The following is a 56,167-nucleotide window of genomic DNA, read 5'->3' as shown; positions in this document are numbered from 1 at the left end:
TTTTGTTTTTTAATAAAATCTTTGAAAACCTACCTCTCTGTGCCATTGTCCTCATTGTAAAGTACCACTGACAGCACACACAGTTCTGAACATTTCCTCTCACTGAAGTATCAAGAATAACCCTGCTGCTTCCCTGTTCTGCTCTGACCCAGCCTGGGAGGCTGACTCTGAGAACTGGATCCTGCTGAGGAACTAGTGTGTCTCCACTAAGTCCTGGGGACCGTAAGCCAAGCTCTGACCTGTGCTGGGGCCTGCCCAGGGCTCACGGGAATACAGGTGCTGCAACCATGGAAAGGGTCTTGCTGGCACCCCACGGAGGAGCTGTCCCTGCCTGCGGAGCCACTCAGGGATAGGAAGAGCAGGTGGCATGTCAGAGACAAGAGGGACATCTTGATGAATCGAAGCTACTTCCCGTCAAGTGCAGACAATCAGCACACTTGATGAAAATGGGATACAGTTGTGATGCATTGGTGTTACTATAACCTCAAAGGCGAAGGAAAGATGGCAAAATGCAGATGGGGGTGTCACGAGAGAAATGAGGAAGCAGAAGGGACAGCCAAACGTCACGATTTTGGAATTCGATTCGCCAAGTATTTATGCAGCTCCTACAGCTACTGGGACTTGGTTGGGAGACAAGGACACGGCCCCATCCTGGCCATCTAGGAACTCCCAGACAAGGCAAAGTAGGAGGGAAAGAACCAGATCCCAACATGCTTCGTGCTCTGTAGCCAACATGAATCCCGAGCTGTGGGAGCACTGGGGAGATAGCAATTCGCCCGGCGGGGGCGGCATCCCAGAGCGTTTCAAAGGGGATGATATTTGAGCTGGGCCTCGTAGGGTGAGTTGTATTTCTCCAGGCTACTGAGGGGGGAAGGGCATTCGGCAGAAGAGAGTGGAAAAAGCCTTGAACGTGTCCTAGGCTGGGAATAGCCAAGCTTTTATTAAACAGCATCGGGGCGCCTGGTCGGCTAGGAATACCAGTCACTTCAAATGCCCACTATCCTAATTATACACTATTGGCTTAAGGACAGTTTTACTTATGCCAAAATGAAGGGGGGTTTTAAAAAATAGAAGAGGGAGGAGGCGCTGAATGGGGCAGGTGGGGTGTGGGGAGGCCAAGGAAGGCAAATGAGAACTCTGAATTCCCAGCCTGCAAGGGACCACCCGCCAAGATTTGTGGTCTCAAAGGCTTGCTGGGTCCGGTATCCCAATCCTTTCTAAGGGACCCACCCCCCAAAATCATCACCCAAATTCCTGTGAAGGGCTCAGCCCTAAGAGGCAACCACCTGGTAAAGTGGTGAATACTACTGCTCCATTTTCCTTTCAAGGGGAATGGGCCTGAACCAGAAGGAGCCCTTTCTCACCAGCTCTGGCCCTCATGGCTGAGCCCCAGAGTGAGCTGTTGAACCGAGGCCAACCCTGTTCCTGAGAGACGGCATCACCTCAGTGGCCTTCAGGATTCCTTTTCATTTGATTCTTGTTGAAAACATTAGGCTAAAGAAAAAAATCCCATAGATGGAAGTAGGAATCATTTTCCATTTTTTACAATTAAAATTGAAATACCAAACAAAGGTGGTATTCCCAAAACAAGCAAGAGAGATCAAGAGTTGCTCCGGTCGGTCTAAACTCATCAAATTGTACACAGTAAATATGTGCAGCTTTTGGTCTATCAATTACACCCTCAGTAAAGCTGTAAAAAAAAAAGAAAAGAAAAGAAATACACCAAGATATTAACTGAGGTGGGCTTCTGTGGAGGAAGAAGGTATAAAGATGGTTTAATTTTGGTTCTTTCTACTTTTCAATATTTTCCCAATTTTCTCTAGTAAGCAGGCTCTAGTTTTGTAATTGGAAAAATAAATACATAAACTTTTTATTAAAAGAATTGATCTGCAGATAAAGTTACAGATCAAAGTAAATTCAAGACACCCACTGAGGAAGAGTTTGTGCTCAGGCCCTGGGACTGTTCTAACCACCCAGGAGGTTCTGAGCTGGCAAGGAAGACTGATCCGGCTAGAGGGTTCCTGATTTACAATTCACTCAGCTGGAGAGGGTCTTTTTAGATAAGGTGGCTTTGAGGGCGGGGCAACTTTGTACCCAGTGTGAGCCTGCCTTCCCTTCAGGAAACAGACGCCTTTGTGCCCGCAAGGACCAGCCATCATAACCATAATAATAATGCAAAGCAAGCATTGGAATATGCCCCATTTTAAAAATCGCTTTTATTTAGAGTATGTCACTATCCACCCTGCTGGGTGGGTATTATCTTCTCTACTTTATAGATTAGCAAACTGAGGCCACAAACTGTGAAGTAACTTGCCCAGTTGTCAGTGGCAGAGCCAGGAAGCCAACCCACCTGGAACTACAAGTTCCCTTTTCCCCCTGCCCACACCGCATGCCGCTGAAATATTTTTAAACTGTGACTTTGGAGTAAACAACTTTCTTTTTGCTTCCAAAGTCCAAGCTGGACCAAGCCTCATGCTGCTCTCCTGCCCTCCCCACACAACGACAACAGTATGTAGTTGTGTGCTTCTCAGCAAGTTACTCGACCTTTCTGGGTCTGTTACCTTATCCCTGTAAAGTGGGGCACATACATAAAAAGAAACGAAATTGAGTTATTTGTAGTGAGGTGGATGGACCTAGAGTCTGTCATACAGAGTGAAGTAAGTCAGAAAGAGGAAAACAAATACCGTATGCTAACACATATATATGGAATCTAAAAAAGAAAAAAAAATGGTTCTGACGAACCTAGGAGCAGGACAGGAATAAAGATGCAGACGTAGAGAATGGACTTGAGGACACGTGGAGGGGGAAGGGTAAGCTGGGACGAAGTGAGAGAGTGGCATGGATTTATATACACTACCAAATGTAAAATAGATAGCCAGTGGGAAGCAGCCGCACAGCACAGGGAGATCAGCTCGGTGCTTTGTGACCACCTAGAGGAGTGGGATAGGGAGGGTGGGAGGGAGACGCAAGAGGGGGGATTTGGGGATATATGTATATGTATAGCTGATTCACTTTGTTATACAGCAGAAACTAACACACCATTGTAAATCAATTATACTCCAATAAAGATGTTTAAAAAAACAAAAACAAACAAACAAAAAAAACCCAAAAAGAATATATGTATTGGACATGCCTATATTTGCATAAAACACCTTTGGAAAGATACACAAGAAACTGGGACACCTCAGTTCCCTCCAAGCAGGGGAACCGGGTGGCAGGTGGCAAGGGAGCAAGGAAGACTTGCACTGTGTTCCTTTTTGTACCTTTTGAGTTTTGAACCATGTGAATGTATTACCTGATCAAAAAAAGTAAATAAATATATTTTTTGAAAGCCAATGGAAAAATCCCAAGCCAGTTTCCCTTTGGGGAGGTGGATCTGCCTCTGTTGCCTTCAGTGTGAGTGGTCTCAGAAAGAGGGGTATATTTCCACTTCTATATTTAAAAGACTCTTTCTAAGGCAGAAAGACTTCTTTATAAGAAAATCAACTATTGTCATTCAACAAAAAAGGAAGAAGGAGAAAGAAGAGGAAGACAAGGAGGAGGAAGAGAGAGAAGAAAAGCAAACAGCCATCAGGCCGAGCAGGTTTTGACATCTCTAAGCCCCTGCACAGAAAGCTCCAGCAGCTCCTCCTCACCTGCCTTTGCTAAGGACGAGTCTCCAAACCTTCTCAGTGCTGGGCCCCAAGCTGACCAGCAGCACATATGCACTTTGGCCTCAGACTGTCTGGGTCTGACTCCCCTCCCTGTCACTCACTAGCTTTGTGACACTGGCCAAGTAATTTACTTTCTCTGAGCCTTAGCCTCCTCATTGATCAAATGGAGATAATCCCTGTACTTACTTCATGGGGTGGTTTTGAGGGATCAAAGAGATCATGAAAGAAAGCACGTAGTAGTGTACATATTAGCTGTCAGTATTAGACACTGTTCCTGCCCTAAATGAGAGCCCAGTCTAGGCAAGGAAGCTTCCTGACATTCTCTGGCTTCAGGAATTAGGGGAATAATATACAAATTCATGTGGCTGTGCATTGGTATGTTGTTCTGGGGCAAGGAACCATAGCTATTATCAGATTCTCAACACTCAGAGGGGTTTTCATGATTCCCCGAAAGGATGAGAGCTACAAATGTAGAGGTAAAGACAGACATATATAGAGCCTTCGAAGATGGGGGCCTTCTAAGACCCTCACCTTTTAGAGTCTCTGCACAGGCTAGTACTTCCACCTGGAATGCTCAGATCTTCCCCAGACTGGCTCCTTCTAGCCGCGCCATCTAAAGTAGCCACCTTGCTCTCTTTATTCCAAAACACCATTTATTTTTATACCATTTATCATTATCTTATTTTTATTCCTACACACACACACACACACACACACACACACACACACAACCCCTAGGAGGGTGGGAATTTGGGCAGTTTAATTGTTGTACCCCAGTGCCTGGCATGGTACCTGGCACCTGTAATTCTCCATACATACCTATGGAATGGTGAAACTACACACTCAGACAAAGCAACGCCTCACGCTCTGGGTATTATGGGATACAGAGGCGGGACAGGCAATCTAGACTGGGGGCAGACATTCCTGGCAAAGGCACATGAAATTTAGGGAAGTGACAAGCAGTTTGGTGCTGCTGGAACACAGAATATTAGAAAGTATTCAAGCAAACCAACTATAAAAAGATATTTTTCAGACAGGACAAATTTGGACAGGGACTAGGTGATGTTAAGAAATTATTGATAATTTTGTTAAGTATGATAACAGCATGGTAGTTATATATTTATCTAAGTCCTCAGTTGTTAAAGATGCAAAGTGAAGTATTTACAGGTGAAATAATATATCTGGGGTTTATTTTAAAATACTCCAGAGGGGGAAAGTGTATGGGGGTGGAGATAACTGAAACAAAATTTGAAAAATGTTGATCTTTGTTGAAGCTCGTTTGATGGACACATGGAGGTTGAATGTACTATTCTCTCTACTTTTGTGTGCTTTTAAATTTCCATAAGAAAAAGTTGTGATATATATTAGTGAATGACAGGAAGAACAATAGCAGGGGCCAGATCACAAAGGGCTTCCTGTGCCAGGTAGAGGAGGCTAGACTTAATCCTGCAGGTAAGGAGCCATCAAAGACTTTTTTTTTTTTTTTTTTTTTTTTGCGGTACGCGGGCCTCTCACTGTTGTGGCCTCTCCCGTTGCGAAGCACAGGCTCCGGACGCTCAGGCTCAGCGGCCATGGCTCACGGGCCCAGCCGCTCCGCGGCATGTGGGATCTTCCCGGACAGGGGCACGAACCTGTGTCCCCCGCATCGACAGGCGGACTCTCAACCACTGCGCCACCAGGGAAGCCCCATCAAAAACTTTTTAGCCAAAGAGTGGCTTGATCAGATTTGCATTTTGAAAACATCGTTGTAGCCGCTGGGACAACAGAAATGAGCCTGCTGAGGCCCAGCTCCAAAGTGGCTGACAAGCCTCTGTTTACTCCTGATGGATTGAGTCCTAGTGCCTTCCTCTCTCAGCCTGCCCACAGTGCCTTTCTTACTTGGTGAGTGGGGGGATGGGGGGAGGTAATGGAAAGACTTTACTTTTTTTTGGCAATAGACGCTTGAAGTACAAACATTCAAACAATAAGATAATGGTTCCCTCATAACCCCATACTCAGCAATCACCACTGTTAGCAGTTTGGAGTTTATATCTCCAGACTTTTTTCATTTAGTCCATAAATTTTTATTGAGCACCTACTATGTACCATGCAGCATGCCAGGCACTGGGGTTATATCTGTGGACAAAACAGACAACAATCCCTGAGCCCAGGGAGCTGGCATTATGCATATATGACCATTTGACTTTTTTTTTTACATGAATGAAATCATCCTTTCTGTTAACCTGACTTTTCTCACTTTGTTATATGCCATGGACAGCTTTCCATATCAATCCACAAAGAACTACCATATTATCTTTTATGACATATTTCAGACATACCAAAAAATCTGGATACCATAAAGTGGTCACATTATATGGATGCTCCAAAATTTGTTTAACTTGTCCCCTAATGCTGAACATTCAGAATGCTCTCATTTTTCCTTACAAATAAAAACACTGCACAACAAAAAAACCACTAGAGCTAATAAACAAATTCAGCAAAGTTGCAGGGTACAAGGTAAACGAGCAAAAATCAGTGTGTTTCTATATCCGGGAACAACCTGAAAAGGAAATTAAGAAAATTCTATTTACAATAGCATCCAAAAGAATAAAATAGTTAGAAATAAACCTAGCCAAAGAGGTGAAAGACTTGTATATCGAAAACTACAAAATGTTACTGAAAGAAAATGACACAAGTAAATGAAAGACATATGTGTTCATATTGGAAGACTTAATTTTGCTACAGTGTCACTACTACCCAGAGTTATCCACAGATTCAATGTAATCACAATGACCTTTTTGCAGAAATAGAAAAATCCATCCTGAAATTTATATGGAATCTCAAGCAACCACAAATAGCCAAAACAATCTTGAAAAAGAAGAACAAAATTGGGGCGTCCCTGGTGGCACAGTGGTTAAGAATCGGCCTGCCAATGCAGGGGACACGGGTTCAAGCCCTGGTCCGGGAAGATCCCACATGCCACGGAGCAACTAAGCCTGTGCACCACAACTACTGAGTCTGCGTACCACAACTACTGAAACCCCTGCACCTAGAGCCCATGCTCCACAACGAGAGAAGCCACCTCAATGAGAAGCCGGTGCACCACAACGAAGAGTAGCCCCTGCTTACCACAACTAGAGAAAGCCCACGCACAGCAACAAACACCCAACACAGCCAAAGATAAAAATAAATAAATTAATTAATTTTAAAAAAGAACAGGACTCACTGTTCCTGATTTCAAAGCTTACTACAAAGCTACAGTAATCAAAACAGTACGTTAATGGCACGAGTGTAGACATACAGACCACTGGAACAGAATTGAAAGTAGAGAAATAAACCCACACATTTATGGCCAACTGATTTTGGACAAAGGTGCCAAATCTATTCAATGGGGAAAGAATAGTCTCTTCAACAAAGGGTACTGCAAAAAATTTAAAAAATTAAAAAATAAACCACAAAGTTGGACCTCTACCTCACACCATAAATAAAGATCAACTCCAACTGGATCATAGGGGACTTCCCTGGTCGTGCAGTGGTTGGGAATCCGCCTGCCAATTCAGGGGACATGGGTTCGATCCCTGGTCCGGGAGGATCCCACATGCCACGGAGCAACTAAGCCCGTGCACCACAACTACTTAGCCTGCACTCTAGAGCCCACGAGCCACAACTGCTGAAGCCTGCATGCCTGGAGCCCGTTGCTCTGCAACAAGAGAGGCCACCGCAGTGAGAAGTTCGCGCACCACAATGAAGAGTAGCCCCCGCTCGCAGCAACTAGAGAAAGCCCACGAGCAGCTACAAAGACCCAACACAGCCATAAAAAAATTAATTTATTTTCTTTTTAAAAGTAGATCATAGACCTAAATGTAAGAGCTAAAACCATGAAACTCTTAGAAGAAAACATAGGGGTAAGTGTTCATGACCTTGGGTTTGGCAATGGATTCTTAGATATGACTCCAAATGCAGAAGCAGCAAGAGGAAAAATAGATAAATTGGACTTTTTTGAAATTAAATACTTTTGCTGCTGCAAAGGACGTTATCAAGAAAGTGAGAAGACAACCCACAGAATGGGTTAAGATATTTTCAAATCATATATCTGATAAAGATCTAGTATCCAGAATGTATAAAAAACTCAGCAGCAAAAAGACACACAGCCCAGTTTAAAAATGGGCAAATAACTTGTTTAACCATTTCTCCAAAGACACAAAAATGGACAATGAGCAGATGAAAAGATGTTCAACATCATTAGTCATTAGGGAAATGCAAATCGAAACCACAATGAGTTGCCAGTTTATTCCTATTTTGGATGGCTATAATAAAAATAAAACAGAAAATAAAAAGAGTCTATGAAGATATGGAGAAATTGGAACCCTCATATATTGCTATGGGAATGAAAAATGGTGCAGCCACTGTGGAAAACTGTTTGGCAGTCCCTCAACCAGTTAAACATAAAATTACCATATGACCCACCAATTCTAGTCCTAGGTATATGCCCCAAAAGAATTGAAAATGGATGTTCAAATACTTGTACATGAATATTCATAGAAGCAGTCTTCATAATAGCCAAAAGGTGGAAATGACTAAAGCGTCCATCAATGGATGAATGAATGAAAAAATTGTGGCATATGCATACAGTGGAATATATTCAGCTGTAAAAAAGGAATGAAGTACAGATACATGTTACAGTACTCGAAAACATCATGCTAAGTAAAAGAAGCCAGACACCAAAAGTTGCATAGTGTATGATTCCATTTATATGAAACATCCAGAATAAGCAAAAGCATAAAGACAGAAAGCAGATTGGTTGTTGTCTGGGCAGAGGGGGAAATGGGGAGTAACTGTTTAATGGGCATGGATTTTATTTTGAGGTAATAAAAGTGTTTTGAAACTAGGCAGGGGTGATGATTGCACAACATTGTGAATATACCAAATGCCATTGAGTTATTGACTTAAAAATGGCTAATTTTATGTTATGTGAATTTTGCCTCAAAGAAAAATTATTGCAATGAAGATCGTCTCACTTACACCCTTGCACATTTGTTGTATTATTTCCTTATGATACCTTTGTTGAAATGGAACTGCTGGATCAAAGGGCATGGACATTGGGCTTCCCTGGTGGCGCAGTGGTTGAGAATCTGCCTGCTAATGCAGGGGACACGGGTTTGAGCCCTGGTCTGGGAAGATCCCACATGCCGCGGAGCAACTAGGCCCGTGAGCCGCAACTACTGAGCCTGCGTATCTGGAGCCTGTGCTCCGCAACAAGAGAGGCCGCAATAGTGAGAGGCCCGTGCACCGCGATGAAGAGTGGCCCCCGCTTGCCACAACTACAGAAAGCCCTCGCACAGAAACGAAGACCCAACACAGCAAAAATAAATTAATTAATTAATAAACTCCTATCCCCAATATCTAAAAAAAAACGGCGTGGACATTAAAAACAAACAAAACAGATGATGGATTTTGATCCCCAGAAGTGTTCATTGTTTGAATTTTGGTTGCTGTGATTTTATTAGTGAGATTGGACAAGTTTTTATATGCTTAGCAGTAAGTTATTAACTATCTGTCTCTTCCATTACACTCAAGACCTTTCCCACCTGTTCATGTCAGCACTCCTGACTGGCACATGGTAGGACTTTAGTCGTAGTGGTGAGGAGCTGAAGGGAAAGCAGTGACTGTCAGCTCTTCCTGGTTCCCCCAGGTGCCAAGGCTAGCTCTCGACGTCCAGTGCAGTTCTAACACACATTCCCCCAGAAGTCACCTAAACGCTGTTGGGATTCACACTGTGAGTGGCATGGAGGGCATGGGTTTGTATTAGTTGGAAATGGAGATAAAGACAGAATAAGGGTGAGAATGAGGGTTAAACTGCGAGGTGGGAATAATGTTTACATGTGTCTGTGAACGGAGACAAACAGAAGAGAAACCACCAAAATCACAGCTATATACTGGGGGCAGGGGGTGTCATTTGTCAAGGCCTTCTCCAGTCTTCCCTGGCTGGCTTCTCTGCCAGGCTTGTGGCCGCTGCCCTGAAGCTTTCCTGCCAGACTGGACTTCCTCCTCTGAAGGCACCTGTCAGCTCCATGGCGTGGTCCTGGGGTTACCAGCCTAGAAGGCGGGAGAGAGGGGCAAATGCCTTCCTTCCAACCCTACCCACTCTGTCCCTGAGTTACTGGGCTCTCCTCTACCAGCCTTCATCTGATTTTCACTCATATGCTTTTCTCCTTTGAGGAATATTCTGCAGAATCTGTTTCATATTCCACTCCTGAGCCCATGTGGCTAATCTCTGCCCCATCTCACTTCTGACTCTCCTGACACTTCTCTCTCCCACACCCAGAAGTTGGACTCTCCAGCTCAGCCATTCCTTCATTCAACAGATATTTATTGATAGCCTGCTATGTGCCAGGCAGTATACTAGTCATCAGAGATACAGAAGTGAACAAAACACAAAAATCCCTCCCTTGTGGAATGTGCATGGTAGCTGGACAGACAGAACAAATATAATATGGCAAGTGGTGATGAGTCCTATGCAGAAAAATAAAGCAAGGTAAGAGTTCAGAGTGACAGGATTGCTGTTTTAGATAGGGTGCCCAGGGAAGGCCCATGTGAAGAGGTGACATTGAGCCAAGACCTGAATGCAGTGAGGTGACAAGCCATGTGGCTCCCCTGTAAAGTGTTCCAGGCAGAGGGAACGGCAAATGCAAAGTGCCTGAGACAGGAACCACCTTGTCACATGTGGAAAACATCAAGGCCAGTGTTCCGGAAGCAAAGGGGATTGGGGGGAGGAAAGAGTGCAGAGAAGTAGGAGGGCCCAGGTCCAACAGGCGCTGTAAGGACCTCGACCTTTGCCCCTGGGGGAGATGGAGCACTGTTTGAGGCTCCTGAGTAGAGAAGGACGGGATCCCTCTGGCTGCTGCGTGGAGAACAGACTGGAGGGCATGGGGGAGCAAAGAGACCAGTCAGGAAGCTGCAGCAGTGATCTAGGTAAGAGATGACAGTGGCTATATATGTATAACTGAATCACTTTGGTGTGCACTTGAAATTAACACAGCACTGTAAATTAACTCTACTTCAATTTTTTTTTTAATTAAAAATGAGAGACAGAGAGAGAGAGATGACAGTGGCTTGGACCAGAGTGGTGGCTGTGGAAGTGGTGAGAAGTGGTTTGGCTCCTGGATGTACTTTAAAGAGACAGCTGACAATCTGCTTATCAGCTGAACATAGGGTGAGAGAGAAAGACAAGGTTTAGGGCCTGAGAAACTGAGTGAACAGCGGTGCCATTTACTGAGCTTGGGAAGCTGGTGTGGGTGGGGGTGGGATGGGGGACGGGGGATCAAGTGCCTTATTGGCCTGAGTTCAGGAGAAAGGACTGGGATCTCTCCTGGAAGCTTAGGGCTCAGCTCAATTGCTTGCTGGTGGGGGTGGAGGGTGGATGGAGAAAATGGAGGCAATGCACATGGTTTACTGAGTAACAAACTGTACCAGGCTCCACGTATAATCTGCCCGCGCCACCTTCAGTGAGCACATCAAGGCTGAATTTCTTAACGTGGCATCCTTACCGACCCCATCCTGTGCTGCTCTCCTAGTTCCCATTAATGCCTTTGCACATGCTGTCCCCAGCACCTGGTGAATGCTGGCCCTCTGCTCAGATGTCATCTCTTCTTATCTCCCGCTTGATTTGATCTGTCTGTTTTTCTGTCTCCCCCACTGTATTGGGAACTCCTTGAGGGCCAAATTGGCACCGTGGTCCCCTCTGAGGCCTTGGTGACCAAAACGGGGACGAGCAGGGTCTCAGCTCGTGTCTGTGGCCTGAAGGAACAACTATGTAGGAATAGCAGCAGCCCTGAGCCCACCCCGATGGGTCGGGAGGCTTGACTTCCCACACAGGCATATGTGACAATGAGGAAAACAGGGCCAAGGAGGTGAAGTCAAGCTTGGAACTGGACTTGGATTGGAAGTCTGACTCCATCCCCCAAGCAGCAGGGAACAGGGGTCAGAGAAGAGTAATTACTCACATGTGTACAGCACTTGAGAGTTTATAGCCACAGACATTATCTCATTCAACCCTGGCACAGCCTCATGAGGTAGGTATTCTTATTTTTCCCACTTTACATGGAAGGAAACTGAGGCTCAACGAGCTAAAGTCACTTGCCCAAGGTCACACAGCTAGGAAGTGGCAGCCTCAGTTCTTGAACAAAGGTCAATCTGATGGCAGAGCCCCGGGCTCTGGACCTCAGACTAAGTCAGGCCTCGAGCTGGCTGGGAAGGTGACCAGTCGGGTCTGCACAGCCGTTTCCCCCTCCCTATCTGTCCCTCCTGTGTACCAAGCTGGTGGCAGTATGAATTGGCATTTACCCGTCCCCTCAGACCAGGTGAGGCCAGGGCCAGACAGCCTGGGATTCAGATGCAGCAGGGCTCATCCAGAGTCGAGACTCCAAAGGTATCACTTGGTAGAAGTTTGAAGAAAATGCAAAGAGGCTATGGGAATCTTCCTTCCTCTTCCCAAGGAAGGCTTCAGGGGTGAGCCCCATCAGGCTGGCTGAGAGTCTGTCCCAGCCCAAAGCCCCTTCTTTCTGGTTGGGCGCGGGGCCCAGAGAGTTCTTGGCTGGCAGCAGCTGGGTCCTTGCACCTGTGGGTCTGGCTCCCCTGCTTCACAAACACACGCCCCCACCAAGCTCGGTGCTGCTTCCAGATGGCCGGTCACTTATGCCTTCACCCCACTTTGGGCCTTTCTCTTTCTCATTTGATTTCTTTTCCTTGCCTTGTTTTCTTCCCAGGCATTCACCCTCTTGCTCTTTTGCTCTCTCCTTCTCTCTCCGCTGAATACATTTCTTTCTGCTCAGTCTGTCTGTCTCTTTTCCTCTGACTCTAACCAGGTAGCAATGCAGTGCTAGCTTCCTTCTCTGTAACAGTGTGAGGTTCAGATGAGGTCATCTTTCCAGGCCCCACTGGCTTTGACATTCAGTTTTGAGGAAAGGCAAGAACCTTGGGGTGGGGGGTAGCTAGAGAGCAAGAAAGGGAGATAGAAGCAGGCAGAACTGGATTCAAATCCCAACATCCTCATTTGCTAGCTGTGTGACCTCAGCAAGGTTGCCTCATCTCTCTGAGCCTCCTTCTGTAAAATGGGATTGATAATAATAGCGATGACTCAGTGGGGGAGAAGGGGCTGTGAATCGACCCTGCTCACGGGTGGGAAAGTCCTTTAGGAACTATAAGGGGCAGGTCCCAGCAGACATTACGTTACTTAGCAGACAGTGAGGCCCACTGGTCCCTAGCAGAGGCTCTGGGGCCTGGTTTGAATCTTCAGGCCAAAACTAACAGGGTGTAGGACACAGGCAAGCTGCCTAACATCTCTGTGCCTCAATTTTCCTATCAGAAAAATAGAGATGAGATAACAATAGTAGTCGCCCAGCACCTCAGGTTGTTGCGGGGATTCGAGGAGAGAATAAATATGGAACACTAAGAACAGTGAGGGTCTGTCACCTAGTAAGTGCCCAGGAAACGTTACCATTGATGTTTTTCATCAGAGCTGGGAGGGATAAAACTCTCCTGAGGTGGCATTCTTTTTTTTTTTTTTTTTTTTTTTTTGCGGTATGCGGGCCTCTCACTGTTGTGGCCTCTCCCGTTGCGGAGCACGGGCTCCGGACGCGCAGGCTCAGCGGCCATGGCCCACGGGCCCAACCGCTCCGCGGCACGTGGGATCTTCCCGGACCGGGGCACGAACCCGCGTCCCCTGCATCAGCAGGTGGACTCTCAACCGCTGCGCCACCAGGGAAGCCCCTGAGGTGGCATTCTTAGGGGTGCTAGGCCACTGCAGGAACATCAGCCATGTGCTCATCCAGGCTCATCTCTTTTCAGGGCCTCCGAATATGTTTGTTCAGAACATACCCCACACAGGGACCCCTGAAATTCAGCCTGTGTTCCTCCTGCAAAGCCGCGTGCCCCGGGGTAAGAGTTGTGTAAATCCCAGAGGGAGCAGCACCTGTTACTAATTGGTCCTCCCAGAGGAGGTGCCTTTTTGTGATTGGCACAAGGAGCCTGGATGTGCTGGCGGAGGGCATTGTCTCAGTGTGGAGCCAGCAGAGGGACCTTGGGTCACTGGGCCTGTGGTCCTCTCCTCGTGGCTGGCAGCAGAGTCTGCACCCTGACCCCCTGAGCTACCTTAGATCCTCCATCTGTCTCCAGCTCTGATTGCTGATCTCCAAAAGGATAAGCGTCTGTGGCTGTGGGGATCCAGGGAAACCTTTCCAGTCCCCCAGGTTGTACATGTGAGATGCACCCTAACCACATTCACACAGCCATGTTTGTCTGAGCCAACCCCAGAGGCAATCAGGGAAGTCTCCCAAGCTGGGAGACTTCTCCATGCCAGCAGGGCTCTGACTAGAGGAATAGTGGGGTCCATGATGGGTCATGAGTGGAAGTCTGAGGTCTCAGATGCGATTGAATGTTGGGAGGCTGGGAAGGCAGGACCCCAGAGCCCAAGAGAGACAAGGGCAGGGTAGTACTCCCAGCACAGACATGAGATTGGGGGCCAAGGGGCTGCCACATCACTTCAGGGCTCAGGTGAGGGGAGCAGTTTCAGCCTGATGCTGCAGGAATCAAGGCCAGACTAAAATGGCCTCACCTTCTGAAGGATGAAGTCAGCTGTGCTGACCTAAAAGTGGCGGGTGGCAGAAAAGAGAGAGTACACAAGACCCCAAAGACTTGTGTTCTAGAAGCTGAAGTGAATCGAGGGAAGGCCTGGTATGTTGAGGCCCAGCCAAAATGTATTTAGCAAAGTAAGATGAGGCCCCTGTCACTCCGTGGCATGGGGAAATTTATGGACTGAGATCCCTTCACAGCGCCCTTTAGGGATTTGAAGCATGTAGCACGACTGTGCTGGGCTCCAGGGTCTGCGGTGAGCAGAGGAAAGGAGCACTGCAGTGAAGCACCAGTGTCCTGCGCCTGAGGAGAAAGCCCCTCTCTGTGCTTGCGGAGAGACGCAGGGGAACGTTCCCCCCAGTTTGGCCGAAAGTCATCCTGCCAATTGCTCTTTCTGACACAACCTCACACTTTCTTTCCAGTCCTATATTCCTGGCTGTGTGCAAGCTATTTCCACTTGGATGTTCTGCCAACAGCTTAAACTAAACATGCTTAAAGCAGAGTTTCTCTTCCCCCACAAAAACCTCACACCTTCCCAAGGCCTCCAGCTTCACTGCTGTCACCCAAACAGCCCAGGGCCTGGCTGGCCCAGCTGTGTCTCTTTCTCCCCGACATCAGCACCTTTCTCCCTCCCTGCCTTTGAACCTTGTGCTTTTCCCTAGATAATATTTTTCAGAGTCGTCTTTGCCATCCTCGGGCTGCAGCCCTCTCCCAACCCGCACCTCATCCCTGGAGACTCCTGCCGCATACCCTAACTGGGCTCCCCCCTCAAGGGTCTCTCCCTCAAGCTGGGCCACGAATACCTTCTGCCCCACACACATTGACCACCAACTGCAGTGGGAGAGGCCGAGCATCCATTCTAGAAGCAAGAAGAGCATAGACACCGATAACAGAGGAGCAGGGAGCCTAGAGGGAGAGTTTGGCCTTAGGGGTGAGTCCCACTCTGTTGTGCATCTCAGCTCCGCTGCTTACTAGTTTTGCAATCTTGGGCCTGTTATTTCACCTCTCTGGGCTCAGTGCCTTTCTCTCTAAAATGGGGTGATAGTGCTGACTTCCTAGGCCTCTTGTGAAGTTAAATGCCAGGAGGGAGCACAGAGAAGGGGCATATACTGGAATGACATCCCCAAAGCCTGAAGTGGGCGGAGCCATGAAGGATGTGAGAGGCTGGGTGGCCGAAGCTGTTTCCATATATTTGAGGTTTTCCCATTATGTACAAATAACAGGAAATCAAGTAGGGAATCAATTCGACTGGCCCCAGTTGTTGGCCCTTTCCAAACTTCCCCCACCCCCCTGTGTAAACAGGAAACCAAGGCTACAATCTCTGAAGCTGACTGGAGTGCCCAAGGATGCCCTGTTATCTCCCTGCTCTCTTCTGTTTTCTGTTTCTCAAGGCCATTTCCCCAGGACTAATCTTGTTCCCTGTTCCCCTTTTCTTCTTCATCCTCTCTTCTTTTCAATTCTCCTCCTTTTTTTTTCTTTTAACACAGGAGCAGAAGCGAGTGCGGGTCCAAGCCCGCTGGCCTGGGGCAGAGGAATGCGACCGCTCCCTCGGCGTGGGGCAGCCAGGCCCAGGCGCTCACTCAGGCTGGCAGCGGCAGGCGAGGCGCTGGGGAGGCTCCGGCACCTTGCTCCGAGGGGCTGGAAAGCGCTACAGACGTTAGCTCATCACTCCCTGGCAGAGGCTAACCGGTCTGCTATTCTCACTAGCATCTTCCAGATGGGGAAATGGAGGCACAACCGCACTCGGTGTGGTTGCAGACTTGCAGGATCCCAAGGGGGTTTCTGGGCAGGGTCTCCAGATGGAATAAGGGGAGAGAGGCCACCCTGACTTCCCAAATGGACTTGTAGTCCTTGAGATCCTACAGGAGAAAGAAGAATACAGGAAAGAACTGTGATCCAGACTGCAGTATCTGGAGGGGGCACGAAGGAAGGATGGGAGGCGGTGGCTAGGACTCACCATCTCCTGAGCCCCTCACACATGATGGGGTCCCCAAACAGCTGCAGCTTCACTCACCAGCCCATTAGGAATGACTCACCACTCCTACTGCATTTACGATGTTTGCCCCACCCATTACCTCTGGAGTAAGAGACAGCAGGGATAAAGTCTGCATGACCAGACACCAAAGGGTCTTTCTATGATGCCGGTGGGTCATGATGTTTTCCTCCTGGTGCTTTTCTGTTATTTCCAATTTCTGTGCAGGGAACAATTATGACATTTATCGCCAGACGAAATGTTAATTTTTTTTAATTGTTATACAGAAGCAGCAACTGGGATGTGGTGGGGAGCCCTGGGCTTGGAGTGAGGAGCCCCAAGTCAAGCCTACTGTCTCACTTCCCAACTGTGTGACGGGTTGGGCAAGTGACTTCACCTCTTGAAAACCTCTGGTTTTCTACAAAATGGAGATAATCAACCCCACAGGGTTGGCATAAGATTATAAGATAATGGATGTGAAAATGCTTTTTAAAAAGTATTTATGGAACTTTTCAAACATAATCACAAGTAAACATTATAATGAAGGCCCATGTACCCCTCTTCAACAATTATCATCGCATTTTTTTCTATATCCCCATCCACTTTTCTCCCATCCCCACTGGAATATTTTAAAGCAAATCCCAGACATGCCCTTTTTTCCCATAAATACTTCAGTATTGAATTCTTTTTTACATTTTTCATAACTAAAAGATAATACATGATAGCTGTAAAAAATTTGGAAAATGAAGAAATCCTGTATAAAAGAGAAAACAGTACAGCTGAAACTAACACAACATTGTAAATCAACTATACTCCAATAAAATTTTTTTTAAAAAGAGAGAAAACAAAAATCACCCATAACCCTACCACCCGGAGACAACCACATTTTGGAGTAGTCTATTATTTATTCTATACACACCCACATATATATACATTTTTAACAAAAGTGGGATCCTACTGTATACGCCATTCATAAGTATTCATTTTATTTTAACTATAAAAGTAATAAAATCATATTAAAGAAGAATCATAATCCTTTACCACTTAATATAAAAACTGTTAATATTTTAATACATTTCCTTCCCATTTTTTTCAATTTACAGCCAACCTGTTAACACCAGTGGGATTGTACTGATTACGCACTTTTCAAATTATGAACCTGTTTTAATTGTAAGAAAATAATATAATCTTATAGCAGAAAAATAAAGGAAAAGAAAAATATCATCCATAATCCCACCATTCAATTATAATCACTGTTAACATTTTGGTGTTCTGTTTGTTTTTTTCTAGGTTTTTTTTTTCCTTAAGATACTTTTTTGGGGGGGGGGGGCCACACCCCGCAGCATGTGGGATCTTAGTTCCCCAACCAGGGATCAAACCTGTGCCCCCTGCATTGGAAGTGCGGAGTCTTAACCACTGGACCACCAGGGAAGTCCCTATTTTGGTGTATATTCTTTCAATATTTTTTCTATGCACAAATAATTTTAACAATAGTAGAAGCATACTGTTTACGCAGTCCATTAACTATAAACTTATAGTAAATTATAAGAATAATATAATCATATTGCATAACAGAGAAAAGAGAAAAAAAATGCCTCACAATCCTACCACCCGCCTGACACTGTTGTTTTCCTGACCATTGCTTCATTACCCATATTCATACATGGTTGGAAACAGTGAGTACTTAATTTTCTGCTCTTTGTGCCCTTTGCAACTTGGCATCATATTTATGCAACTTTGTACCCTGTGTCTTTTTTTTAGTTAATATTTTGTTGTGAACATTTTCCCATGAATAAAAGAGTTTTTGAAATCAGGATTTAAAAACAATGTTTTTTAGTATCAAGGTACCAAGGGCCGCTCCTTCACCATGGACATTTAAATTGCTTTCCATTTTTCACTATTACAAACAATTCTGCTCCAAACATTCTTAAACAAAGACCTGTGCTTTTATGGGAGATCCCTGGTGGCCTAGTGGTTAGGACTCCAGCCTTTCACTGCTGTTGTCCGGGGTTTGATCCCTGGTCGGGGTTTAAACTGAGATCCTGCAAGCCACGTGGCAATGTGTGCTTTTTAACTTTTCTACACACTTATTGTATATGTTTCTAGAGAACACTCTGTATGCATACGGGCTGTCCTGTAAAAAGTCATGGTCTTTTTTTGCTCCCTAATTTGCTCCCATCATAAGGCTCAGACAGCCCTTGGTTCTGGAAGGTGGGATTTTGAGAACAAACCTGCATTTTCCTCTTTCTCCCCTTCCTGAGTTTATAGACCTGCTTCATCCCCTCACAGCCTGGTTTTTTAATTAATCAGTCAGCAAGTATTATTGAACCTGAAGTGTGTAAGCTGAGGCAGGACTAGGAGGCAAAAGGAAAAGAATCAGAAGGCACAGCATTTGTGGACCACTTACTACACAGCAGGCATCAACCCAAGCTTTTCCTTTGATCCTTGCAACAAGCCCACGGAGTTGCTCCCATTATAATCCCCATTTAACAGATGGGAAAACTGAGGCCTGAAGAATGAAGCCATTTGGCTTAAGATCACAGAGCTAGTAAATGGCAGAGTAGGGATTTAAACCCAGGAGGACTGACCCCTGAACCTGTACTCTTGACCACAGTTTAGATGCCCCCTTACCCTCCCAGGCAGCAAGGTGCAGGGGTGAGGGTGAGGACTCTACACTCAGCCTAACCTGGATTCAAACACCGGACCTCCTGGCTGTGTGAACTTGAACAATCTCTGGGACTCCTTTTCACCTTTGGTAAACCCTACCTCACAGGGCGTGGGAATTAAGTGAGATGATGGTTGGGAACATGCCAGGTCCAATGCTGGAGCACAGAAGGTTCTTGCTGGGTGATCATCCCTGTCCTCTCCTTGGTTTGCGAGCTCGCAGTCTAGTTGCCAAGTTAGAGATAAGAGTTCAGCGGAGAGCTCTGAGCTCTGCTGGAACCGACTGGGAAGTCAGTGATCCAGGGCATATTTGCAGAGAAATGCAAATGTCTCCTTTGCTCTCTCCCTGCCTCTGAGACTAACCTCCCCTTCCATCTGCCCCCCAAAGGAAAAGGGTGGCTTTTGTGCTCCAAAGCTGAGTGCCCGTAGCCCCTCTCTTTCCTGCTCCCAAGGAGGTGGACAGTGGAGATGACAGGAAGTTACCAGTGGGGAGACCCTTTCTGGCATGTGGGCAAAGAGAAATGTGGCGGAGGGCGCTCCTTTTTCTGCCCTTCAATGGTCCGGATGGGGGAGGGGGCTGGCTGTTGAGCAACTGCTCCGGAGACACTCCAGAAGCCGAGATGAACATATGCCTCTTTCTAACAATTGGCCTGGGAGCCATCCAATAGATGGAGGGCGGATCCGCCACCTCCCGGATCCGGAGCCTTCCGCAGAGACGCTGTCGCGGTTTCCAGACCCTCTCCCGAGCGGGGGCTGAGGGGGAGGGTAGGTCGGAGGTCCAAATTAGCAAAACACAATTCGAAAGCCCGGGGTCGCTCACGTCAGGCAAACACCAAGATGGCTTGAGGGTGTATTTCACAAGCAAACTTTGTAGGCTTTTAGGGTCCCGATAGATCCCGCCTTTTATCAGAAGGAAACTGGGCACGACCTACAATCTTTGTGCAAAGTGAGAAAGTGCAAGGATGGTGTGTGGGATGTGATTGTTACTGGGGTTTGTGTTGAGGCAGGGTGAGGGGGGAAGGAAGGGAGACAGGCAACATAGCTTTGGGGGCTGGGGAATGGGTTTACCTGGCGTCCAGAGCACTGGCCCCAGCTTCCTCCAGGCGTCAAGGAAGGGCCTTGAGCTGTCCCTCTGTTTGCTCCTCATCTTTACGTCAGTAAGCCGGTCAGTCCATCGACAAACAGAACTTTGTTCAAAGAGCAAATGCAGGGCACTTTGGGGTACTAAAGAAAAAGAATACGAAAGAAAGAAAAGAAGAGAAAAAGTGGGAAAGAAAGAAGAAAAGGAAAAGACCTTTAGGTCTTCAAATCCAATTAAGAAGACAGAACACATACACAGTGAAAATGACTTCATGACATTCCCTCCCCCCTTTTTTCTTAACATCAGGACTTTTTAAAAAGAGCATGTTTTATAAACACTGTAAACTGAGTAGTTACTGCTGAAAGGGGCCAAGAAAAGAGAGTTTGGTAGAAGGGTAGTCCTGGTGGCCTTCCTGTAAGAGGCGAGATGGGAGCTTGTTGGCCAGGAGGAGCATGACTGAAATGAAGCAGAAGACCCGGACCTCTTTTCCGAGGAGATTTGTAAGATAACATCCTAACCCGAGAAAGATGTGCTCCTAATGCAAAATGTTATTCTTATTACCTGGAATGATTATATAATGATAATAAAATAACCTGGCATACTGGGAACGCAGGAGTCGTCCCCGCGAGCCCCGGGGCAAGCTCTTCATACCCTGCTGCCTGCTCTTGGCCTTTCGGCTGTGCCTCGTGAGCTGCACCTGGCCCCACGATCCGTGACTTATCTCCACGTCGCAACCCGCCAGCCTCCTTCAGCCCTGGATAACCACAAGAGAGAATCCCTTGAACCCAATCCCAGCTCAGGTCTTCGAAGGAAGCCACCGCTGCGGGACGGATAGGCCCTCCAAGAAGCTCTGCCTGGAATCTGGCGACTTTAAGGGGAAAGGGACCCCCAGCCTCGGCCCTTCAACCAGGGAGATGGTGCAGCCCAAAGGGAGCAGACAGACTCCGAGAAAGCCCTGCAGAAAACCCAAATCGTGCCCCTTGGACCCCGTCCCTTGTTCGTCCTCCTCCCCCAGGTCATTTCCTGAGCCCATAGCTCTCCCCCCAACTCCCTGAAGCCCGCTCTGACCACCCTCTAGATTTAGGTCAGAAAACAGACACTAACAGCTCTCCCTCGCCTCAGCGAAATTACTAAGTGGAATTTATTGGGCAAGTCCATGCAGGGCGGTGGGGAGAGACTGTGCCCGGGGCCCGGGCCCCCGCCCGCTTTAGAAGCGCAGGCGTCGGCCGGGGGCTCGGGGCTCGGGGCGACCACGGCCTGGGCCCGCCAGCCGCACCCCGGGAGCCGTGGCCGGTCCCCGGCGCCGCCGGACCCGCGGAGCCGCTCGGACTCCGTTCCCCAGCCGGCCCTTCGCTTTCACACGATCCGCGGTGACTGCACCAGCTCGAGCGCCTTTAAAGGGCCACACACGCCAGCCGCCGCTATAAAATGTTCCCAGCGGCACAGCTGCAGAAGGGGCACCGCTGAGCTGCCGAGAAGAGGCTCGCTCCGCCCGGCTGCCCGCCCACAGCCCGCCGGAGAAGGGTCGTTCCTGGCGAGGAGGAAGAGGGCTGAGGAAGGCGCAGCACCCGCTCTGGCCCTCGGTGAGTATCCAGTTCAGATTTTGCCACCAACTCGCCCACGAGCCAGGACATGTGCTAATAATGCCCTAAGCCGGTTATAAAGACGTGGAAATTGGGAGGGGGGAGAGAAAAAGGGGGAAAAGGGTCTGTCCTTCCTGGGATTCCTAGCCGAGGCCAGCCTGCTCCCGTGTGCGTGTGCGTCAGGGCTCTCCGGGCGGCAATGGGGGCTTGAGACCCGGTTCCCCCGCGCCGGGAAGGGAGCGCGGTGGCTGCTACCGCCACCGCCACCGCCACCGCCCCGGAGTCAGGCGCCGAAGCTGCGGGCGGGCGGGCGGGCACGGGCGCGGGCCGGGGCTGCTTGGCGCGGCACGGTGAGGTGCGGCGGCGGCGCGGCGCGGTGGTGCGGGCTTTTCCCAGGCGCCCCGGGGTCGGGTGGCACTGAGCGCGACCGGCTCGCGGCGGCGGTGGCGGCGTGCGTGCCAGGGGCTGGGGGCTCCGCCGCTGCGCCCGCGGCTCACCAGGCTCCGCGCTTCCCTCTCTCCAGGGCAGGCGGCTTCGCGGAGGTAAGCCGGGCCGCCCGGTAGGGCGGTGGGCTGGGCGGCTGGGCCGGGGACTCCAGCGGAGCGGGCGCAGGGAGCGGGCGGGGGCCGGGCGGGCCGGGGGTCTTTGGGGGACTTGTTTTCTGTTTGAAAGCTGCTCTGCTGGGGGGGCGGAGGGGCCGCCGCCCGCCCGCCCGCCCGCCAGCCAGCGAACCGGCTCGCTCGCCAGCGCGCCCGCCTGCCGGCCGGCCGGGCCAAGCGCCCGCTTCTCCTGGGGAGACAGCAGCACCTTTTCTCCCCGCGCCCGCGCTTTCTCCAGCTTGGCTTCCACCGACTTTGCTAATCGCCCGGACCGCATGTGGACGCTCCGGCTCTGGGGCTGCACAAAGCTCAGGTTTCCTTCGGGGTTTGAAGGCGAGAGGGGCTTTTCGGACAGAGTTCAGCGGAATTGAGGGATGGAAGTTAGAGAATTTGGGCAACTTGCCTCTACTGCCTGGTCGACCTCTGCTCTCCCCCACACTCACGCCCCCCTCCCCCACGCACACACACGCACACACCCCTCTGCCTATAAACGCCGGCGGCGGGGCCGGGCCGCGCACGGAGTCCCTGCCTCGCCAAGCGCCGGACTTGGAGGCAGACAGACCTGGCTGCGAATCCCGGCTCCGCCACTTTCTAGCGCTGTGACCTTGGGCAAGTTACCGAACCTCTCCGAGCCTCTCACTCTTCTCGTAGCGGAGTGATAGCACTGACCACAGGCGACTTGGCTAGGGGGTAGGCTCAGCCCGCGGCCGCGTCGGGTGCTCTGCGGGCGCTCAGTAAGTGTTGGTGAGGCGCGGGAGTGGCCGCAGCCGGCGCCGGAGTGCGCCCCCGCGCGCGGTAGCACCGCGGGGCCCCAAACTCGCCGGGGAGGCCGAGACCCCGGGCCCCTCCCCGCCTGTCTATCCTGTCTCCACGATCGGTTCCTGATACGGCACTCGCGGGATCGGACGCTCGGGGCCCTGGCGGCCTGGGTGCTCGCGGTCCACCGTGCAGGGATGCTCCCGGCCGCCCCCAGCTCCAGCGGCTCCACCTGGGATGTGGCGAGGAGGGCGGCCGAGCTGTCCGCAAACAACGGGCCTTTAGTTTTCAGGTGGCGAAACTGACTGGTCTGGTTAGAGCGCATCCAAGCCAAGCCGCAGTACTGTTTGGATTTTTAAATTTCTCCTGAGTGAGAAAATAGCAATCGAGATGGAGCCATCCGGTTGGTGCCATTTTAACTTTTGGTTCCCCAACAGGTCAAAGACGCGACCCCCCTACCTGCCTCTCCCTTCTCTCTTCTTCCTCTCCCTTTCCCACCCTCATCTAGGCGGTAGGGGGCTGCCGGCCCACGGGACGGTCTGTGAGGGAGGGCGGGCTGCGGGACCGGGAACTGGTGGCCCGGGCCCGCGAGGCACCCGCAGGAGACGAGGCACTTGTTGCTCTGGGTTGCCCAGCCGTCTCTCGCAACTGTTTCGCAGTGGTCGGCTCGAGGCTTGGAGAGAGAGCTGGGACGTTTCTGTGCTGCCACGTTTTGCCTTCGAATGGGCTGGGTGGCAGAGGGGAGACGAAATCGGGGAAGCAGGGGCAAGGATTCCGATCGAGATGCGGTTGCCTCTTCAGACGGATACAACAACACTTACTGAGCGCCTATGGAGCACAGACCCAGGCCGGGGATCGGGGCTGGTGGAGGGGGAAGCGGCGATGGGAGGCAACAGATCTGAATGGAAACAGGGTCCTGCCTAGGGGAGCTCACAGCCTGAAGGGGGAGACGTGGTAAAATGGTCTTCCCCAGGAACTGATATCAGAACAGAGATACTTTTCTCTTGCACTCCCTCTCTCTTTTTTCCTTTTTCTTTTTTTCCTCCTCTTTCTGTTTCTTTTTGTTGTTGCTGCTGTTTGTTTGTTTTTTTCTTATGCACATTCGGGTACTTGGTAGCATAAAGAAAGAAGAAAGGCTGGATAGGAACAGGAAAGGATGGACAGCCACCCCCCTCCCGACATTTTTCTTAGGACATGAAAATTGCTTGATACTGAAGGTGCTGGGCTCTTGAAGACGACATGGATTAGATTCCTTGTCTTGTAATCACTGGCTTGAAATATTCTCTGGTTGCCTCAGAGAAGAAACAGGGCTCCAATCAAGCAGTGGTGGCAGACCCAGCAACCGATTGTTTTCTTGTGTTTTCTGCCCCCCTTCCTTTTTCTATTTTTCTTGCCTCCCTCCCCTACAAGTAAGCGGTGCAGAGATGATAAAGAGGGGTGGGTAGTAAGTGCCCACTTTCTAGAAGGGTCTGAGCAGATTCTTAACGACCACTGGGGGAGGGAGGTGTCACAGAGAATTCTAGCCTTGTTGGAAAGATTAGAGACTTTTGAAGATGCTGAAGATTCTTTGGGCCAGGAGGTATTTATAAATATGACATTCTACATCTCTAATTCATCATGAAGGCTAGAATATATGGGGCTTTAAAAAAAGCTTCTGGGAAAATAACTTTAGAGTCTTCAGAGATTGTTTATTATTATTATTTTCTGGTTTGGGGAGATTCTTTTCCCTTCATCCCCTTATCTTATCCCTTTGGCATTTGACCTAGGGGATCATTTCTTCAGGAGCCATTTGAATCATTCTAGGTATGGTGATTTGGCCAGCGGTCAGATGAGGCATGTGGGCACAGGAGTGCTGGCTCCTGCTCCCATAGCCACTGCCACCTGATGGGAAAGCTGTTGAACCTCTGTACCTCAGTTTCCCTCCGGGAAGAACTATGCCCACCTGTCACTACAGTTGAGTGTGTCTGGGCTCAGAGCAGGTGTCCTGGGAAAACCAAGTGCTGCTGCCAGGTCTGTCTTGGAGAGGGGGCTTGTGGTGTGGAGGAAATTGAGACATCCCTAGCTGCTCTCTGGCTACTTCAGAGCCCCCAGACTACCCCGATCATCCCAGCTTCTCTCACACAAAACCATGGCTGAGGCAGGACTTTGGAGCCCCATGACATTTGCTTTGGGGACCTATTCCTTCTCTGGGTAGCAGCCCCCAGCTTTCTAGGTCTTCCTCGCCCTGACGCCTTCCTACTTTCTCCCAGTTCTGGTGGAGACCTAAATGCCTCCAATCTGAATGCCTGTGGCCCTTTGAGACAGTGTGCTACTTACTCAGGGACATTGCTGTCCTCAGAATCAGGAAGAGTGCACCCCACTTGGGGCTCCCACATCACTGGCATGAGGAAACGGTCATATGTGTCCCCTCTTGGTGATGTGGGTAGCTGGCTGTCTGGGCAGCACCTGGCCAAACCTAGCACCTTTCCTGCCTCAGGCAAGAGTTCCAACTGGATCTCCTCCCTCTGCTCAGGTGGTCTCTGGTCTTGGGTCTAACCCGTCACCATCCTTGCCTTGTAGCTGTGTGGAGTGGCCCAGCTTTGGGCTTTGCTAGTACCTGCTTGGTCAATAAAGCCTTTGCCCTTATTACCTCTTCTCCCTCACATGCAGCACAACAGCTCCAGCTGGCAGCATCACCTCCCACCAATTTATCCAACTTCTGCCAAGGCTCTGAAATGCCAACTATGTCGAGGCCTGCACTTGATGTCAAGGGTGGCACCTCACCTATGAAGGAGGTAACTTTTGCCATTTTACAGTCGGAGACACTGGAGCCGGAAAGACAACCAGGCCAGGGCCGGGGCCATGTGGTAGGCCCTCCTGGTTGGGGTATCTGGTGTCCTTTAGCAGACTGGAGACAGCAGGGCTTTCTTGGGAGAGAATGAAAATAGCTTCTACTTAAACATGGTCACTTTGAACCCACTAGGGGTATTGAAAGATGGCAGAGAATGGAGCAGAGAAGCAGAATTCGAAAAACACTGCTCCATTGTCTCAATGGATTAAAGTGAGGCTGAGGAGAGGGACAATGAGATCCCATTTGTAGAATGGCGAGCCGAAGGCAGAGTCGGGGCACGGAGACGAAAGCAGTGAACTCATTTAGGACGACGGGTGCCCAGCATGAGGACTTAGGCCTGAGCACAGTGCTCGGAGCCGAGGTGGCAGGAGGATACTTGAGCCTAACTCGAGCTAGGAAAGGAGCCTACCTTTCCAGGGGGCCTTCTTGCTACTTCCCCACCACTAGCGCCTGATGAAGCACTTTCTGGGCCTGATGAATGGTGAGGAACAAAGCCTGGAGCAGGGGTACCATACTCTGCCTTTCTCTGTCTTCTAGGATGCCAACCCAGAGATGAGCTCTCTGGCCTACTCTAACCTGGCGGTGAAAGATCGCAAAGCAGTGGCCATCCTGCACTACCCCGGGGTAACCTCGAATGGAACCAAGGCCAATGGGGCTTCCGCTAGTTCCTCGGGATCTCCATCTCCAATAAGCTCTCCTGCTGCCGCCCCTCCCACTAAACCCCCACCCTTCAACCTGAACCCCGCCCCTCACCTGCTGGCCAGTATGCAGCTGCAGAAACTTAATAGCCAGTATCATGGGATGGCCGCCGCCACTCCGGGCCAACCTGGAGAGGCAGGGCCCCTGCCAAACTGGGGCTTCGGGGCTCAGGCGGGAGGGGCGGGGTCACTCTCTCCTTCTGCTGGTGCCCAGAGCTCTGCCATCATCGATTCAGACCCGGTGGATGAGGAGGTGCTGATGTCACTGGTGGTGGAACTGGGACTGGACCGAGCCAATGAGCTTCCGGAGCTGTGGCTGGGACAGAATGAGTTTGACTTCACTGCAGACTTTCCATCTGGCTGCTGATGCCAACTGTTCCTAAAGATGGAGGAATAAAGCCACCAATTCTGTTGTAAATAAAAATAAAAGTTACTTACAAGAGATGGTCCAACTGGAGGTGCTCTTCATTGAGGTCTAATGGGGTGTGGCATGGTCTGACATTCTTTTAGCAATTCTGAGACCCATGGTATGGTTGCCTGAGACCCATGGTGGGGTTGCTGGTGGATAGCTGGGAGGGAGCTGGGCTGGATGGGAGGAATGGGGAAGACCGAGGTGGGGTCGGGGGGTGGGGAGGGGAGGCTCCTCACTGAATTCCTGCTGCCACTGCCATCACCACTGCCATTATATCTCCAGGAGTCCAAGTACCTAGCCCCACTGCCCTAAGACCACAGGAACACTGTCCTATTTGAGGTTGATGACAGGGGCTGGTTGGGAGCATTCTTGGAAGAAAGGCTGATCCAGACCATTCTATAGCATCCTGGCCACTTGTGCATCCAAGTCTAAAGGGTTGCCCTAGCCACGTGGCACACGCTTCACCAACTCTAAAAGGCACCCCCACCCCATCTCTAGAGCCAATCCAGATGATGCAGTAAGGCCACTCCTTGCCTTTTTGCCCTTGGGCAATAAGTATGACCCAAGAAGGATCCTATGACCTGGGAGCTCAGATTTCTCTGGAAAATTGCAAAAGCTACAGACCGTTAAACTGAGATTTTAGATGCCTTCAAGTCCTTCAGACAGTTGCTCAAGCCCCACCTCCATGCCTGGGACATGTGTCCCCTAACTCTGGCCCACACTGTATGGGGACAGCCCATTTCTCTGAGCTGGCCTCCATTTTAGAGACATAGATCGGAGCTGGGCTCGACAAGGTCAACATTTGGGGATATATCTGTTGCCCTTAGATTAACTGCTGAGGAGGCAGTAGCTTTAGAAGCATGCCAAGTGACAGGACGGCAGCATCGAACTGGATCCCAGCCTTGAGGTGGAAGGGGGCATGTGGCGGCATAGGGCTGGTGTGGAATCCAGCCCTGTCCTCATACTGACACAACCGAAGAGCCTAGAGACTCCTCTACCCACATTTCAGACTCCCAGAGACATTCTTCCTTGGACACTGTGAAAACTAATCAGCTTTTCAGGACTAGCATGGGGCCTGTCCCCTAGAAAATGCTTTCAAAGGAGCCCACCGAAAGAGGCAAGGCATTGGATTGAGCATTCCCTGAGCATCTGCTCTGGGCCAGGCACTCTGCTAAGTATCAGGAGCATAAATTAAGGTTTGTACTATTGAGGGAGTCCCCCATCTAGAAGGAGGAAGGCATCAACAAATTACAATAAAACAGTATTTCCTATAACACAGGCGGAAGGTCCTATTCGATCCCAGAAAAGGAAACAGCTCCATCTGCCTGGGAAGTCTGGGGAAAGCTTCCTGGTATTGAACTGGTTCATTTGTTTGTTTTGATATCTCACAGGTAATAAATACATGATCCAATCTCTTTGTGAAAAGTAGAAACTCTACAGATAAAGCGAAAATACCCTTTGACCAGCTCTCTCCCTCAATCCTGATCGCCTCTTGCCCTCCACTGAGGTAGCAACTGTTTATCTGTTTGTGGTGCATCCTCGCTGGCCTTGCTCTGTGCCTTTACACAAAGACTTATCCACCCACAGAAACAATTGGGTTTAAAAACAAGACCAGAGTCAGCCAAAGAAAGAATGAGTGAGGGGTAAAGCTGTTATGTAAGTGCATGTTCATGAAAGGGTCTGTACTAGCTACACAACTGGAGCTTAGCAAGCAGGGTCATAGGGCTGGGACGGGGTGTGAGAGGAGGGGACTAGAAAGAAGTTTGCAAGAGGCTGGGCTCAAAGGGCCTTCTAGGCCAAGCTGGGAGCGCGCCTTTATCCTTGGTACCACCAGCCCTGTGGCTTGTGGAGCCTGTGGCTTGTGGAAATTTGCAGGAAAGCAAAGAATTAACCAACTTTGATTTTTAGAATGATCCTGCTGAAGGTGTATGGTTAGACTCGTCTAAGGCTGTGAACAGGAAGACATGGGGTCCTAAGGGATCTGGGGAGGCAGGGTGAGCGTGTAGGGTGGCAATCGTTTATTGCTGGAGAAGGGGCATGATGGGGGGGGCAGACATCACAGAGTACAGTTGGGGGAAGGCAAGGAAGCCTCTGCCCCTGCCCCACCATTTCATGTTCAGGCCTCTCACAACAAGACCAGGCACGTTCATTAGGTCTCCAGGAAATTCCTGAGCCAACTCCAAGCCTCACCCTGGGCCAGGTCCTAGGGGCTAGGAAGCAAGGTTCCCAGATACACACAGGTAAGGAACGTTGCCTACCCACAAGGAGCTTGTAGCCTGGGTGCAGGTGAGGATGTGTAAGCAAGAGTGCCTCCTAGAGGCCAGGAGCTGTGCTGCTCCCTGGGGACAAATGTGGGGACCCTGTTCCAGCTCTCAAGGAACTCACAGTCCAGTGGCAGAGACAGCCATGGTCTTGAAGGATACATTGTATTTCCATAAGGCAGCAATTGTGTTAGGGGACTGAGGGGAGGGCATGGCCTTCAGGCACAGGGAACAACTAGAGCACAAACTAAAAGATAAATCAGGACATGGTGTAAACCAGAACCAACCGTTAGGAAGCCCATGGCTTTTTCAAGGAAGGGCAGAAAGTGCAGCAGCTTGACTTCCTTGAAGGGCAGAAGGCTGAGAGAAGGTAAGTTGGGATCAGATTTTGCAGTTGCTTCTACTTTATTCCACAAGCAAGGGGAGTATCATTCCACAAACATGGACTGAGCACCTACTATATACCAGGCATGCACAAAGCATCTGGGCATAGGCGACGAGCACATTGCCCTTGCTCTCATGAAGCTTGAAGTTTAGCAAGGAGATCAACAACAGTCAAATAATCATGCAGATCATTAAAACCATAAATCCTGAGAAGTGACAGGAACAAAAGGTATAGGTGCTATGAAAGAGTGCAATGGGGAATTTAATTTCTTTTTTAAAAAATTTTATTGAAATATAGTTGATTTACAATGTGTTAATTTCAGTTGTACAGCAAAGTGATTCAGTTACATATGTAACTTTTTCAGATTCTTTTCCGCTATAGGTTATTACAAGATACTAAGAATAGTTCCCTGTGCTATACAGTAGGTCCTTGTTGGTTACCCATTTTATACATAGTACTGTGTATATGTTAATCCCAAACTCCTAATTTATCCCTCCCACCCCTTTCCCCTTTGTTAACCCTAAGTTTGTTTTCTATGTCTGTGGGTATGTTTCTGTTTTGTATATACATTCATTTGTATCATATTTTTTTAGATTCTACATATAAGCGATATCATACGATATTTGTCTTTCCTTGTCTGACTTACTTCACTTAGTATAATAATCTCTAGATCCATCCATGTTGCTGCAAATGGGGGACTTAATTTCAATTGCAGTATCCAAGAGGGCTTCTGAAGATTTTGAATAAAGGAGTTGTGGTCAGAGCTTGCATGAGGAAAATGAATCAGGCTACAGTGTGCATGAAAGATTGGAATTATGGTGATGCTAGAAAGCTGTTACAATGGTCCAGGCAAAAAATAACAAAGACAGGAAATTAGTCTATGATGAAAAAGGAGCATTTCAATGGGAAGTTGTTGTTCAATGATTAGAGAGCTTCACTTTTGATTTTTTTTGGGGGGGCGGGGCTGTGTTGGGTCTTTGTTGCTGCGCAAGGGCTTTCTCTAGTTGTGGTGAGCAGGGGCTACTCTTCATTGCAGCACATGGCCTTTTCATTGCAGTGGCTTCTCTCGTTGCGGAGCACGGGATCTAGGCGTATGGGCCCAGTAGTTGTGGCGCACGGGCTCAGTTGCTCCGTGCCATGTGGGACCTTCCGAGGCCAGGGCTCAAACCTGTGTCCCCTGCATTGGCAGGTGGATTCTTAACCACTGCACCATCAGGGAAGTCCCTAGAGGTTCACTTTTGTAAGATAAAAAAGTTCTAGAACTCTGTTGCACAACAATGTGATAACACTACTGAACTACACACTTAAAAGTGGTTAAGATGGGAATTCCCTGGCGGTCCAGTGGTTAAGACTTGGCATTTTCATTGCTGTGGGCCCGGGTTTGATCCCCAGTCGGGGAACTAAGATCCTGCAAGCTGCGCAGTGCAGCCAAAAAAAAACACAAAAGGTTAAGATGGTCAATCCTTTATGTGTTTTTTTACCACAATTTTTAAGTTAGCATTTCAAAGTAGAGAGGAAATGAGGAACTATTCAATAAATGCTTTGGGATGACTGGATGCACTAGCTCATACTGGACACCAAAATTATTTCCAGATGGACCAAAGATTTAAAAATAAAAAATGAGGGACTTCCCTGGTGGTCCAGTGGCTAAGACTCCACGCTCCCAATGCAGGGGGCCCGGGCTCGATCCCTGGTCAGGGAACTAGATCTCACATGCCACAGCTAAGGGTTTACATGCCAGCCACTAAAGATAATGCATGCCACAACTAAAGATTCCACTTGCCGCAACTAAAAGATCCTTCATGCCGCAACTAAAATAATGATCTTGCATGCCACAAGGAAGACCCCACACACGGCAATGAAGATCCCGCGTGCTGCAACTAAGACCCGGCATGGCCAAATAAATAAATATATATTTTTAAAAAAATGAAACCATAAAAGTACTAGAAGAAAATATGAGGGGATTTAAAAAGAAAATCTTGATATGAGGAGACCTTTCCAAGAATGACACAAAACCCTACATTGAAAAAAAAAGTTTATGGCAAAAAAAAAGAAACAAAAAAAGTTAAAATCAAAAGGTAAGTGACAGGCTTGAGAAAATATATGCAACTCATAATGAATATGAAAACAACTCTTACAAAGCAAGACGTCAAAGACCTTCAACCCAATATAAAAATGAGCAAATAATAGCAAAGTGAAATACAGAAAAAGAAATTTAAATGACTTTAAAACTTATCAAAAGATGCTCAAATTCACTCATACTAAAAGAAATGTATTTTAAAACTACACTAGGGGACTTCTGGTTCCAGAGCAAGATGATGTAGACTCACTTTTCTCTGTTCCTCTTCTTCAAATAGAACTGTACATGCTAGAAATTATTCAACAGACAATGACAAAAAGGCTCTGAAAGCAGGAAAGCAGGCTAGAAACTTCAGGACTTGAGGAATGACAACATGGTGAGTTTCCTCAGTTGTTTTTTTAATATTCCACATACTGGGTGCCAAAGAGGCCTGCCATGGCAAACCACCAACAGCAACCCCCCCTACAAACACACACACACACACACACACACACACACACACACACACACACACAGGAATTGGGAAAGGAGAAGCCCAACAGAGACCTAGTTGGGGGACCTAAGCTCTGCTCCACAACCAGAGCTCCAGGTGGTGGTCTGATCTGCTTGCAGCAGCAAAGCTTTGGACTGTCTCAGTCCCCACTCCAGAACTGGGAAACCAGCAGGAAGCCTGATTTGCGTGCAGTGGTAGCAGTAGCCCTGTATCTTCCTACCCTCCACTGAATCAGTGGCATAAGGAGACGCAGGTACAGTGGCTTCAGCAACTTTCTCTTCCCTCAGAAGATCACCCAGCAAAAACAAGCAGCTCAGGGAAGTGCCTTCTGCCACTGCAGATAGCACCAGCAAGGATGGAGCAGGAGCCCCACAGACAACAGAAGAATGAAGCAGACAAAAATAGCATTGCAAGGGCTTGGAAAACTAAACTGTCACTTGAACTACAACCCACAGAAGTAGACTAAAACATACATACTAAACCTAAACAGGTAACTGCCTACTAAAATAGAAGATTGAAATGGGATCAAGAGTCTCCTAACATAACCAAAATGTTCAGGATACAATAGAAAGTCACTCATCATAGCAAAAGACAGGAAAACCACAATTCGAATGAGAAAAGATAATCAACTGACACCAATACCAAGATGAATCAGATGTTGGCATTACCTGACGAGGATTTTAAGGCAGCCATCATAAAACTCACTGGATAGACTCAATAATGGAGTGGAAATGACAGATGATAGAATCAGTGACCTTGAAGACAGATCAATAGAACTTAGTCAATCTGAACCCACTAAAACAGCAGTAAGCTATGATAAGTTATGTGTGTTTATGATACGACCTAGAGCAAGTACTAAGAAAACTATACAAAGCACTATACATATTCAGAAGCATTATAAGTAAATCCAAATAGAACTCTAAACTATGTTCAAGTAACTCACAGGAATGCAAGCAAAAATAAACAAAAGGTATTGTAAGTCAACTACACTTCAATTTAATAAATAAATTACTTGAATAAACAAAAGAATGAGACACGGAAAACAAAATGTCTGACTTAAGCCCTGACATACCAATAATCACTTAAATGTAAGTAGACTAAATATACCAATTAAGAGAAAGAGAAAAGTAGAGTGGAAAACCACACAACCCCACAACCCAACTATATGCTGTCTAGAAGAAACATAGCAACGTATGTAGGTTGAAAGTAAAAGGATGGGGCTTCCCTGGTGGCGCAGTGGTTGAGAGTCCGCCTGCCGATGCAGGGGACGCGGGTTCGTGCCCCGGTCCGGGAAGATCCCACATGCCGTCGAGCGGCTGGGCCCGTGAGCCATGGCCGCTGAGTCTGCACGTCCGGAGCCTGTGCTCCACAACAGGAGAGGCCACAACAGTAAGAGGCCCGTGTACTGCAAAAAAAAAAAAAAAAAAGTAAAAGAATGAAAAACAAGATATATCATGCAAACATTAATTTTTTTTGGCTGCACGGCTTATGGGATCTTAGCTCCCCACCCAGGGATTGAACCCGGACACTCGGCAGTGAGAACATGAAGTCCTAACCACTGGACTGCCAGGGAATTCCCAACATTAATTTTTTAAAAAGCAGAAGTGGCTATATTAATATCATATAAAGTAGACTTCAGGGCAAAGAAAATTACTAAGGACAAAGAGAGACACTACGTTATGTTAAATGGGTCAATCCACCAAGAAGACATAGGAATCCTAAATGTGTATGCACTGGCAACAAAGCTTCAAAATACATGAAGCAAAAACTGGGAGCTCTGCAATGCAAGAGACAGATCTGCAACTAGAGTATGTTCTCCAGCTACAGTGGACTCAATCCAGAAATCAATAACAAAGATAACAGAAAATCTCCAAACACATGGAAACTAAAGAATGTACTTCTAAATAATCTATGGGTCAAAAAGGAAGTCTCAAAGGAAAATTTTAAAAGACGTATTGAGCTGAATGAAAATGAGAATATGACATATCAAGATTTGTGGAGGGACTTCCCTGGTGGTGTAGCGTTTAAGAATCCACCTGCCAATGCCGGGGACACGGGTTCAAGCCCTGGTCTGGGAAGATCCCACATGCCGCAGAGCAACTGAGGCTGTGCACCGCAACTACTGAGCCTGCATGCCACAACTACTGAAGCCCGTGTGCCCAGAGCCCATGCTCCACAACAAGAGAAGCCACCACAATGAGAAGCCCATGCACCGCAACGAAGAGTAGCCCCCACTTGCCGCAACTAGAGAAAGCCTGCGTGCAGCAACAAAGACCCAACACAGCCAAAAAATAAATAAATAAATTTATATAAAAAATAAAAATTTGTGGAGTGTAGCTAAAGCCAAGAGGGAAATTTATAACACTAAATGCTTGCATTAGAAAAAGAGGGAAGGTTTCAAACCAATAGTCTATTCTTACCTCAAGAACCAAGAAAAAGTAGAGCAAAATAAACCCAAACCAAGCAAAAGAAGGAAATAATAAAGTTAAGAGAAGAAATCAATGAAATTGAAAATGGAAAAACAATGGAGAAAATCAATGAAACAAAAAGCTAGTTCTTCAGAAAAAAAATCAATAAAATTGACAAACCTCTAGCAAGACTGACACAAATAAAAAGAGAGAAAACATAAATTACCAATATCAGGAATGAAACAGGGGCTATCACTGCTGATTCTGAAGCTATTAAAGGGATAATAAGGGAATACTACAAACAACTTCATGCTCATGAATTCAATGTAGAAGAAAAGGACTAATTCCTCAAAACCCAAAGCTACCAAAACTTGACCAAGATGAAATAGATAATCTTAATAGTCCTATAACCACTAAAGAGATTGCATTTGATTAATTAAAGAGCTCCTGGAAAAGAAATCTCTAGACCCAGATTTTTTTCACTGAACAACTTTATGAAATATTCAAAGAAGAATTAACACCAATTTTACACAATGTCTTCCAGAAAATAAGAGGAGGAAATACCTCCCAAGTACTACCATGATCCCAAAACCAGACAAGGACAACACACACAAGAAGAAAACTGCAGACCAATATCTCTCCTGAACTTAGTTGCAAAATTTCTAAACAAAAATTTAACAAATCCAATCCAATAATATATAAAAAATATAATACACCATGACCAAGTGAGACTTATTCCAGGTAAGCAAGGTTGGTTCATCATTCAAAATTCAATCAATGTAATTTACCATATCAGCAGACTAAAGAAGAAAAAACATATGACCATATCAGTTAATGCAGAAAAAGCATTTGACAAAATCCAACACCAAATCATGATTTAAAAAGAGAAAATTACCTCTCAGTACACTAGGGATAGAGTAGAATTTTCTCAACCTCATAAAGAGCATCTCATAAAAAACCATAAAAACCCTACAGCTAGCATTATACTTAACGGAGAAAAACTAAATGATTTCTCTCTAAGATCAGGAACAAGACAAGGATATACATTCATCGTTCTTATTCAGCATAACACTGGAAGTAAGGCAAGTGCAGTTAAGCAAGAAAAAGAGATAAAAAGCATACAGATAGAAAGAAGGAAAGACAGAAAAGAGAAAGGAAGAAAGAAAGAAAAAATTTCCCTATTTGCTAATGGTATGATTGGCTATGTAGAGAATCCCAAGCAATCTACAAAAACACTCCTAGAACTAATAAGTGAGTTCAGCAAGCTCAAAAGATACAAGATCAACACAAAAAAGGCAACTGCATTTTTATATATTAGCAATGAACACATGGAAGCCGAAATTTAGGGCGTGACAGTACCATTTACAATTACTATCTACTATGTATGAAACCTGGTCAGGATCTGTATGCTGAAAATTAAAATATATTGGTGAAAGAAATCAAAGAAGACCTAAATAGGTTTACAAATTTCATGCAATTTCTATCAAAATCTCAGCAAGTTTTTTTTTGTAGTATTTTTTCATACTTATTCCAAAATTTATAGAGAAAGGCAAAGGAACTAGAGCGGCTAAAACAATTTTGTTAAAGAAGAATAAAGTGGGGAATTTTCTGGCAGTCCAGTGGTTGGGACTCCACCCTTTCACTGCCGAGGGCCCGGGTTTGATTCCTGGTTGGGGAGCTAGGATCCCACAAGCCGCGCGGTGCGGCCAAAAGAATAATAACAACAATAATAATAATTAAAGAAGAAGAAAGTGGGAAGAATCACTTTAATCGATGTTAAGACTTACTATATAGCTACAGTAATTAAGACAGTGTGATACTGGTGGAAAGAGAGACACATAAAACGATCAATAGAACAGAATAGAGAACCCAGAAATAGACTCACACAAATATAACCAAATGATTTTTTTTTTTTTCCGGTATGCGGGCCTCTCACTGTTGTGGCGTCTCCCGTTGCGGAGCAGAGGCTCCGGACGCGCAGGCTCAGCGGCCATGGCTCATGGGCCCAGCTGCTCCGCGGCATGTGGGATCTTCCCGGACCGGGGCACGAACCTGTGTCCCCTGCATCGGCAAGCGGACTCTCAACCACTGCGCCACCAGGGAAGCCCCCAAATGATTTTTGACAAAGGTGCAAAAGCAGTTGAAAGGAGGAGGGATAGCCTTTTCAAAGAATGCTGCTGGAGCAATTGGATATCATATACAAAAATTAACTCAAGTTGGTAACTGATTAGATTGTAAAACATACTGCACAATTTTAGGAAAAAAAACATAGAAAATAATCCTCAAAACTTAAGGTTAGGTGAAGAATTCTTACTTGACACCAAAAGCACAATCCATAAAAGGAAAAATTGATAATTTCAATCTTGCCCAAAGTAAAAACTTTTGCTCTGTGAAATCTATGTGAAGAGGATGAAAAGACAAGCTATAGACTGGGAGAATATACCTCTAAACCACTTTTGACAAATGACTAGCACCTAGACTACATAAAGCACCCTCAAAATTAGCATATGTAAAGAATCCCCCAAATTTGACAATAAAAAAACAAACAATCCAATTAGAAAATGGGCAAAAGACTTGCACAGATATTTCACTGAAGAGGATATACAGATGGCAAATAAGCACACGAAAAGATGTTCAGTATCAGCCATTAAGGAAATGTAAATTAAAACTACAGAAATATAGATCAATGGAACAGGATAGAAAGCCCAGAGATAAACCCATGCACATATGGTCACCTTACCTTTGATAAAGGAGGCAGGAATGTACAGTGGAGAAAGGACAGCCCCTTCAATAAGTGTTGCTGGGAAAACTGGACAGGTACATGTAAAAGTATGAGATTAGATCACTCCCTAACACCATACACAAAAGTAAACTCAAAATGGATTAAAGACCTAAATGTAAGGCCGGACACTATAAAACTCTTAGAGGAAAACACAGGCAGAACACTCTATGTCATAAATCACAGCAAGATCCTTTCTGACCTACCTCCTAGAATAAGGGAAATAAAAACAAAAATAAACAAGTGGGACCTAATGAAACATAAAAGCTTTTGCACAGCAAAGGAAACCATAAACAAGATGAAAAGACGACCCTCAGAATGGGAGAAGATATTTGCAAACGAATCAATGGACAAAGGATTAATCTCCAAAATATACAAGCAGCTCATGTAGCTCAATATGAAAAAACCAAACAACACAGTCCAAAAATGGGCAGAAGACCTAAACAGACATTTCTCCAAAGAAGATATACAGATTGCCAACAAACACAACAAAACAAAAACTAACAAAACAAACAAGGATGCTCAACATCACAAATCATTAGAGAAATGCAAATCAAAACTACAATGAGGTATCACCTTACACCGGTCAGAATGGCCATCATCAAAAAATCTACAAACAATAAATGCTGGAGAGGGTGTGGACAAAATGGAACCCTCTTGCACTGTTGGTGGGAATGTAAATTGATACAGCCACTATGGAGAACAGTATGGAGTTTCCTCAAAAAACTAAAAATAGAACTACCATATGGTAGTTCACTACTGGGCATATACCCTGAAAAAACTGTAATTCAAAAAAAGACATGTACCACAATATTCATTGCAGCACTATTTACAATAGCCAGGACATGGAAGCAACCTAAGTGTCCATCAACAGATGAATGGATAAAGAAGATGTGGCACATATATACAATGGAATATTACTCAGCCATAAAAAGAGACAAAATTGAGTTATTTGTAGTGAGGTGGATGGACCTAGAGTCTGTCATACAGAGTGAAGTAAGTCAGAAAGAGAAAAATAAATACCGTATGCTAACACATGTATGTGGAATCTAAAAAAGAAAAATAATGGTTCTCACGAACCTAGGAGCAGGACAGGAATAAAGTCGCAGACATAGAGAATGGACTTGAGAGTACGGGGAGGGGGAAGGGTAAACTGGGACGAAGTGAAAGAGTGGCATAAACTTATATATACTCTACCAAATGTAAAATAGATAGCCAGTGGGAAGCAGCCGCATAGCACAGGGAGATCAGCTTGGTGCTTTGTGACCACCTAGAGGGGTGGGATAGGGAGGATGGGAGGGAGACACAAGAGGGAGGGGATATGGGGATATATGTATATGTATAACTGACTCACTTTGTTATACAGCAGAAACTAACACACCATTATAAAGCAATTATACTCCAATTAAGATGTTTTAAAAAAAAACTACAAAGAGATATTACTACTCACCTGTCAGAATGATTAAAATAAAAATTAGTGGGCTTCCCTGGTGGCGCAGTGGTTAAGAGTCCACCTGCCAATGCAGGGGACACAGGTTCGAGCCCTGGTCCGGGAAGACCCCACATGCCACAGAGCAGCTAAGCCCGTGCGCCACAACTACTGAAGGCCATGCACCTAGAGCTGGTGCTCTGCAACAAGAGAAGCCACGGCAGTGAGAAGCCCGTGCACCGCAATGAAGAGTAGCCCCCACTCACCACAACTAGAGAAAGCCCGCACACAGCAACGAAGACCCAACACAGCCAAAAGTAAAATAAATAAATTTATTTAAAAAATAAAATAAAAATTAGTGACAACCCCAGATGCTGAAAAGGATGCAGAGAAACTGGATCACTCACACATTGTTGGTGGGAATGTTAACTGGTACAACCACTGTGACATAGAATATGGCAGGTTTGGGGGTTTTTTTTAATTAATTAATTTATTTTTGGCTGCGTTGGGTCTTCGTTGCTGTGCATGGGCTTCCTCTAGTTGCAGTGAGCAGGGGCTACTCTTCGTTGCAGTGCACGGGCTTCTCATTGTGGTGGCTTTTCTTGTTGAGGAGCACAGACTCTAGGCACCCAGGCTTCAGTAGTTGTGGCACATGGGCTCAGTAGTTGTGGCTTGCAGGCTCTAGAGCACAGGCTCAGTAGTTGTGGTGCACGGGCTTAGTTACCGGACCAGGGCTCGAACTTGTGTCCCCTGCATTGGCCGGTGGATTCTTAACCACTGCGCCAACAGTGAAGTCCCAAATATGGCAGTTTTAATCAAAGTAAACATGCCCTTACCATACAACCCAGCACTTGCAGTCTTGGACATTTGTCTCAGAGATATGAAAACTTATGTCCACACAAAAACCTGTACACAAATGTTTGTAGCAGCTTTATTCCTAAAAGCCCCAAACTGGAAACCACTCAGATATGCTTCCCTGGGTTAAACAAACAGTGGTACATCCATACCATGGAATACTATTCAGCAATAAAAGGGAATGAACAACTTGGATGAACATCAAGGAAATTATGCTGAATGAAATACAGCCAATATCTAAAGGATACATACTGCATGATTCCATGTATATAACATCCATGAAATAACATAATTATAGAAATGGAAATGGAAAACAGATTCCGGGAGGCTAAACAAGAGCACAGACAAACACTGGAATTAGACTGGCTTCTAAATCCAGCTCCACCGTGAGCTAGTGGAAGTTTGGGTGAGTTACTTAATCTCTTTGAGTCTTGATTTCCACGTTCATAAAATGGTTTGGGTTTTGTTGTTGTTGTTGTTAGGCCCAAACACTTAATAAGTATTTATTTCCTAAAAAAATTAGTAGCTGTTTTGTTAAATACACACAAAAAAATCATATATAAACTATTTTTTTTGGCCGTGCAGCACTGCATGCAGGATCTTGGTTCCCTGACCAAGGATGAACCCAGGCCCCCTGCAATGGAAACGTAGAGGGTTAACCACTGGACTGCCAGGGAAGTCCCCATAAAATTGTTTTCATTCATTTATTCAGTCAGTCAACAAATACTTAGTTCCAGGTGTTGAGGAAAGCAATGAACAAGACAGACAAAAATCTTTGCCCTCATGGAGGTGACACTAGTGGGGAGAGAAAGGCAATAAACAAACATACTAATTAATACATATCAGCAGAGAGGATACTATCAGGAAAACTAAAGCAAAGTGAGGTGAAGAGAAAGCATATGGAGTGCTTAGCAGAATGCTAGAACATATTAAATATTCAATAAATATTAGTTGTTACACACTGCTATTAATAATCAGTAAAAATGTTATTTTTAAAGTTTTACATGTTAGTGAGGGTGAAGGGAAATGAATACTCTCATACACTGCTGATGGGCGTGCAATTCATACAGCCTCTTTGGAGGCCAATTTGGCAGGTCTTTAAAAATACCCATGCCCTATGACCCAGCAAACTGAACTCTGGAACCAAACTATCTGAGTTCAAATCCTGGCCCTGCTATTGACCAGCTGTGTGACCTTTGGTAAATTGTTTAACCTCTCTGTGCCTTGGTTTCCTAATCTGTAAAACGAGGATAAAAACATTGGTTTGTTGTGAGGATTAACTGAATCCATATATGTAAAGCATTTAGAAGAGAACTTAGCATACAGTAAGTGTTATATATGCATTTGTTGCATAAATTCCCCTTCTCGATATCTACCTAGGGAAACACACATGTGCGCCAAAAGCGGGTTCAGGGATGCTCATCTACAGCATTGTTTGTAGCAGTAGAAAAAAATGAAAACTACCTAAATATTCATCAATAAGGCGATGGTGAAACAAAGGAAGGTATAGTGGTACTATGGAATCCTGTGAAACAGCTAAAAAAATGAAGTAAATCGCTATGTTCTAACATGGAAAGATCTGTGACAAGTGTTTTTATGTACCAAAAAGCTAAATTCACAATGATACATATAGGATGATCCTATCTAAACATACAATACTGCATATATATATACACATATACATATACAGAAATTTATCTCCGTACATAGAAAAAGACCTGGAAGGATACACTTCAAATTGATGTCATTAGAGCTGTTACCTGGTGGGGAGTGTTGGGGGAGCCTGATTGGATATAAAAGTGGTCAAAAATGATTTTATATTTTACAAGGAGAATATATTCATCTGTGACTTATGTGATTAAAAAGAACTGTTTTACGTAAGGTGGATAGCTGGTGGGAAGCAGCCGCATAGCACAGGGAGATCAACTCGGTGGTTTGTGACCACCTGGAGGGGTGGGATAAGAGAGGATGGGAGGGAGAGAGACGCAAGAGGGAAGAGATATGGAGACATATGTATATGCATAACTGATTCACTTTGTTATAGGACAGAAACTAACACACCATTGTAAAGCAATTATACTCCAATAAAGATGTTAAAAAAAAAAGAAAGAACTGTTTTAAAGTTTAATGAAGAAGTAACCAAAAGTAACCAAAGGGAATTATCTTTTCAACAAATAGTTCTGGAACAATTGGATATCCATAAGAATAAAATGAACCTCTATCCATATCTTGTTTCATATTAAAAAGTTAACACAGGGCTTCCCTGGTGGCGCAGTGGTTGAGAGTCCGCCTGCCGATGCAGAGGATGCGGGTTCGTGCCCCAGTCCGGGAGGATCCCACATTGCTGCGGAGCGGCTGGGCCCGTGAGCCATGGCCGTTGAGCCTGCGCGTCCGGAGCCTGTGCTCCGCAACGGGAGAGGCCACAACAGTGAGAGGTCCGCATACCGCAAAAAAAATAAAAATAAAAATAAAAAGTAAATAAAAACATTTGTGGATCAAAGAACTCCAGGCAGTGAAAAACAACCCACAGAATAGGAGAAAATATTTGCAAATCATATATCTGATAAGGAATTAGTAACCAGAATATTTAAAGAACTCCTACAACTCAACAATTTTAAAAAACAGACAACCCAATTCAGAAATAGGCAATGGGCTTGAATTAGATATTTCTCCAAGAAGATATACAAATGGCTAATAAGCACATGAAAAGATGCTCAACATCACTAATCATTAAGGAAATGCAAATCAAAATCACAATGAGGTATAATTTCTCATCCATTAGGGTGGCTATTATTTTTTTTAATGGAAAATAACAAGTGTTGGTGAAGACGTGGAGAAATCTGGAACTCTTGTGCATTGCTGATGGGAGTGTAAATGCCATTATGGAAAACAATTTGGCAGTTCCTCAAAAACTTAAACATAGAATTACCATATGATCCAGCAATTCTGCTTCTAGGTATAGACCCAAAAGAAATGAGAGAAGCAACTCAGATACTTGTACACCAATGTTTATTGCAGCAGTATTCATAATATCCAAACGTTGGAAACAATCCGTGTCCATCAACACAGAATGCACAAACTGCAGTGTATACAAGCAATGGAATATTATTCAGACTTAAAAAGCAGTGAATGTGGGATAGGGAGGGTGGGAGGGAGGGAGACGCAAGAGGGAAGAGATATGGGAACATGTGTATATGTATAACTGATTCACTTTGTTATAAAGCAGAAACTAACGCACCATTGTGAAGCAATTATACTCCAATAAAGATGTAAAAAAAAAAAAAGCAGTGAAATTCTGAAACATGCTACAATACGGATGAACCTTGAAAACTTTTTTTTTTTTTCAGAATACTCAGACTTGTTTTATTATAGTACATGGGCTGGGAATGATGGGAGGGGGTGGATGTTGTGGGCAACGACTGTCCTGATTAGCACCGGATGCCCATCCCAATGGCCATGAATGTGCCAAAGGTGCCGCCACTCTGCATCATGGTTTTCCCGATGCCGCCCATCAGCTCCCAACCCCGCATTCTGATCCTGAGACAGGAAAAGGTGCCGAAGAGCGCCCCGACTGCCATGCCCACGGCACAACCCATCACAAAGCCCATCTTCACGCAGTCGAAGCAGCTTGGCTGTGACTGTCCATAGGGGCCCACGGCCACCGGCATCTTGTTAGTGGCCTCAGTCGCTCAGCTCTACGTCTCGAACCTTGAAAACTTTATGCTAAGTGAAATAAGCCAGATACAAAAGGACAAATATTTTATGATTCCACTTATATAAGATACTTAGAATAGGCAGATTCACATAGAAAAAGTAGAATAGAGGTTACAAGGAGTTTAGGAGAAGGGGGGAAAGGGGAACTACTGCTTAAGGGGTACAGAGTTTCTGTTTGGAAAGATGAAAAGGTTCTGAAAATGAATAATGGTGATGATTTCACAACATGGTGAATGTATTTTTTTAAAAAACCTATTCAAGTATAGTTGATTTACAATGTTGTGTTAGTTTCTGGTGTACAGTAAAGTGATTCAGTTATATATATATATATATATTCCTTTTCATATTCTTTCCATTATAGGTTATTACAAGATTTTGAATATATTTCCCTGTGCTATACAATAGGACCTTGTTGTTTATCTATTTTATATATAGTAGTTTGTATCTGCTAATCCCAAACTCCTAATTTATCCCTCCTCCCACTTTTCCCCTTTGGTAACCATAAGTTTCTTTTTAATGTCTCTGAGTCTGTTTCTGTTTCAGAAATAAGTTCATTTGTATCATATTTTAGATTCCACATATAAGTGATATGATATGATAGTTGACTTTCTCTGTCTGACTTACTGCACTTAGTATGATAATCTCTATCTAGGTCCATCCATGTTGCTGCAAATGCTATTATTTCATACTTTTTTTTATAGGTGAGTAATATTACATTGTCTATATGTACCACATCTTCTTTATCCATTCATCTGTTGATGGACATTTAGGTTGCTTCCATGTCTTGGCTATTGTAAACAGTGCTGCTGTGAACATTGGGGTGTATGTATCTTTTCGATGTGAATGTATTTAATACCACTTAAATGTACATTTTATTTTTGTTTGTTTGTTTTTATGTTTTCACCGCGCGCTGAGCAGCATGCGGGATCTTAGTTCCCTGACCAGAGATCAAACCCATGCCCCCTGCAGTAGAAACATGGAGTCTTAACAACTAGACCACCAGGGAAGTCCCCTAAAAGTACATTTTAAAATGGTCAAGGTGGTAAATCTTATGTATAGTTTACCCCAATAAAAAAAATAAATTAAAGACTGATCTTAACATATGTTGGTGAGGATATGGAGTAACTGAAACACTGTTAATGGGAATGTAAAATAATACAACCTCTTTGGAAAACAGTTTGGCAATTTTTTCAAAAAGTTAAACATACATCTACCGTATGACCTAGCCATTCCACTTGTAGGTATTCACCAAGAGAAATAAAAACATTTGTTCATAAAAAGACTTGTATAGAAATGTTCATAGCAGCTTTATCTGTAATTGCCCCAAACTGGGAACAACCCAAATGTCTATCCAAAGGTGAATGGATAAATTAATTGTGGTATACACACATATATCCATGTGTATATGTATATATACATAAATGTACTATATGATATATACAATGAGGTACTATTCAGCAATAAAAAGAATAAACTATTGATGCATGCAACAACATGGATGAATTTCAAAATAATTATGCTGAGTGAAAGATGCTAGACAGGGCTTCCCTGGTGGCGCAGTGGTTGAGAGTCCGCCTGCCGATGCAGGGGACACGGATTCGTGCCCCGGTCTGGGAGGATCCCACATGCCGCGGAGCGGCTGGGCCCGTGAGCCATGGCCGCTGAACCTGCGCATCCAGAGCCTGTGCTCCGTAGCAGGAGAGGCCACAACAGTGAGAGGCCCGCGTACGGCAAAAAAATAAAAATAATAAATAATAATAAATAAAAAAGATGCTAGACAAAAAAATAGAGTACAGACTAGAAGATTTCCATTTATGCAAAATTCTAGAAAATGCAAATTAATCAATAGTGACAGAAAGCAGATCAGCAGTTTCCTGGGAGTGCAGGGGGAGGAGCTGGAGTGAGGGGTTACAATGAGACGTGAGGAAACTTGGGGCTGATGGAATTTCACTATCTTAGTTGTGATGATGGTTGCATTGGGTGTATACGCACATCAAAATTTGTCAAACTGTATACTTTAAATATGTGCCATTTATTGTATGTCAATTATTCCTCAATAAAGCTGTTGAAAAAAAATAAGTTTCAGAAGGAAGTAGCCAGAAGTGGTCAGGAGGGAATTGGAGCACTAATTCATTGACTGAGTCACTATGTTCTATGCATTTGATACATTATCTCTGATTCTTACAACAAACTGAGAAGTAAGTATGGTTATCCCTATTTTCCAGATAAGGCATCTGTGGTTCAGAGAGATTAAGTCATTTGCTCAAGGGCACACAGAGATAGATTTAAACTGTGCTCTTTCCATTCTGCCTCACTGTCTCCCAGCAATGTGAGAAAGTGAGAAGGCTGTGCTGGTTCATCGATTGCTGACAGTAAGTTGATCAGGGAATCTGAGGCATGAAACGTTACTCTTTAAGATGGAGAGTGAAGGGCTTGGACCGCTCCACTCTTGGTGTGACTTATGAACATGAACCACTCATACACATAACTTCCCTCTGGCAATCTGGGACAGGATGCTGGGGATGTACATCTCAGTTCCCTACTCACCATGCACTACATGATTTCATTTATGAAATGCTAAAGCAGTTCTTACAAAACAACAGAGAAAACAAAGATCAATCAATAGATTACAGTGAGAAAATTGATTCGACATGTGGGGAAAAACTAGATTTTTTTCAGTTTATCTTTTATTCTATTTATCTTTATCAACCCCAAGTTGATAAAGAATTAAATACATGTTATTAAATAGAATTGAGTATTTGGCAGATCTTTGAACTGAGGGTAACCTTCTAAGCTTTGAAATGACGAGAAGAAATTACAAGAGAAAAGATCAACAGATCTGGCTATATAAAATTTTGAAACTTTGTACATAGAAAAATATAACCAAAAGGAAAGTAACTAATTGGTAAAAATATCTGCCTCAAATATGACAAAAGATGAATTTCTGTGATCTATAAAGCACTCATGCAAATTGATCAGAAAAACACATCCCTCAGGGACTTCCCTGGTGGTCCAGTGGTTAAGACTCCAAGCTTCCAATGCAGGGGGCCTGGGTTCCATCCCACATGCCACATCTAAAGATCCCGCATGCCGCAACTAAAGATCCCACATGCCACAACTAAGACACAGTGCAGCCAAATAAATACATAAATATTTTTTAAAAAACACGTCCCCTAAAGATTAATGGGCAGAGATACTTCACACAAGGGGTAATGGAACGAGTAAAGAAGTGTATGGCAAAATGTTTAACCTCACTAGTGATTTTTTGAAGTGCAAATTAAAACAATTACATTAGTAAAAGTTAAAAATAAGTGATTACCAGGCTGACACGAGTATAGTAAAACTGCAAGGATGCTCTGAGGAAGGTTTTTGGCAATACACATACACCACTATCAAAGTGTTCAGACTCTTAACACAGTGCTGCCTTTCCAACAGCTACTGCCAACCACTCCCATGGACTAAGCACAGATGTACCAGTTCTCCCAAATGGGAGTCTCCAGCCCAGACCATATACCTGAGCTCAGACTTGTGTCTATAAAACATCTCCAGCTGGTGCCCCCTCCACCTCAGTAGTTCCCAGTGAATGTACCACTGAGTCACCAAGCCAGAAACCTGGGAATCATCCTAATTACCTCCTTGTCCCTCACCCCTGCACAAACGTCATTTCCCACTCAGATCCTGCCAATACTCCATCTGCAATGTCTTTTGAATTTTCCCCCTCCTCCTCCTCCTCCTCCCCACAATCACAGACCTGGGTCCCACCCTTCTGTTTCTTGCTTGTGTTGTTGAAACAGCCCTGGCCCATCTCCTCCAAGCCACTCACACTTCCTTCAAACCATTCTACAAGGAGCAGTCAGAGTTATCTTTCTAAAGCACAAAGCTGATCCCGTCCTCTTTAAAATCTTTCAGCAGCTCCCCATTGTCTACCTACAGGTTAAAGTCCAAATTCTTAAGCTTTAACAGCCCTTCGTGTTCCAAACTGCCTTGCCACCATCTTTCCTCTGAAGATCTTCTCCTGGCTTTCCGTCCCCTCCTCCCAGCCTGCCTCTCCCATTGTAATGTGAATTCCTTGAGAGCAGGAACTAGATCTTAATTATCTCTATTTCCCTGGCTCATAATACAGAGCTTGACACAGAGTAGGCACTCAATAAATGTTGGGTGAAGGAATGGTTTTATTCTAAGGTAATCATTCCACTGAAGGAAAAAGCCATATAAAGGAAACTGTTCTCTGTAGCAACATTCATAATAAAGAAAAGGTACAAAAAATTAAATGTTCAACAATAAAGAACTTTTATTAATTATGGGATATCCATTTAATGGAATATGATGCAGCTGTTAAAATACTCATTATGAAGATTATGTAGCAACTCAGAAAGTTTTTAAATATAATAAAAGCAGAATACAAAATAGTCTGTACGCTAGGCCTAAAATTATGTAAAAGTATGCATGCACACAAACTGATCAGAATGAGAACAGGAACAGGAACAAATGAATACAGATGATGTGTTTAGGGTGTTTGGGGATGTACTGTTTTGTGATTTTCTTAGCTCCTTCCCAATTCCCTTTATTGTTGTTAGAATGTCATTTGTCCATAAATACAAATTGACAGAGAAAAAAATATACTGAAAATGCTTTGATTCCGTCAAGTCCTTTGACAAGCTGTGGTACAAAAACAAACCAACCACTGACCTGGGAGGCAAGAGACCAGCCTCCCTACCCCATCCCCCACTCCCAGCTAGCTGCGAGATCTTAAGTAAGATCTTCAGCTCTAACCAGACATTTTTCCTATCCTCTCAAGCTGGAAGTCCCATGGTCTTTCCTCACTCCCAAGTGAACCCCCATCATATCTGTTGGCTGCACCACCATCTTCCCGATGCCCTCAGACTGAATACCTCAAAATGCACCTTCTATTGTCTCATCATCTTCTCTCTCTCTAATCCCCACCTCCAATCAATTGCCCCTTCTTGCTAATAATCATCTATAGCATGCTTTACTATGGATCTAGTTTTAGACAAAGAGGAGTCCCTGCCCTCCTAGTGAATACTGTCTGATTGAAAAGAGCCAACCATTTTTTTCTCTCTTGCTCCTCTGCAGACTGCTGGGGGATGAAGTGGAGGGCAGAGACAGAGACATGTAAAATGGAACCTCCTCGGTTAGGAGCTTGACCCATGGTGGGAGGAGGTCAGGCAGAGGCTGGATGCTCTCAGGGATAGTACAGTGAGACTTGGCACAATGAGTGGGATGTTGACTCAGTTTGTTCATTCAACAAGTATTTACCAAGTGCTGGACATAGCGCTAAGCTCTCTGTTAGGTGGCAAAGGTGAATTAGGCAGGCTCTTTCATGGAGATACTCACAGTCTAGTGGAGGACAGACGAGGAGTTTGAACTGAGGGCTCTGGGACAGAAGAATGTGGGATTCACCCTGCCTGAGGGGACCCGGGGCTCACAGAGCCAGAGGGACCTGAGCTGTATGCATCTCCAAGGCTGACAAGTGGGATTAGGTGCCCAGGAAGGGGGTTGGGCTATTCATGGCAGTTCCAAGCTGAGGGATCATCGGGTCCACAGGCAGGAGGCTTGAAAGAGGTGGCTTTGTCAGAGCAGTAATACCTTGGAGTGGCTTAAGCTTTGAGGTTTGGGATAGGGTAAGGGAGCAATGGGTGTCTGGGTGCAGGAGACAGGAGGTGACGGGCAGAGGGACCTGAGGGGCTAGGCAGGAGGCCCAAGGGCAGTTTCAAAGTAGGGAAATCACAGGATCGGATCTAAGTTTTAGTTAGATAACTGGATGGTCTCTAATGTTCCCTCTCGTCCCTGAGACTTTATGGTAAGTGCTAAATGCGTTGTACAGAAATCGAGGGGCAGAGTTCAAGCAGAGATCCTACCCTCCCACCCCTTACACTCCACCCCCTCGGTAATCTGCAGAGAAGGGAGAGAAAAAAATATTGATTCTTCCCAATTTACAGTATGGGCAGGTTGACTGGCTTGAAGGAACTTGGAAGAAGCAGCAGACAAGATATATGTTTAAGAAATAATATTAGATATTCATTTCAATGTATTCTTTTTTAAATTTTATTTATTTATTTGAAGTATAGTAGATTTACAAAATTGTGTTAGTTTCTGGAGTACAGCAAAGTGATTCAGATATATATATATATATATACACATATATGTATATGTGTGTATATATATATATATATTCCTTTTCAGATTCTTTTCCGTTACAGTTTGTTACAAGATATTGAACTTAGTTCCCTGTGCTATACAGTAGGACCTTATTCATGTCAATGTATTCTATTGATTATATGATCATGTATATGTGGACCTTAAGTAGCCTCACTTTGCCCTCTCCTTAAAGACAGGGAGCTTGTCTAGCTCATCTTTGTTTGTCCAGCACCTCACACAGAATCAGGCGCCCCAGAGGCGCTCGGGAAACACTGGACGGTGGAGGGCGGAAAGGGAGGGAGGAACTCGCCCTTGGGAGACACCCCTTTTTCGGCAGCTGTTCCCAAGCCCCGGACCTCTGACCTCCCACCAGCAGGTGGCAAGATAGCGTCCCCGCGCGCCGCGAAAAGGCGGAGCTAGGCGGAGCTGGGCGGAGCGTCCGAAGCCCCGGCGCGCGCAGCCGTGCAACCTCTTTTCTCGGCGCTCCGGAAGTAGGTGGGCCTCTTTCCGTGCCTAGCGCAGCCATGGTAAGGCAGCTTCTTTGCGAGCTCTTGGGACTCATCAGCCTCCATCCACCAAGGGCTGGGGCTACCAGGGGCTGCGGGGCTCCCGCAGGGGGTGGTCAGGCGGAGGCGAAGGGAGAGCGATTGGTGGGGTGGGCCCAGGGGTGCTCGAGGGCTAGGGCGAACACCGGCTGTTGGCGATGGGTGGTTGGGGGATGATCGGTTCGGCTGGCGAGAAGGCCTCGGTCTCCCGGCCGGCCACACCCGATCACGCTTCATGCGGCCCTGGGAGGAGCGTCTTGCTTACCAGGCTGGAGCCCCGGGTGGGCCCAGAGGACAGACGTCGGGCCCGGGGAGGGTGGAGAGTTTTTCCGTCGTGTTTTTGGCACGGCCTGACTTTACGTAGTGTGGCCAGTAAGCCTCTGTATACGGCATTAAAAAGGTTTCCTTCTGCATTTTAAGGTGAAAAGTGATCTCACCTTTAGAGTTTGAGTAAGCCACTGTTTGCACGTGGTTGTGCTGAGGTCAGATTAAGTCTCCCATCTAACACTTTAAAACCTGACATATTTCGAGAAATTGTCTGTTTGATAAGTAGAAGCACAGATTCTGTTGCTGGCTGGCTGTGTGCCAGGAGGTCCAACCCCTGGCTATTTCACCAGCATAATGTCCTAGTAAAAACAGCCTCTAGAAGCATATGCACTTTTAAGTGGTAACATAAATAATTGGAAAAATTGTTTTTAAAGACAGTTAACGTTCTCTGTACAATGAGAATGCTGGTTGCAGTTTGTGAAACCTACAGTATTTTGCTGTATGCTATGTATACATTTGCTTCTCCGCCTTTAATCACGGCCCTGTGCTTTTTACATTGTCCACATTTTGCTGAAGAGGAAACAGATGCTGGTCTTTAGAGAATAGTTGTAGTTGTGTAAACTGTTCTTGAAAAGACCTGAAACTGTTTAACAGTATTAAAATCGAAAACTCCTTCAGGCTCGTGGTCCCAAGAAACACCTGAAGCGCGTAGCAGCTCCAAAGCATTGGATGCTGGATAAACTGACTGGTGTGTTTGTAAGTATCATTATATTGTAAGCATGTTTTTTGTGTTGTAAATATCTTAAGGGACGCGTCTTTTACAGTTTTATCCAGATATGATTGATGTATTTAAGGGACACACTCTATACTGCTCCTTTATGTGTCAGGCATCCCTGATTACTGTATCCTGAGTTACTCTCTTCTTAAGGGCCCTGTGTTATCTAGCTGTGCCCCACCTCTTACCTAATAATTCTGTGCCTCATTTCTTCCACATACCACATGTATGCAGGACCTCAAATGTTCTTAACGGGACTGGTCCTCTGAAAGGAAAATACTGTAAAACTTTAAACGTCTGGAATAGTTTTGCACACTTTGAATACCTCTTGTTTACCCCAGTTGGGGGGGGCGGGTGATAGTCTGGTGAATCTCAGGACTTGAGGGGTAGTTTGAGTGAATCCCACCAATAGTTTAAGATAACTTTTTTTTTTTTTCTGCACTGTGTCTTCGTGGCTGTGCGTGGGCTTTTTCTAGTTGCAGCGAGCGGGGACTACTCTTGGTTGCAGTGCGTGGGCCTCTCATTGTGGTGGCCTCTCTTGTTGCAGAGCGCGGGCCCAATAGTTGTGGCTCGCGGGCTCCAGAGCACATGGGATCCTCCCGGACCAGGGCTCGAACCCATGTCCCCCTCATTGGCAGGCGGATTCTCAACCACTGCGCCACCAGGGAAGCCCTAAGATAACTTTTAAAATCATTTTACAGGCTCCTCGTCCATCTACCGGTCCTCACAAGCTGAGGGAATGTCTCCCCCTAATTATTTTCCTAAGGAACAGACTTAAATATGCCCTAACAGGAGATGAAGTAAAGAAGATCTGCATGCAGCGTTTCATTAAGATTGATGGCAAGGTCCGCACCGATATAACCTACCCTGCTGGTTTTATGGGTAAGTGGTTAATGGTGGGCACTTGGTGCTCCTTGATTTTTTTTCCTTGATTTTTTTTTGATCTCCCTCTCTAAAGTGGTGGGCTTTTTCAGTCTCAGAAATAAAGCATGACTTTCCCTCTCAAGAGTTTTACTTCCATATTGTAGGGCTGCAAATCATAAATCATTTCTCAAAACCAAATTTCAATTCACTTCAGATTTTACGGGTCATAAAAAGAGGATTTTGAAAATTAAAGATTAGCTAGCCATCATTGATCTTAGGAATCCTTGTTAATATTCGAAATGGGAAGCATACGGGTTTTTTCCCCCTTATAGTGTGGTTATTGTTCAGCATGGGGTTACTGGGGGTCACTATAGTAACCTTAGTTATTACCATTTGATATCAGATGTCATCAGCATTGACAAGACTGGAGAGAATTTTCGTCTGATCTATGACACCAAGGGTCGCTTTGCTGTTCATCGTATTACACCTGAGGAGGCCAAGGTGAGTGTTGCAAGCAGGCTGGGCCTTCGTTTAGTAAAAGTACTTGGTTCTAAGTTATTAAGTACATGGACCGATCCATTGTGGTGAGGTAGGTAGATTAGAATTACTCATAATCTTATACCTAGAAACAGCCAGTCAAGTTAACATCCTCAACAGAGTCCTTTTTTTTTTTTTTTTTTTTTGCGGTACGCAGGCCTCTCACTGTTGTGGCCTCTCCCGTTGTGGAGCACAGGCTCCGGATGCGCAGGCTCAGCGGCCATGGCTCACGGGCCCAGCTGCTCTGCGGCATGTGGGATCTTCCCGGACCGGGACATGAACCCGTGTCCCCTGCATCGGCAGGCAGACTCTCAACCACTACGCCACCAGGGAAGCCCCAACAGAGTGCTTTTTATGGCAGAAACGAATTCTAGCTGAGCAGTGACTTCTGCTTGGCTCTTTTGAGGCAAGGAGAGTGATTCCTAGGAACGTTTGAGTATCTGAAGTATGGGTCCTTTAAGGATAAAGGGCCAGAAAACCAATATCTAGTTCAATCGTACTGGCCCTTTGTCTAGCTTTACTCTGGGGAGGGGAAAGGTATTAGTGGAGGGGACCAATAACCCTCGGGGCACTAGTTTGAGGTAACTCAAAAAAGGTTACAGACATTGATTATTTAATCCAGTTTGTTGTGATGGTTTTATGCAAAAGTTCATGGCTTCTTGAATTATTGGCTGTAAGTGAAGGTTAATTCAATTGGATGAATCAGCTAATTTCCTTAGCTACCCCGTTACCAGCAGGCTGGAGGGCACGTCCATTGGCATCAAGGTGATTTGATTTACTTAAAGGATGTCTTGGAGTGAAATGCTTTGTGAAATTGTTGATTAGATGAACTGGTAATACAATTGCAGTTTGTGAGACAAAACTCAATTGTGATGTAGAGGGAGCCATTAAGAGGCACTTGTTAGCTGTCTGGGTGAGTTGGAGGGAAGAATTCAGATGCCCCTTGAGACTTAAACGGCCTGGGGAAGGGGGGGTGATTTGCATTGGAGCCGGGAGGAAATGGTGGTGATCATCCCTCCACCTGGGAGTTTGAGGTTGTGAGGCCTTAAGTGCTTTGAACTTTTAACCTTGGGGGTGATGCAGTACTACAGAGGAAATACATAATAAGAAATAAGAAGGCTAGCCTAGAAGGGGGCAGTGTGCAAGATGAATTTATGGGGGAGTGGGAAGAAAAGTCAGGGACCCCATTATTCAGCTGCAGCTCAGGAAACAGCCTGTTCTGTGTGGGGGCTGGTACCTTCAGCTGCTGGTTGCACCTTTAAGCTGGTGATTTGTGGCTTTGAAAGAACTGTACTCTGGAGCATAGTGCATGTGAGCTAGACTAATGTGGGTAACCCATGTGTTTCAGTATAAGTTATGCAAAGTGAGAAAGATCTTTGTGGGGACAAAAGGAATCCCTCATCTGGTGACCCATGATGCTCGCACCATCCGCTACCCTGATCCCCTCATCAAGGTGAATGACACCATTCAGATTGATTTGGAGACTGGCAAGATTACTGATTTCATCAAATTTGACACTGGTAAGCAGGCTGTGCTACTTAAGCATTCTCTTTAAAGGCCAGACATAAGAGCTGTTCTTTACTTTTATTTTTTAAGTTAATTTAATCAAGCCCTATGACTTGCGCAGGGCCTGGGTACAGGGTTTTGTTTGGCGTTTGGGGGGCTCGAGGTGATTCTGATGTGCGCCTAGTTAGCAACAAAAGCTAGATGTCTTTTGTTGATGTAGTAATGGATTGGGAAGGAGGCAACTCTTAGTTTTAAGAAATGTTCAGAGAATCTGTAAACCCTTATGGTGTCTCATTTCGGCATGGCTTTGTGGTGGCAATGAGGGTTAGAGAGAGGAATATGTTCTGAATTGTGGGGAGGGAAGTCAGCTAAGAATGTTTTCAGTGGGGAGTTGTGAGAAGCTGTGAACAGGTAACTGCTCCAATGCCCAGGTGTATGGTATTTTTACCTCAGGGATCCAAGTGCTTAGAATATTCTGTGTGGCAGAGATGAGGTCTTGTATAACACGTTCTCAGGCCTGCTCCAGATCTCAAAAGCCTCCCCATCCATGGAAGTGGCTTGAGGGCTGGGCAGGGAAGTCTAACAGAAAAGCAGAACAAACTTAATTGAGATAACAGCCCTTTGTAATGCTGTCATCACCCCCCATATCTGTTCACAACAGTAGCAGAGAATTGTGCCTTGGAGGAACAGCAGTAGTCCAGGCAAGACATGGTAAGGACCTAGTGAGGTGGGTGCAGTGGAGTTTACTACATTTATTAGCTGTACAGGAAAGATAGGGGAAATCTTAAAAGAGGGCCCTGAGAGTTCTAGCTTGGGTAACAGATCCATGGAAGTGAATTCAACTGGGAAAAAAAGATTAACTTTGTTGCAGACCTGTCTCTCATTCACTACACAAGGCACGGTTCCTTGCTCTGAGCAGATTGTCTGTTCCTTCCTGCCTAGGTAACCTGTGCATGGTGACTGGAGGTGCTAACCTGGGAAGAATTGGTGTGATCACTAACCGGGAGAGACATCCTGGTTCTTTTGATGTAGTTCATGTGAAAGATGCCAACGGCAATAGCTTTGCCACCCGGCTCTCCAACATTTTCGTTATTGGCAAAGTAAGTCTGGGTCTCTCTGTCTTCTGCCTAGTCCAGAGAAACCTGTACAATGCAGGTACTGGCTGGGATTGCAGTGCCTGGCTCCTGCTGGCTCTGCTGAACCTAGTGTAAAGCCTCCTCTGGGATAGGGCTCACAACAGGGCTGAGGCAGATCTGTGCGTTTTCAGTGTCAGAATCAGCGGCGGACCAGTTCACACCTGGGTTGGTGGAAAGTGCCAGTAATGGGATGAATATGCCTTATAGTTAGGTTCTTTCATTTGTGCCTGTGTTGGGGCGGGGGGCGGTGCTTTTTGGAACTAATGCTTGGCCTTGGGCACTATTTCAGTACTTCTGAGACTAATTGTGAAGGGTATTGTAGTTTGCATCTACAGATACGGGCAACAAGTTTAAAGTGGGTATTTCTGATAAACCAGCATCAAAGTGTCTTAAGACTGCCTGACTGTTGCTGAGTGTTTTCACAGACAGGCTTCTCTGTTCCTCTAGATGAGAAGACAAATGTAGCATGTGCCAACCTGTTGATGGTGTGTAGCAGGTTTTGATTCTCCTTGTTTTCTCCTCCAGGGCAACAAACCATGGATCTCTCTTCCTCGTGGAAAGGGTATCCGCCTTACCATTGCTGAGGAGAGAGACAAGAGACTGGCAGCCAAACAGAGCAGTGGATAAAATGATCTCTAAGTGATGTGATTGGGAAAGTCTGTACTTAGAAATAATGCTACATAATTAAAAGCCTTTTTAGTGTTTGTTGTGGTTTGGGTTTGGGTTTGTTCGTTTGCTTTGATTTACATTTTCCTTTCTACTTTATAACATGAAAAGTAGATTGAATTTTCAGGCAGGCTTGGGCATTCTGGGATGTGAATCTGTGTCTCCTATAGGCCGGACCTGGGTGGTGGTGGGAGGGAGAACACATCAAACTTGGCAAAGAAGGAGCAGCAAGTAACTGAAGAATGGAGAGAGCCAGGGAAGCCCATAAGGCCAAGCTCCCTTACTTGGCTGGGACCTCATTTACCCTGTTCTCTTAGCCTTTTTTAAAGAAATGATTGCCCTGATTGGTCTTCATTACACTACGCATACACAAGCCTGGCTCATCTGTTTTTCCCACGTCTGTGTCCAGCTTTGGATACAGATCAGTATAGAGTTATGGGCTCTTGATGTTG

At 45.8% G+C, this 56,167-nt stretch overlaps 3 protein-coding genes across 3 annotated transcripts; 2 read left to right on the top strand and 1 right to left on the bottom strand.

Moving 5' to 3' along the window:
* Nucleotides 1–25,573: 25,573 nt before the first annotated feature.
* Nucleotides 25,574–26,811, top strand: CITED1 (Cbp/p300 interacting transactivator with Glu/Asp rich carboxy-terminal domain 1; the record flags this gene model as incomplete). Its single annotated transcript, XM_082864086.1, has 2 exons — nucleotides 25,574–25,690; nucleotides 26,284–26,811. Exons 1-2 carry the CDS (start codon nucleotides 25,631–25,633, stop codon nucleotides 26,809–26,811), a joined length of 588 nt encoding a protein of 195 aa, XP_082720212.1. The 5' UTR covers nucleotides 25,574–25,630.
* Nucleotides 26,812–42,903: 16,092 nt separating this feature from the next.
* LOC309978152 (reactive oxygen species modulator 1-like) lies at nucleotides 42,904–43,214 on the bottom strand (the record flags this gene model as incomplete). Its single annotated transcript, XM_082864513.1, has 1 exon — nucleotides 42,904–43,214. One exon carries the CDS (start codon nucleotides 43,212–43,214, stop codon nucleotides 42,975–42,977), a length of 240 nt encoding a protein of 79 aa, XP_082720639.1. The 3' UTR covers nucleotides 42,904–42,974.
* Nucleotides 43,215–50,909: 7,695 nt separating this feature from the next.
* On the top strand, nucleotides 50,910–55,753 carry RPS4X (ribosomal protein S4 X-linked). Its single transcript, XM_082864294.1, has 6 exons — nucleotides 50,910–50,987; nucleotides 51,708–51,888; nucleotides 52,274–52,371; nucleotides 53,756–53,927; nucleotides 54,856–55,013; nucleotides 55,575–55,753. The coding sequence occupies exons 1-6, from the start codon at nucleotides 50,961–50,963 to the stop codon at nucleotides 55,674–55,676; spliced, it is 738 nt and encodes a 245-aa protein (XP_082720420.1). The 5' UTR covers nucleotides 50,910–50,960; the 3' UTR covers nucleotides 55,677–55,753.
* The last annotated feature ends 414 nt before the right edge of the window (nucleotides 55,754–56,167 follow it).

The sequence above is a fragment of the Leucopleurus acutus genome, assembly GCF_964270905.1.
Source record: "Leucopleurus acutus genome assembly, chromosome: X".
NCBI lineage: Eukaryota > Metazoa > Chordata > Mammalia > Artiodactyla > Delphinidae > Leucopleurus > Leucopleurus acutus.
This window is presented reverse-complemented; position numbering and strand designations above follow the sequence as displayed.

Excerpts from the sequence above, each read along its gene's own strand:
- RPS4X (XM_082864294.1), top strand. The coding sequence starts at position 50,961 with ATGCTGGATAAACTGACTGGTGTGTTT. Across the intron at positions 51,889-52,273 it reads CTACCCTGCTGGTTTTATGG|ATGTCATCAGCATTGACAAG; the intron begins GTAAGTGGTTAA and ends ATTTGATATCAG. Across the intron at positions 53,928-54,855 it reads TTTCATCAAATTTGACACTG|GTAACCTGTGCATGGTGACT; the intron begins GTAAGCAGGCTG and ends CTTCCTGCCTAG.